The following is a 58,275-nucleotide window of genomic DNA, read 5'->3' on the forward strand; positions in this document are numbered from 1 at the left end:
CATTATATTTGATATGATTTTAGAATATTATTTGATATTATTTTAGAATATTATTTGATATGATTTTAGAATATTATTTGATATGATTTTAGAATATTATTTGATATGATTTTAGAATATTATTTGATATGATTTTAGGATATACGAAACCATTTACCAATCTCAGGTACCTATTTATGAAGACTTGTATTTTTTTTTATTTGAGATTTGTTCGTAAATTTAAAATTTGTAGTCTGGTTTTAACAGAAATTTCCTACGTGCGCTAAACTTGAAAATATTTGTAGAATATAAATTAAGCATGTCTCATTCTTAATTCTATTTCGTTTTGTATCCTTTATTATTTATAGTAACACCAAGATATTTAAATTCCTTTAGTGTGGATAGGGGTTGATTTGAGTAAACAACAACCCAAGGGAAAACATTATTATAACTTTTTTATCAAGACTAATAGTTAGTCCAACTTCGTTATACTATAAGTGTAAGTAAATTAGTGAAATTTGAAGGTTTGATCATTTTTAGTATCTTGTATTCATTGTATAACCTATTCGCTCTCATATCAGCTTTGATTTCCTTAGCCCTACTAGTTATAAATTTACGTCTGTTAATATGACCGATTAATACTAACCTTTAAATTGTTTTTTTTATGTTGTTATAAATTGATTTTTTTTATAAATTGATAGATTGATTTTTTTTATAAATTGATAGATTGATTTTTTTTATATAAATTTTTATATATTTTGTTATATAAAGCAGATTTTTTTAGTTTAAAAGAGAATGTAAAATTTAAATAGAGATATTGTGTAAAATTAAATAATTTATTTAAATAAACGATTTTTTATATAAACTAATCTTCTAAAATACTTTATGGATTACATCAAATATTCAAAGATACTTCATGGTGGCAGCTCCGCTACATATTCGAGGAAATCGTAAATAAATAAATAAATATGAAACAGATTCCCAATAATAATGTTAATATAAATATTGAATTTCCAATATACGCAGGCAATGGCGATCTTTTTTTGAGTAGATTTGAAGACATCTTCAAGGACACTCAGATATCGGACATCGAAAAAGCAGGTTCCTTTACAAGAAGATTACCAGATGAGGTATACATCAAGCTTAAATCGATATGTTCACCTACCGACTTCATCAATCCATCGATATTGATTGAAAAATTCAGGTTATTACACCCAAGGAAATCTACAAGTTCCAACTTATTATTATTTAATGCAGCTGTACAAGGTAAAAACGAAAGTTACATCGATTGGGTAAGTAGATTATGCATTTTAAAAAATGAATGTTTGCTAAGTGATAGTAGAGTTATTGAAAAAGTAAAAATTTCGTCAATCAGCAAAAATATTAAGCAGAAAATTACGTTAAAAGAAAACATTACATTAGAAGAAGTTCTTACTTTAAGAGATGATTTTGAAGAGTTAGAATTGAAAGAAAATATAATTGCTAAAGTTGAAAATATTTCTTTAAACGAAAAAACAGAAGATGATACAACCGTGAAACATGTAGAAAGGCAAAGAGGCAGGAAAACAGAAGAAAATAAACAATTGGTGAGATATGGAGACCATGATGAACGACAAAATTTACAATCTAATTACGATAACAGACAACGATGGACAGCAAGAGGCCATGACTTTCAAAGAAATATTTATCAAGGAAATAATTATAACCCCAGATACCAAGGAAATAATTACAACCCTAGATATCAGAATTTTAACTCGAATTATTACAACAACGTCAGAGCAAACTATCCAGGATCGTACAATAATTCTTCGAGATTTGATAATAGAGCTAGTTATAATAAAAATGACTATAATAATAATAGATTTAATAATGATTATAATTACAGATATAACAGACATTATAACGATTCAAGATGCGTTCAAAGATATAATGATAATCATAATATTGGAAATCGAAGAACAAATCAAGTATGCAATTGTAAATATCATAACAACGACAATAATCAATCACGATATACAAATAAAGTAAACACTGTAAATATAGAAGAGATAAAAGAAGATGATAATGACAAACTAGAAAGAAAAGAATATAATTTATACAATTTAGACATAAACAATATGGATACCGATAATAATTACACAGCTAACGATGCTTATAAGGTCACGGTATATTTGAACGACATGCCTATTTTGATGCAGATTGATACCGGATCAAGGTATAGTATTCTACCATTCATATCGCGAAAAGGATTGGAGTAAAAATCTTAAATAAATCAGATATTAAATTAACTGGATATGATGGAAACACAATAAATGTATTAGGAACTACCAAAGTCAAGGCAAAATTCGAGGACAAAAGTCAAATCTTAACTGCTTATGTAGTCCAGAGTGATAAGATTGCACTATTAGGAAGGACTTGGATAACAGTTTTTGGGAATATACTAGATAAATTTGTGAATATTGTCGAGGATGATTATGATAATACCATACAAGAATTAATCGAGCAATGTAATTTTGTAAATATAATCGAGGAAAATAGAAAAGTAGATAGTAAAAATTATGAAGGTACATATTACAATAAAAAGTATGAAAATTATAATTATAAATATCATAATAAAAAAAATTTGAATAAAATTGAATTATGTAACTTAATAACAAATGTTACAAAAGAAATTAATTTTTATAAATTAGAAGAAATAAATCATTTGATAACAATTGGAGAAATAATAGTTATTAAAAACAATAATGAAATAAAAATTGAAGAAAATAATAAAATCAAATTTTTTATAATTAATAAAAAATTTAAAAAAACTTTGGAAAAGAAAATTAAAACAAGGGTGATTAAATGTCGCGATGAAAGAGAGATTAGGAGTACGATATGGAGATCATATGTTGAAAATGGAAGGAGAAAGAGAAATTTTGTTATAAAGAACAAGTTAAAGAGAAATTATGATATTAAAAAAGTGTTTAAATTGAAAAATAAAGGAGTAAAATTTAAAAATAAAAATAATTAAATAATAAATAAAAAAATTATTATTATATAAAATGAAACAATTCCAAATATTCTATTATGATTCTTATTCTTATGAATGAACCGCAAGAAGTAAAGTGAACGAATTTAATAGCAATTTATCGTCAAATAGAAACATCATGAATGGTGACAAAATATGGTATAAAACCTTCAAAGGTAATATGTGGGACAAAGGCATGATAAAACGTAAAAATGGAAATTTAACATTTGAAGTTGAAACAGGAGACAAAATTATTAGAAGACATTTAGACCAAATTAAAAAAGGTCTACGAGTAGCGCACCTCTGGATGAACACTGTAAATTTTAGAAGAAATGATGATCAAAATGTAGAAATGCAAGAACAGTGTCTTGTTAGTCAAAGACCTAGCAGGAATATAATGTTGCCCAAAAAATTCGATAATTTTATAATGAAATAAAGACTAAAAATATATATATATAAAATTTTGAAAGAGAAATGGAATGATCAATACAAACAGCAAATCAAAAAGCAATATTCAACTAACGACGTTTCAACCAACGATGTTTCATGATGTCGATAATCGATTCAACAAACGATAACATGACTGAAGTGACGATAAGATTCACGTGCAAGAAAAACTTGAGTGGAGATCATTTTTTTAAAGGGTGGAATGTTAATATGACCGATTAATACTAACCTTTAAATTGTTTTTTTTTATGTTGTTATAAATTGATTTTTTTTATAAATTGATAGATTGATTTTTTTTATATAAATTTTTATATATTTTGTTATATAAAGCAGATTTTTTTAGTTTAAAAGAGAATGTAAAATTTAAATAGAGATATTGTGTAAAATTAAATAATTTATTTAAATAAACGATTTTTTATATAAACTAATCTTCGAAAATACTTTATGGATTACATCAAATATTCAAAGATACTTCAACGTCTATCCGTTTTTAGCATTCCTCGTATGGAGTTCCAGAACTCTCTGTCTATGACTTTCATCTCTTAGTTTAATAAGCTTCTGTGATAGAAGATATCCAGTCTTTATTTGGTAGTCCTCTGATCTCAGTTTGGTCATTACATACGTATAAAAATAAATTTTTAAAATCCTACCAACATTTTTCTAGAAAGGAATCTCGGTTAGAAAGGGTAAATTGGTTTATATTTATGAAATGCCTAGTTGAAATAATATCCTTAACCTAGAGGAATTTCAGATAATTGTAGTTCTGTCTAATAGTGGGCTGTTGGAGTAAATTTCCCAAAACTGCACATCTGGTATTCTTATTTCTCCATATGTCGCTCTTGATCATTATGTGCAATTTAACCATTCTATCGTCAGATATGTTCATGATGGTCATTGTTTTTGCGTTATAGAATCAGTTATGTTAGAAAGGATCAAGTCGATTTGTGATATGTAATTTCAATGTGAAAAATTGTTGTTTCTTGTGAAAAAATAACTATTTTAGTTTATGTTTAAGCATAATTGTAATGATAATCTACAGTCAGTCTTGTTCTAGTACTCAAAGATAAGATGAATTTTATGGCTTATGTTCTAATTATTTTTTTAAAAATGAACTACACTTTTTTGTTTTCAATACATTGTGAAAAGAACAGATATAAGAACAAGATAAAATGTAAAGAAAAACAATAATATAAAATACAAGATTATGCTTAAAAAAGGGAAGGAGGGGGCGTTCTATTAAGAAAACCATAACTGAGTCCCAAAAAGGAACAATAATTATATCTAAACATTTCTATTTGTATATTTTGTCTTATAAAAAAGAATTATTTGGACACCAATGTTTGGATTTGGATTGAGCCCAAGTTTTTTTAAAAATATAGATAGTGTTAGATTTAAATTGTCTATAATGTTTTGTATCATAATCCTTTTTGCTTGAATAAGTATGTTACGTCTTTAACATATGTAAGATAAGGTAACACAAGTATAATCCCAGGAGAGAGATTTACCCATAACCCATGTGATAATAGCCATCAGGTCTTAAGCCATTATCTGACTATTGGTTACGAGGTTCTAAGATATTTGGGATTCGAGGCTTCTTTAGAAATAAGTTGAGATTATCTATTGACGAATCGCTGTTGACGGCGAGACTTTTAATACAATTTTAAGTTACAATTCATGGGCAACCATGAGGTTGGACTCAAGTAGATTACCTAAAATAATTCTTAGTTTTATTTTGTTTAGGATTAAACCTATAAGTTTTGAATTGGTTTCAATAAAATATATATCTTCTATAAGAATAGATAACAGGCCACAAATCGTGCCATTTTAAGATATCTAAGGTTAAGGTACTAACTAAATTTGGTAATAGGAATCAAATTGAAATGAATACGATTAGTAAAATATTTATTTTGTTCGAATACGAATAAACAATCATTTGAGCCAAATAAAAAATTAATCTATTATATTAAACAATTAATTGATAATTCATTTCTAAATATTACTAAAACTGAATAATTTAAGAAGATGTTTGATTTTAAATATATTATTATTAATATAATTATTTTCGATTATAGTTTACTGATAAAAATGCCTACCCCATTTTAAAATGATAAGGCACGTTAAAAAAGTTTTTGAGAAAATTAGAAAACATGGTTTAATATCTAATTTCTCTAAAAGCTTATTTTTCAAAAATTAAATTCGTTTTTTGGGACATGACATCTACGTAAATGGTAAAAAATCTAATGGAGATAATATAAAAGCTTTTACAAACATGCCAGAACCTAAAACAAAAGAATTAATAACATTTTTAGGCATGGCTAGTTATTATCGCAATTTTTTATACAATTTTGCGGATATAACAGATCCTTTATACAAAATAGTCAACGAAGATAAATGGTTATGGGAAAGCACACATCAGAAAAGCTTTTAAAAAAGTTAATAAGTCCTCCATCAATGCCGAATTTTTATGATCCAGATTCACCTATAGGGATAACAACTTACACTTAGAAAATAGATGCTGTTCTATTTCATATTGAAGGAGATGGTAAAGAAAAACACATGCATTTGCTTTAAGAACTTTGTTAAAATCAGAAACAAATTATACTAACATCGAAAGATAAGCCTTATTTATAATTTACGCAATGAAAAGATTTCAAGGATATCTTATCGGAACAAAATAAACAATAATTACATATCACAAGACACTCGTGTATATTTTTACGAAGGGTTTTAAAGGCAATACTTTTCACGAGGTTACAAAAATGGAATATGGCGATGGGGGCACATGATTCCAAAATAGTTCATAGAGCTGGAAGATGCAACTTTGTACCAGATTGTTTATCGCATCTACCACAGATGAGAAGACATGATATAAAATGTGAATGATGAAAAAGTTGAAAATGAATTATAGGACATACCAGTGAATTTTAAAATGATAATGAAAGAAACTGCTGCTGACAAAGAATTAATGGAGATTATTGATAATATTAGGAAAGGTAACAACTAATAAAGAATAAAACTTACAAAAATATGGAAATGGAATTAAGTTTGATAAAAAATTGTCTTTTTAAAGAAAACAGAATTATAATACCACGCAAAATGAGCAATGAAATGTTACAAGAATTACATAAAGGACATTTAGAAGCTGGGAAAACTATATTATTGGCTAAGAAATTGACAAATAATAACGATCAAGCTAAACAAACGACAAACAATCACCGATCAAGGATGAAACCGGTAAGATAGACAAAGAATTAGATGATAGACAACGTGGGAAACTAAAAAAAAATGAGTAAATTGTTAAAAAGACAATTTTTTGATTTATATTTTTCTTTATCAAAAATATGTTTTAGTTATTTTTTAAACTATTGTTTATTCAAAAAAAAATATTTTAGTTATTATATTTTGCATTTTATCTTTTTGTATATAAATTATATTTCATTTTATAATATTCAAAACTGTTTTAATACCTATATAAAAAAAGCTTTTATTTTATATTTAAAATAATTTATTTTATGTTGAGAAAACATTCAAAAGTAATTCAGTTATATTCTAATCATATATTTATTTTGTGTATAAAATAACTTTTTTGTGTTAGACAGATTATATTTATTCTACCAATAAACTTATTGTGTTCAAAAATATTCTTCTTCATAAATTTAAAAGTGTTTATTTATACAAACATCTTTGTGCCTCAACTACGATACTTCAAATTTGAGCAAGAAAGGCAATGTCTCCTATTCTCAACTATTATGGTACATCTTGCGCAATGATGTGACAGTGAAATATAGAGTCCCAAGCAAATATCTACTACAATTCCTTATAAAAAAACATGGTTATTTTTTAGGGGAATATACTATAAACTTTATTAATTTATTCAGACTACACCTTTATATTAGATTATAGAAAATAAATTTAATGTTACTAAAACGGGTACTTGGGAACGTTCATTCAACCTTATGAAAGATAAATTAGATAGTTTCAATCGAAATTTAACATTGAAGGTTTAATGTAATTAATAAATAATATTATAGTATATGATAGAAATGGGAAGAAAGCCTTTCATTAGGAAACCTAAAGGATGAATTATATCATCACTGGAAAAAATATATACCCATAATATATAATCCTGATTTTAACTTTAATAACCCAACTCAATTGATAGATGATGATAAATCTGCTAATGATATATTATTTAAACCAATGGAGTATTTTATATGTGGAGGTGATCCAGATGAAGTTTTCAATCAGTTAAAAAATGAAGATGTCATGCCAAATGTTTGTGGCAAACTTTTCAAAAATGGTCAACCAACTTATTCTTGCATGTAAATCAAAATTAATTAATTATTTTTTATACAAGTGCATCATAGTGATTGTGCCGCAGATGGTACATGTGTTTTATGCTCAGAATGTTTTCAGCATAGTGAACATAAAAAGCATCGATATAAAGTGGGCAATATTGCTTAATATGATTATAAATATATTTATTAAAGATATTCACCAGCTCAGGTGGAGGAATTTGTGATTGTGGAGATATTGAAGCTTGGAAAATGGATCCCTACTGTACAATGCATATGCCAAAAAACAATATTGAACAAGAAAATTCTCAATTTGAGGCAACATTAAAATCAGAATTAGAAGATGTTGCTAATAATGTGGAAATTATTTATTAAAATATAATTTATATATTTTAAATATTTAGGCATTAAATAAACTTTCACAAAATTTAGTTAATAGAGCTGGATCAGTTTTAATGTCAACCATCCAATATAGTGTTTTAATGTTAACTTGGCAAGATCCATTGAACTTACCTCCTGCTTTAGATTCCATGTGATAAAATATATAATAAGTTTTAATTTTTTTTTAAAATAAAAATATAATAGAGCTCCAAATGAAAATCATGTTACAATGTTATACAATGATGAAATTCATACATACGAACAAGTCATAAATACACTTTGCAGAGCTATTGATTGCAGCCATAAAGAGGGTGTAGAATTTGCCACAACTGTTGATAGAGAAGTAATTTATATTCTTAAATTAACACATCATCTAGGCCAGAATTGGAGTGCTTCATGTATACAGGGATGGATATTAATTCTTTAATAAAAATGATCTTATATTATATTATTTAGGGTTGAGTATGTTACTTTTAAATAATAATATTTACCATTACACAAGGGAAAAATATAGTAAATTACTCTCACCACCTCAAAAATGGTTAACAGTTGCATTTAGTATTGTGTAATTGAATAATTTTAGTCAACTCCCAAATGGCTTACTTAGTCAAGTTTTTTCTTTGAAAAATAAGTTTTTAGGTGAAAAAATTGGCTTAAACTAAATTAGGCATAGACTAAAGAGCTTGGCCATTACATAATAAATATAAAGAAATAATAATTAAGGTTAGGATTATCTTGTGCAATGCTTATGGATGAATATCCAAGTTCCTTGGCTGATGCCTAATTTTTGACTAGTTGTTTTCACAGATTTTTAGGCTAAGCCTGCAAGATTTATAGCCTATTATGCATCATTAGTTACATTACTGTTATAACGTGTAACAGTTACAAAAACTCTTCATTACATTAAAAAAAATATAATCATTCATTTTACTGCAAGTCATTTAAATAATTAGACAGTATAAACTATAAATATACACACTAGTTTATTCTTATTTTTTGATTTTAAGCATTTAATAAAAATGAACTAATTTTTTAAATAGAACATCATTTAATCTTCTATTTGGTCTATTAATCAAATTAGGAATAGAAATAGGCGATTGACGAAAGTAAAGGATGGTAAATTTGTATTATAATAAATAAGAATATATTTGATTATCGGATATTTATGCAGTATTGATCGATCCCTACATCTTTCAAAATTTTGTAGAATCCAACTCCAACTTTGGGAATAAATTATTCATAAGGTGTTTACTTCTCAAGGACTGAATAAACGCAGGCCATCTTATAATATAGGTGTTTACTTCTCAAGGACTGAATAAACGCAGGCCATCTTATATATTGCAGTGGCCATCAAAAGATCTTGCCTTTTTATTTTATCAGTGAATGATATTCCCCAGAGTGATTTATAAGAATGGATGGGAATTTATGGCTAAATAGGAATGCTTAAGTTTAGCCGTTAATAGACGAATTTATAATTTCATCTTTAAACAAAGTCATGTATTATTCTAAATTTTATATCCATTTGGAATGTAAATGAATGAACTATGCTAAACGCCTCGATTTTACCCGATTTTTAAAAACGACTAATACAATATTTTATCTAGAAAAATATCGCTGAAACCTAAAGATTTTGCTCATTGATGACATAAAAGACATCTATTAGCAAAATCTCGAGCATTTTTAAAAATTGGCTTTTAACAACACCAGAATCAATGAGTAAATATTAAAAATAACGAAAAACAAACTACTCAAAATATGTAAAGGTTACAGAGTCCTTCGTTACATTTTCAAATTGATAGATTATAGGAGCGTTACATTATGTAACGTAACACTACCTGTAGTGTAACCCTATTTGTAACGTTTTGTCTAACTCTGATATTATTAGTATAACTTGTGAATTGAACTATAATTTTGTAAGCAATCTAGAGTCATTAATATAATTTTTGTTTTTAAAAAAAAATAATTTTTATAAAAACCTTTAAAAAAAACAATAAATATTGGAAATTAAATCTTAGATGTTTTAAACATTTAACAGAATTAAGTAGAAATATAATGTAATCCATTATTTCTACTTGTTATACTTAAATTTTAAAAACTAGAATGCAATAGAGAGAGTGATTTTGATTTTTGTTTCTAAAATTTATTGTTAATGCTTTGACGGTTTTACGGCTATATAAAATGTCTGAAATAAAATACCAATAGATATTATAGGTTTTGGTGATAGTCTTATGGAAAGGAAAAAGGTAAAATAAATTATGGCTAATAAAAGGAAAAATAACTATATTTATATTAATAAATACTTTAGAGGTCTACTAAATAAAACCTTCAAGGTTTTAGAAACTAAAAAGAAAAAATTCCTATGGAAAGTAGTTCCCTATGTAATTAAGAAAGCTATTATTTCACTCCTAAAAGGCATTTCAGTAGCATTGGTTTTTCTATGCAGAAACTCATACTTATGATCTAATATATTGAAAGATATTTATCATGAATTATGACATTTCTGGTCATCTATAATGCGACAAATTTTGCAAAGGCGTTTAGAGATCTTTAAACAATATGAAATGAAACTTGATTTACTGAATTTGAATGGGATCTAAATCTTAAAAGCAAAAAAAATTTGGAATCTTGCTTATATCTAGAAAATTTTTGAAACAATATTGGAAATAATATTAAGAGATGCTAAGTGAAGTAAACATTTGTATTTTAATTGAGCTTTTTAAAAAAATCGTGAAATAATCTTCAATATTTCCAAAATAGATTTCCAAATTAAGAATAATAACGTTATTTCCCCCATTTAATAAAAATTCAATTGAAATATAATTATAAGCTCCCCTAGCTTAGCATCTATTGATATTATTTCCAATATTGCATTATTTCATTATAGGAATAAATAGAAAGGGGTATAAGCATGATATTCATTTAGCGGTTTAGAACAGGGGCCCATTTATAAAGATATGGCAAGAGAATCTCTAAATCGCGAAAACAAAAAATGATCAATTTATAGAATTTATTAAATAAATGCAAAAATATAGAAATCAATGTAACTAAATGCAAATCATCGATATATGATATAGCCATATTTAATTTATTTCATAGAAATTATAATTTAATATTGTTAATTATTTTTAAATTTTAATGTATTCTTTATCATGATTAAATTATTTATTAAAATATATAATTTAATAAATGGCGCACAACAGGTGATTATAAAATAATGATATTGATAGGTAGTACCAAAAAAATTATAAATTAAGCAAAATTGGAACGTCAAAATATTTTTAAATTTCTGACTTAAAATCCACTCCTAACTCAAAATTTTTTAAAAAAATATCGAGGTGGAGCATTCCAATTCTGTATCGATCATGTGATTTTCAAAAAATAATATTTTCTCTAAAAAAGTTTACATACACGAAATTTGAGTAAAAAAAATTAAAGTATTAAACTAAATTAATCATATGATCACGTTTGCGCAGAGATAGGGATTGGTGTATTGCTTACAGTATACAGAATTATCATTCAAATATTGACACAAATTACTTATTTATATTTTTTTAAAAAATTTTTTTTCCCCATAATTTAAAACAGGGAAGAAGCCCAGTTATGGTAGCCAACGTTTTAGAGTGTGACAGGGTTAAATCCACAATCGAGCGAGCGACCTCGAGACATGGCGGGAAATCCCTCAAAGTTTTAGTATTCAAGAGCATAGTGGTTGCCCACCAAAATTTTGCCTACAAACTACTTATTTGGATCAATTACATTATAGCTTATTCTGGTAAGCATATGATTCCCAACTGTTCGTTGCGTTAACCGTACTTTTAATACATTTTCTAACACATAAATTACTAACATCAATCATACAATTTGAATACTAAAATTATTATATTTTCTAAAAAATATTCTCCCTTTTTAAAACGCAAGATGGGCTTAGATTACTTTTATGCAATTTAACGACTCAGCCATACTACGAAGATGAGCACTGCATTTTAGAACACATCATACTATACGATACTCATATTTGGAAAAGTTTTTAATTAAATATTTTTTTAAAAATAAATTATATAAAAAAATTATAATGATATAAAATAATTTGCGCGCAAACCAAATTCTTTAGACATTTTTTTAAAATATTTAATTAAATTTTTATAGTTGCAAGAATGAAATGTCACGAGCTATTTATGTCCAAGTAAAAAAAGATATAATGAATTATCGTTTATATTTTTTACCAATTCCGGGGAACTTATTAAACTGAATTGCTTACCATGAACGCATTGTCACCCAAACTTTAAAAAAAATCACCTTATTGTTAAAATCTATCTATAATTGAATGGCTTATTAATAATTTTCTAGAATGACGATTAATTTATCAAAATGCATTTTGAAGTGTTGTTGAATACAGATCAGGTGATGAGATATGCCATTTTGGTTTACTATAAAGAAATTTTTTTTAAAAAAAATGAAATTCATATTTTAAAAAAATTTTTTTATGTAAATTATTTACATAGGAAACCCAAATGATGCGCACCAGCTGATCTCTATTAATTACGCATTTTAAATGAATGAATAGTCAGTAATAAGTAATAATATTATATGTCACAATCAAGCCTTAATCTCTATAGTTTGCTATTTTATAATATTCTTGGTAGAATAACTGTTTCTCACAAAAAATACCTAAAAAGCAATAAACATGTTCACGATGTTATGCTTGTCTATATAAAAATCGGGGTAGTGTTAGGAGAGGGAGAGGATAGGGTTACTATATATATATATGTATATATACCGATCCTCAATATCAAATATTATTTATCCGACGAGGATTAAAAAAAATAGAAGGGCTATAATTTATTTACTACCAATGCCGAGTGGCAATTGATATCATTGATGATGATTCAACAATCATAAATAATTCACTTCCTCCACGTTATTTTCAATAAAAATAATTAACGTTTTTTAAGGTTTTATTATAAAGTAAATTATATAATTATATTAATCAAAATTCTATTTTGCTACGTTTATAATCGTATAGAAGGAAAGAAAAAATTTTTTAAAAATTATTTCAGCTCAAAAAAAATGATATGTGAAAAATCAATAAATAGAAACTGTACTATATATGACACGTTGATCATTAATGGGTTAATTGGATATAAATTGCTGACAAATAAGCTTGTACCTCATCATCCTATTCAAGGCTTTAGCCGATTATTTTATTTTTAATAAATTTTCTCCCTTAGGCCCAACAGAACGTTTTTTTAAAATCCGGTAACTTTATTTATTTATTTCCAAACACTGGATAATAATTTGTCGCGATTTTATGGAGTCTGAAATGGGGATTCTGATTGGAAATAAAAAAACCTAAATATCTTATAAACCATTTTGAAAAAAAAACGCTCTGTTTGGAAATGGCCTTACTATAATGGTCGAATGCATAATATATATATGACAAATAAATAAATCAAACTTTATTTTTTTTATTTAATAATTTTGAATTAATTCGATCAATATTTTCTTATAGATTCATTTTTAAATTCTATAATATCAAATTTAAATAACCATTCTCCTCTTCTTATATCCATTAAAACATTTTAAATATTTTGGAAAATTATAACCAGTAACTAATGAATAACTGATAAAAAAAGCTTAGGAAATATTTAATTAATCATTTTCTATTAGAAGTCTAAAAGTTTAAAAATTTAAGTTATAATTTGCCCATTAAATATATAATTTTAATATAAATCAGTCTTCCTCATCTTTTTGGCTTTGGGATGGACTGTCCTTTGAGCGCATTATGAAAGACACACCATTTTTATGGGGATATGAAATTTTTCCATTCACTAACTACGATAATTAAAGAAAGAAAATAAAGAAAGTTATTTAGTATCTTTATCTAAATGATAAAAGTATGATTAATTCCTTAACTTATTTACAGCAATAAGTAAATATATTGGCCAATATTACAATAGTGTGGGCATAATAAATCTGAGAAATCTTTGTGCAGAAAAAATTTCACAAATTATATTTTAAAAAGACTTGTCGATTTTAAAAATTAACAAAAGATATTTTAACAAAATATCTATAAATAAATTTATATTATTTTTAGGTTTTTACTGATTTTAAAATTTGATGCCAATCAAGGACATAATAAAATTAGAATTTGGAATTAGGATCCTTTCTGAACAGGGATAAATCTAGGGACCATGGGCAGACCGTTGAAAATGTAGCTTTCCAACAGCTGTTTTTTATTTTATTATTGTCCTCATAGCTAAACTATTTTAAGCAGACCCATGCTTAAATTTTGCCATGATATTCTCGCGTAAACAAATTTGCTATAACATTTTTGGGGTAAATACATCCATTAAAATTACATTTTGCGGGAAGTATCGTTTTGAGTAGAAATGGTCGAAGGGTGATAATGCCTTTCGCGGTTGGATGATTTTTCGGAATTGGCATGATTATAATACTAAATTTTTATGATTCATAATTTTATGATTGTGGTAAACTGATATATTTTTAATTTATTTTTGGATATAAATAATAGCATGCTTTTATACCCGGAAACTAAAAAGAAATTAGCATTACTATTCACACAAGTAAAGAAAACATTTATAAAAACAATTTTTTTTTTCAAATTTAAATTTATCTTATACTACTTCCAAACCTAACTACGGATCATTTATTTTTACAAGTAACTAAATTTTTTTCATTAAATTCCATTTTTCCCTATCCAGGTATATGAACTTTCGACTTGTAACTGGTTACCCATGACTAGCTAAATTTTAGGGAAATAACTCGAAATAATATTTAACGTGTTTTAAATATAGCTTAAAACATCTTCTAAAATGTAACTTGTAAACTTTTTACATACAAATTTTTCAAGTTACTAAAATTCTCTTATTTTTTAGGAAAATGTAACAAATTAACTGAAACCCGTTACTTTTTTTGTGATGTAACTGTAACTTTAGCAACACCTCTCATTTTTTACATCCACAAATTTTACTGGTAAATAAATATAGGATAGTTTACAAAAGACATAGTTTTTAATTTAAAAAAAAATTAATATATTCTTATAACTCAATTACAATTTCCTGAAATATTGTAAATAAAGATTACTTCATTTTTTGGTAGCTTAATTTATTGATAATTGTTTAAATTCTTATACATTATTATTTTTAAGCATTACTCTAGAATTTTGGATGATTACATAGATGAGGAACAGGATCATTTAGTTTCTATATGCTGTATTTCGGTTCAACTGTTTACAGTTCCTTCTCTTGTAACTATTTATTTTTTTGTTACCAAAGTAAAATCCTATCAAAAATATAAAAAGAGTATTTAAAACGAGGAAGGGATCAAAAATTGTCTTCCTTGAAAGGATACAAGCAAAATTTCTTGTTAGAAAATTTTGAAAATTCTGTTACTACTTATAACCTATTATTACTGTGATATATTATTTAGTTGCCGGCTTTTTTTTGGATGAATCGGATCTTTAGGATGCTCGGACAAACATTTTTATTTGCTTTATTTTTGATTTTTCCCGGAATTATTTTTATTCCACAAAATTAATAGCAAGCTCACTATTTTACAAAGAATATTTATATTTAGTTACTTAAACATAGCTTTGTTTAAAAGTCTTATTATGTCCTTTTTCAAAAACATAATGTTCATTCTTCAATCTAAATAAGCAGGGTAAAAGATGCAATGGATTTGTAAAAGGACATTATATGACTAAAAACGCTTATAAATTAATTTTTTAAAAAGACGCTTTTTTTCCTTTTTTTAAACAAAAAGCATTATTCTACCATAGCGCACGATTATATAGAAAGCGAGCATTGGTACGATGATTCTGTTTCAGATATATCTGTTCAGATTTTTACCACTCCCTCTATTGTAAGAATTATTTTATTTTTTTATGTTTATCTTAATTTAACAATTTTTTTTAAAAATAAATTTTTCTTGGGGAAAAAAAAGCAACTGATTTATGTTCTTTCTTTAAAAAATAATTATTTAATCCTAATTTTGATATTAAAATTTCCTTCCTCGTTTTAAGTTATCATAATCTAATTTATTTTTTTTTAGGATTTCTATATTATATATAAATAGTTATTCAGATGTAAGTATTATATTAGTTTTAATATTTTTTGAAAAAATAATTATATTATTTATTAAGAAAGCTTAAAATATTCTGACAGCAATTATTAGTTTTTAAAAGAAACATAAATTTTTATGTAATTTTTTAATTTAATTATAAGATTAAATTGATATAATAAATAAGAATTTATATAAAGTAGAAAAGTTATAAAATTAATAAGCCAAATGAATTTAAAAAGAAAAATATAATATTTTACAATGGCGGCTACAGCCCCACCGCAATATTATAGGATTGAAATAGTATTTATCTTAAAAATCCAATTTACATGGCATTAGGGTTGGTAGGTATGATTTAATCGAATTGATTAAAATCAATGATTTTCTTGAATAAAAATCTCGTTTTATCCGATAAGTTGTATTATTTGCTAAAATCCTATTAAAAAATAGTTTTAAATACCGAAGTAATCCTGAATAATTATTTTTATAATAAACTAATATACATTCTAAAAAATATTATTATTTAAAATTTAAGGAAAAAAAAATCTCTACAATTATTTCGGATGTTCTCCTTATAAAATTATTAATATTCAATATTTTGATTAAAATATATTCTTTAAAAAGCAGTGTTTGAAAAAAAAAATTTTTTCGCCCAAAATTTTTAATTAATTTTTTATTTTAGAAGATAGAAAAAAAATTATTTTTAAAATATTTGTGATTTTACGCAAAAGATATACTAAAAAAGATTATCAACAAAAACGATTTGTAATTTTAGGGTAAAATTTGATGCAAAATCTTGTTTAAGCATTCTCCAAAAAAAACTCGGATACAAAGTTTTATATATAATTATTAATTTCTAATTTATAAAAAAAAGATTTACCTTTTAATCTTAGATTTATTTAATATAAAAAATAAAATATTATAGTTAAATTAAAAATAAAACATTGCAAACCGAATTATTATTTTAATTATAATCAGAGATGCACTGTTGCTTTTTTTGGCAACTACCTGACAAAAATCCGGTATCGGTCATTACGGATATCTGTTACCGATACCAAGTTTTAAAAAAAAATTGAATATAATCATAATATATATATATCATAAAATATTTATTTTGAATATATAATTTAATGCCATACCTTTGAATTTTTAAACGAAGCTCGTAGCTCTTGATTTATTTTCTTACATGTTGTATTCTTCGCAACAAAGTATGAATTAAATTCAGCGACAAGAATTTTTTTAAAGTTAAAAAGCTAAATAGAAAAGGAAAAAAAATTAGCAAGACTTTCTTTTATTATTTAGTATAGGTTTTTAGGATGGTTACTATTTAAACATGTTAGGCAGAAGTCTAGTATTTTACCTTCGCTTTCTTTCTTATATTTTATCTGTTTAAAAAATTTGTAGATCGATTTAAAAAAAAATAAGAATTAATGCTATTTGGAGAAATCGTCTGCTTTTTAAAATGAAAGAAAACATAAATATTTTAAAATATGTTTTTTTAGCTTTGGGTCAGGGAATATATTTTTTAATGAATTTATAGTATAACTAGAGCAAAATAATTGCAAGAAAAAGAAGTAATACCCTTATTATTTCTAAATATTCCATTTGACAAGATAAGTTTATATATTTTGCTACTTTTTATAAAATGTAGTATTAAATTTAATATTTATATGGAATTAAGTAACTGGGAAGGGATTTTTAGTGCACTTTTTCTTATTATTCTTATCTATTTAACAAAGTTTTGTCGGTTTCCTTGCGAAAAAAAGGCCCGGCGCGATTATGTAAGGGTATGTTTTGCATATTAACGTGCGTTTTCATCAGGACAGGGCTTAAACCAACGTGCTACACATTACTTGTATCGGTTAGAATTGAAAATATCGGTTTATTTCAACCTGCCGGTTCACCTCTGATTATAATGTTTTTAATTAGAATAATTTGGGCAATATCAAATATTGTTAATTATATTTGGTAAAGTATTTTTTTAGTCAATCTAATAATAGCTTTAACAATATTCATAAAATTTCACTGGAAAAGAGATTTTTAATGTAATAAAATGAATGTGTTTAATTAATAGTTTTTTCTCAGTGTTTCCCGAGGAAAATATGTAAATTTTTTTTAATTATAATTATAACAGATGATTTAAATCAAAAAATTCTTTTTCTTACCAACCCTACCTGATCTGATATTCTCTCAAATTTATCATTTAAAACTTTTTTTTAATTATTAAATATGAATATATTTTTTTCACGTCATAATAAACAAGTCTCGATTTCTCATAGTCAATAAAAATGTATTAGCTGTTGTCATAGAAACATTCATTCGCGTGTGCCAACAATACAAAAATGGTATTTTTTAAATTTAATTTTTTGATTAATGTATGCCTACAATTTTATTATCATTTGACATTGCTTAGAAATGTTACAGAAATATTTATTTATAATTACTATGTGATTCTAATCAATCTTTATATTCTAAAAGCTGATGGCAAACTATCCTTCGACAGAAATCAACAAAATAATACATTCAGAAGGGCCCAATACATTTTGAATGATTTGCAGTAATAAATATCTTATTCTACATATAATATACAAATAATAATTAATATAAAATTTTATAATACGTCTTCATATTATGCGTGTCTGACTATATGTTAGGATCAACTAGAGCCTAGCGCGGGGGATATCCGAAGCCTGGTACGAACCTCGGACTCACACATTTATATTTTCGGACTCGGGTAGGACTGTAAGAGGCAGCCCCACCCGAAGCCCGATGTATACTCCCCCCCCCTTTTTTCCAACATAATTAACAATAATCATCGAGTAAAAAATACAATTTATTATTATTAATAACACTTTTAGTTACCTGATGATATCGCCTCCTAAAGAATCAGAATGGACTGAACAATTAAAAAAGAATTTTTTGAACGGATTCAATTCTATGATTAACCTTCTTTGCTCTTTACAAGTTTGTAAATATTACATTTTTTAAAAACTTTTATATTCATCAAATAATTCGAGAATCACTATTTTATTTATCTATTTAATATTTGAGCTCAAATTTTTGCATATATTTTTTTTAGTGGTTGTTATATAACTTAAAAATATAAACATATTTTTTTTATCAAACTAGAACATGGATACGGTAACACGCCAAATCGGTCAACACTTGGACTACGAACCCGAATGGGAGACAGCCTTTAACGTTATGTATAAATTGATCCCGTGTCTTATATCATTGGAAGAATGGATAGTTACGGACAAGCAAATTTTGATCAAAGCTTACATCAGAACTTGCAAGGCTATTTGGAGATTGAATAAAAAGTTTCGAAACACCCATTTTGAAAAATTAGTGTTTGGGGTGGGAGGGAAGAAGCTAAGCAATAAAATACTATTTATTGTGAATATATATAAACCATTATTTATTCAATTTTTTTTAAAATGCATAATATAATAGGTTCAAGATTGAGAATGTTACCCTAAAAACTTCATCAATTACTGCAATAGAAACAAACGGTAATAACGAGATTAAGGCAGATGCCATAAAGTACGATGTATCAGTACAGCCCGTGTCTGTTCATTTGCCAGTTACTAGGATGTTTGTAGGTTAGCCTTTATATATCTTATAGTTAAATACACTTCCATGTTAAATACACTTCCAAGTTATTTTGATGAATACTTGCAAAGAACACGTAAACATTTGAATATCAAGGCTAATTATAATTATTACAGGTGGTACATCTATTAAAATAGTGTCAAATTAATATATTATTTTTGAAATTTTTATTCATTTAAAATATTCCCAGATTCTATCAAATGGATATTTTTGTTAAAACTTTTGCTCACTTTGATTATAGGCAATACTGGGGTCATTCCATGTCAAATCAATCACTTTTCGGCCGACCCCTTTCGATTTCGATGAAAAATCGTAGGCTGGTTATATATGTTCCCATTAGATTATAAACAAAATTTTAGCGCATTAGCAACTATATTAGCGGAGATATTCGGGGTTAAAGGTCTAAAAAACGTCTTTTTTTGCTTTTTACTGATGTTAAATAACTAGTTTTTAATTTTAAACTAAATATGATCAAATATTGAATATAATATCAATAGCTAAGTTAATAATTGATGATTATGGCGAAAACATCAAAATTAATTTTTGATAAAATATGGGTCATCTTATGGTCAGTTGAAAACTTGAAATTAATATTTCGAAATGTATATGATCTCCGATTTTTAATTTTTTTAAGAAATATTATCCGTTTATTATTTTTTTAATAATTTCTTCAACAATTAGCAGGGCTTATTTATTTTAAAAAATATTGCGAATTTTATACTTTAAAAAAAATAGATGGCGCTATCAGAGTTGTTAAACGCTATTTTTAAAAGTAGCGCGCTACCGCTATAGCTATTTGCCAAAAAAAGTAGCGCGCTACCGCTTTCGCTATTTGTCAAAAAAAGTAGCGCGCTATTAGCTACCTTTTTTCAAAAGTAGCTTTAGCTACTTTTAAGCTACTTTTTATAAAAAAATTTTTAGAAACAAATGAAACAAATTTTTTTTATTTATTTTTTTGCTTATAATGTAAATGTATAATAAATAATATATAAAAATAAACATTTATAAATATAAAAATATAGTTAGTTTAGATTATAAAAAAATAAGTAATATAAATAAATATTTATTTTAATTTGTTGCATTTTAATAATAATATCATTTCAATATTATCATCCCCAAGTCTAGAGCGACGATCAGAAAGTATAAGCTTTGCTTTACTAAATAATCTCTCTACACTAGCACTTGAGGGCAAGGAAGCTCTAAAAATATTTAATCAGATCAATTTATAAATATAAATAAGTTTTTACCTTCTGTTATGTGTCCAACTATCTGCCGTGGTACATACATAAGATATATCTGATAACTCTACTATTAGAGCATCTTTCATCACTTTGAAGTTGTCGTCTATTTTATCCACAAGTGTCTGGCGACATAAAACTGTTGTGCCAGGGGATAAAGTTTTAATCATCATAGTAAATGATGGATTATCAACCAAGGACAATGGCTGAACTGTGTCAATTATAAAATCAACAATTACTTTATCAGCCTATTTTTGTGAAATATTGGCATGTTTATCAGTTAATTTGGTTTGGATAGTATTTGTCTTTTTGAATGAAGATTCTCCTATACCAAAATTTTTTATATGTTTCTCTATTTCCTTATAGCAATTGGCTTGAACAGTCTAATAAAATAAATAATATTATAATGTAAAAATAACAATTTACCTTTAGGTGTTTCTTCAGGTTATAGCTACTCGATTGATTTGATGATATATTTTTTTTACATTTTAAGCACAGGAATTTGAATCCAGATTTTGTTTTAATATTTATTTAAAAAATTTTTTCAAATCTAGGGAATGGGAAATCGTTATTAGAGTTATTAAGTACATTTTCTTCCATTGAATCTTCCATGTCTGAATCACTTTCAAGAATTTGGATATCCATGGGCGATGCCATTTTAGATTATTAACACAGATTGAAAATATAAATTAAAAATTGAAAATATATTTAAATTTCCAAATTAAATAATAAATTATAAAAATTATAATTAATTATGATATTATATTTAAATTTTCATGTTTATACTTACATTCATTATATTTTTTAAAAGTAGCGAAGTAGCGCGCTACTTAGCTACTTTTAAAAAAAGTAGCGCGCTAAAAAATTAAATAATTTTAAAAAAAGTAGCGGCTATTAGCTATAGCTACCAAAAAAGATAGCGCGCTAAGTAGCGCGCTACAAGTAGCGAGCTACTTTAACAACTCTGGGCGCTATATATAATAGTTTTAATATGTTAAAATTCATTTTTTTTATTGATTAAAAATATTTTAATGTATATATATCATACTAAATCGATTACAATGTCCATTATATATTTTTATTTGTAATTCAGATCATAAATTTTTAAAATCTTCACAAATTTAGCCTAATTAAGATAGTTTATAAATTAATTAAATCTTATTTCATCTAAAGGAATACAAAGCCTGGCTAGCTTGTGAGATTTCTTCGGGAGATAATATATATGTTTGACTGGTAGGAGTAGAAGGATTGACCAGCGAGAGTATATGAGATTTAGGCAACACTAAAATATCATCTTTCAGAAGAAATTTAAATGAGGCTGAAGGTCCACAAGGGTGTAAAAATTGGATTTTTACTTCTTTATTTATATCATTTTTATCGATTATATATCCTAACCACCACTTATCATCATATACACATGTTATATATCCATTAATATTTTAAAAATTAATTTTCTCATTTAAATACGAAACTTGTTTTATATTATATTTTTTGGAATTAGAATATATTTTGGTTTTTAGTCTATTTTGATCAATGGGAATAAATCAATGGGAATTATTTATAAATATATTGGCTAATCGAACATTCATTTAAAAATTTTATTTATAAATATCCCCTTTAACTACCTATTCCAATACATTCAGGCATATACATCCATCTTTTTCAATACGGCATGAATTTTTTCTCCCCCCAAGTCAATTACTGGATTAATTCGGATGAAGTATCATCGATAGCCAATACTAAGCAAACCATTTCGGATCAAATTGATCAATCAATAGTTTCAGCTGCTTTACCTTCTAGTACCGATAAGTGTAATTTGGTTGAAGACACTATAATTAATAAAGTATATTATATCAATTTTTTTGATATTTTTAAAATGCTTTAATATATTTTGAAATTTTACATGATTACTTTACTAATTTAATATCTAAACTTTTAATTTCAGATTAAATTAGAATTAAGATAGTGATTTGTAATTTAGAACCTTTTTTCTTTATCGAAGGTTAATATTAACTATATTATAAGTTTTATTCAATTAAAAACTTTGATCTAAAATGATGTTTGACTCTTTGTCATGGCTATCCCAAGCTCGTTGATAACATTCCACCCAATAATATAAAGGGACTACTTGACCATTGTACCAAAATGAATTTTATGTTATATAACCCTTATATCATCTTTAATCCCGAAATATAAAGGACTATTCCAAATTCCCCACCCCAATCGAGTTGATGGAATATCCTATGCGCACGCTCGTCCTCTGTGCCCAAGTTCAGGCCGGGATGTGGAGACGTAACGGTTACTCCCTATTAAATCAAGTGTACCTATACCACAACGCCAAATGGAGATCCCTTATGTACGATAGGGATATCGCTATGCTCCAAATAGGAACCTCTCTCAGTTTGGGCGGAAGCTGCAAGACTTTACAATCCAAACAAGGAGTTCAGGAGGGAATGCAAGAATATCGAGACCTTACAACGATGATTAGCAACAATCTAACGGAGAGAGATACGAAGTGTGACACTCTCTTGGTTTACTGGTCAAGCAAATATAATTTGATAAGTTTTTTGCAGGCGGTGTTAGATAAATCAGCTACCTTAAACATTAAAACCAAGCAAGATCCTGATTCAAATGCTGGAGAAGAGGAGTGTTCTGACAACACGAAAAGCAAGGGGTCTGATAATAATGCCGCGAAAGAACCAAATAAGGATAATTTGAATTCTTATTCTGCGTTCGAAGGGGACGAGGAGACTGTGAGACAGAATGCCGTTATGCTGGAAGAATTTCTGAGTCTCGTCATAGTCATTATAAGTTTATAAGACCATTTGTGTTTTTAAAATATATAATAGTATAAACCATGAATTATGTATATAGTGATTATTTTCTTTGATTATTATGTTATATGTGGTAATTTATCGTGCAATCATTGACAATTTATAAGAAATTTTAGATTACACCACACCTTGAAAGATAAAATAGCTTATTAATTTCTTTCAATTTTTTTCCCCCTCTACATTTTATATTTAAAAAACGATTAATATTTAATAATTAACTTCATAATATTTTAATATACACAAAATAAGGCGAAAGATATTTTGTAGGAATAGGCAAGGTCACCGATGAAGACATAATGGAAAGGGAAATCCTACATCAATTGTGCCTTGGCCCTATTAGCCATAGCGAATTGGTCAAAGCCCTCCCCGAAAATGTAAACCCTTACATTTATTTTTATAGATTATTTTAATATATTTGTTTACATATTGAGGTTTGAAAAAAAATGTTTGGTCAAAAATATTTTTTATTTAAAATTTTCTATTACATCTTAAGATTTTTATACATGAAAATTGCAAAAGATTTTTTAAAAAAAGAATTTACCATTTTTAGGAAAATTTGGGCAAAAATCACTCCTGAAAAATAAGATTTTTGCTTAGATTTTTTTTTCAAACTTTGCATATTGATGTCAAAATTATTACATATAAACAAACAAATTTTTAAAAAAGGCTGGTAAAAATACGTCATTTGAAAAAATTTTGGCCAAAATCGCTACTTTAAAGTAAAGTTATAATTCTTTTTTAAATATTTTTTTTAAATCATCCGTTAAATTAGTTTTGAATTTGTTTGTGTTGGTTGACGCTATTTTTGTCATTACCTTGACCAAATTTTAGTATAATTAAATTTTTTGTTAGTTCCTAGAGCCTAGAAATGGTGGATTGAAGTAAGAGAAATAAGAAATTTTTAGATCAACGGGCACTAATATTCTTCTTCTTCTTAATTTAAATTTAATCCGCAAAGTTATATCATATTACAATTTAAGGAATACTACGCAAATATATTACCTAATGTAAAAGAAAGAGGAAAATAATATATAATATAAGGCATTAACGCTATTTTTTTAAGACCCTTTAAATGATTCTAAATGCTTCGCATTTAATTGTTTTAAGAAAAACTACAGACATAACGGCCAAGACGAAATACGTCCTCAAAAGGTCATTCTATAAAAGGTATAATCCTTTCTTCTACCATTACACTAAATCTGAACAATCCAAAGCCGAGGAATACAAAAAGATCCGGAAGTGTGAAACCCTTCAAGAAAAGGGTAAATTATATAATACGTGTTTAAAAAAATTTTGACATATTTTAAATGTTTATTGAAATGTAAATTCTTCCAAGTACCATTTTAAATGTGAATAGTATCATTTTAAACTTATAAAATATCATTTATCTTGAATATTATCTTAACCTAGTTAGTATATAAGGAGTGCTGGTCAGGGAAATAAAGTGAATCCCAGTTTTTTTTTCTTCAAATTTTCTAAAACTATACAAACCAAATAAATAATTAATCCTATAAATTCTTATGAATTATCACCCCATCTGAGATTTTCTTATAAAAGATAAAATAAAACATTCCAAAGTACAAAATTGTCGCCCATAATAATATGAGTTACACTAACTCATCGCATCCTTAATATGACAATAATTTTTTTTTACCTTAATGGATGCTTTACAATAAATATTACAAATTATATATTTATTAAGCCTGCCCACCTCCAGTTCCGCCAGAATTTTTGCCGCAATTTGAAATAATTTCCGAATTTTTATGTAGCGATCTCTTGATTCGAATTGAATTATGTGTACTGATATGCGCTCACCACGAAGATTTGGCGGATACTATCGGTTCCAATAAATTGTCGCATTTCATCACCGATATACTCGTTCACGAAGTAATTTTATACCAAAATGAATAATAACAATTGTATATTGATGCCTTTTATAGCCAGGGTTTTACAACTCATCAAAATAAAAAATATTTATCCAGAATCTTCAATGGAAATTTTTTTATTTTTTAAGAATACTTACCGAAGCTTTGATTAAATTTAAAAGATTTTTGCGCAAAATGTTGGGCTCAGTCTTCAAATGTTCATTGAAGATTTTTTAATAATTAAACCCTATGTAAGAAGGGAAGGAAAGAAAGAAATAAAAGATAAATTATACTTAAGCTTTGTTTATTAATTAAATTCCAAGGTATTACATTTGATATGTCTTGCTTTGTATGAAGAAAAAAGACGGATAACCGAGTTTGATGACATCCACTTTGGTTTTTTGAAGAAGGCAAAATTATGTAATTAATGATACTTTTTACCTTATATTTATTATAGAGCAACTTATCTTAATACTAGTTTCAACTGTATTTTTTTTTTTTTTAAAAAAATCATAATTCCGATTTTAACTAGATTTTTTCCAAAAAATTTTTTAGTACCATGCTTTATAAATGAGATTTTTTATTTTCAGATGGGTTTTCTGATCATTTACGTTTCTTGGCGAAAGATGATCACAAATTTGTATCCAATCATTTCCTCGTTGCATATACATTATCCGTAAATTATTTATTACAATTTTAAAATGTAATATTAAGTATTTTAAATCATCAGCTACACCCAATGACATTAATACTAGTGATTTGCATTGGACCTAATTTTTCAAGCTCGGACCGAATTTTTCTTAAAAAAATTGTCCTACCTGGCTCGATTCTGAACGAAATTATTTTATATTTGTCCAAAAAACCCTAATTCAAAATAAAAATTATTTGTCCTCCCGGCCCGGCCTGAAAAATATTAGCGCCTTGTTTCCTGTAAGAATTTTAAATATATCAATTTATTTGACAAAATGTATCGATATCATATTAAAATAAGCCCGACCAGACCCGGCCCAATTATTTTCTTAAAATACACCAGGCCCAGTATCTGTTCGTGCCAAGCTCGGATCTAATTTTGCAAATCTCTAATTAATACTAATCTAGACCTTCAATTCATTTATTAAAAGTATATGCACCATTTATAGAAGTCAAATGTAGTCAATGACATGGTAGGCTCTATTGAAATACATTTCGTCAAAATGACTTTCACATGTACACTTATAAATGCATTTTTTTTAATTAATGAAACCGTCGGTCTATGTTAGTATAAATGTATTACACCATATACAGACACACTAGAGTCGAGTGTTATTTTTTTTTGGCCTCATCTAATAAGTGGTCATTACAGATATAAATTTTGAAATGTTATAGTAAGATCTCATTTTATGAATTTATCCTTAAAGTTTGTTATAAACCAATTTTGTCGAGTTTTTTTTTGTGCAAAAATTTTTATAATTATAATTATATTTTTATTGTTTATTTTTTCTTTAGAAATAAAATTAAGGCTCTGATCAACAATATAATTTTTTGAAAAATTTTAAAACAAAAAGAAAGATTAACCAATTAACTACTTTGTATTAAGGTGTAAAAAACATTTTTTTGAAAATGGATTTTTAATTTATCGCCACATATATTTTTTATTAATTCAAATATCAAACAAAAAAAAAATCTTTAAATTTCCTATTTTAATTTTTAAAAAATAATGTATACATATTTATATATATTTTTTTTTAGCTTTACGACGAAGTTACTAAAATTTACGACAGTAAAGTAACAAACGAGGATTCACTCAAAGAAGACAATACACACAATTTGATAGGTATTTTTAAAGAAAATGGCCAAAATTGTTTTTTTTTGTTAAAATTATTCTTCAACGCTTATGGTTTGGATAATTTATAAATACTTATCATTCGATATTAGAGAATGTTAGTAGATGAAAAATATTAGTTTCAAATTTATAAAATTATATATTATATCTTCTATCAAAATTATAAGTCAAAGATTTTGAAAAGAACATATTTTTACTATGCTGATCTAGGAATTTTTAACAATGCATTGTTATTAATGCTTTTATGCAGAAAATTCCAAACATTCAGGCCCATCTAATCAAACAACACCCATAACCTTAGCTGGTAGTAGTAGCAGCGAAACCCAGAGAAAAAAACGGGGTGAATTAGCCAAAATACGACGACTCAAAATCCTCTCCCAAATGAATAGGGCTCAAAAAAACTTCATTAAAGGCAATAAAGATCTATGGGATAGCATACCATCCAATTTAATAACAGAAGAATCGAAAGGTATATATTTAGTAATCTAATATTATAGCAAACTTGTTTCAATGTTTTTTTTTGAAACTATTTTTAAAAAATATTTATATGTATCAATTAGTAACCCCATAATAAAATTAATTTTAAAACCCTAGGGGACACCCCGTCAAAAACAACCGAGGATGTCATACCTCTCTCTAACTATGGAGAAAATATAGATGTTATGTTCGCCTCTGAGCCAGAACCCATTATAACTATCCCCGAGGATATCGTGATGAAAGAACAAAACGAAGCACCTAATAAAGTCATAAGGTTTTAATTTATCTATAGTTTAAAATGCACTTTCTTAAACCACCGCTTAGCAAAAAATTAGGAAAAAACGACAGATACACCTTCGCTTAGTTCAATAATTCATATAATCGTCAAATAAAAACTTATATATAAGTGATAGAGAGGGAAAGAGGGGATGACAATTTCATTTTGAAATTTAAAAAAATAATAATCTCTTTTTTATCCCACATTTAGCTTCAAAATCTTTTCGAAAGAAAGGCAGAAAATGTTAGCGATTCATAAAAAGAATTCTTCCATTCAACCCCTTCTTGAAGAGAAAAGTGAAAACAAATGTTACACATGCATTCTATGTCAAGAGGATCAAATTTTGAGTCTAACAAGTGAAGCGCTCGTCATGGCTGCATTCGTTCAAAAGTATTCTTTAATTTTTATTTTATGATTTCGATATTATATTTTGTAACACAAAATGAAGATATTTCTCTAAAAGTTTTTTTGATTAAACCTATAAATGATTATAAAAAGCATCATTATTTTTTTTTAAAAAGTATAAATTCTTTTAAAACTAAAATTTATAAAAACTAAGGGAAAAAAAATATAAAATATGATTTAGCCTATTCCCGTGAACGATGATATAATTAAAGTCCCTAAGGCATATATTTTGCTTGTTGACCCTTTATATGACTCACCCGTGTCATAAAATATGTTTCTTCTTAAAGTTTTGATTATAGAAAGAACTTCGTTGCCAAGGCTCACTAGAAAAGAAATGTCGATTAGGATATTCTGTAATTTTGAATATTTTTTTTTCCAATTTCTATGGTTAAATTTTGTTAAAAATTATATACGAGGAATCCCATATCAGGTTTCCAAAGATATGAGGGCTATACCAAGGTCTTTTTTATTATCATCGGCAATGAGCCCAATAGGATAAATGTTGACCTTTTTTAACGTTTTTAATAGGATAGGATTGATCCTACTCGGGAATGGCGCTCCCTTACATAAAATGTAAAGAGTAAGTATGCTTTTTGCTGTGATAAGGTCACTCCTATAAACACAAACAGGTGTTACAACATCGCAACGGAGGCGGAGAGCTATTATAAATCCCAAATCCGAGATTTGAACTAAGGATTAATTTTAGCCTTTCATAGGTTTGGGTTGCCCTCTTGAAGTCTATTATCAACTTAATTGATACTTACTAGGATAGGACAAAAGTCAGTGTTTAGTTTTAGCATTAAGCGAAAGTTTGTTAGCATAAGACGAAAGACAATTTTTATTTTCTTTAATTTTATTTTTAATATATATTCCACAACATACAATAATCTTTTAAAATAAAAAAATTTCGAATAAAAAAATATATATTAAAAACAATCATTTCCAAAAAAATATATTCTATTTATATATCAAAAAAATTAAATACATATATTTATCATGATATACTAAATAACTATTTATTTATCTATAAATATATTTTATAAAAAATAAGTTCTCCAAAATTTTTTTTACGTTGGTTCGTTGATCAGTATCCATTCCATCTCATTCTGAATTGTCTCTGTTGTTTGAAGATCCTCATTGAGTAGTCCCAATGTGAGCCGAGCGCACAGACTCCTACCCCTCGAAACCATTCGCAAATTCGTCCATTGTTGAGGAATCACCTCCATCTCTCCTCTTTCCGTCATTCTCATCATTGGTACTCTTGTCACAGGGCGCAAGACTGCCATGATTCTCCGGGGCGAGCCATTTTACTGCCACCTATCGTGTCCGTTGATCATCTACGTTGGGGACTGCACTATTTCACTTGGACACTCCACGGATTTGTGACCCAGTCCTCCCCATGTAAAACACGAAAGATTTAGTCTCGGATTGATTGACTGCGCGATGACTCGAATCATTCGGAGGCAGTAGTTGTTGATGCGGGCTCACAATGGCAATGTGGGTGAGGATCCTCAAACAGCAGAGACATTTCAAAATGAGATGAAGGAGAAGCTGATCAACGAACCAACTTAAAAAAATTTGGTAGTATATTATGATTCAATATATATATGTAGAAGGAGAAGCTGATCAACGAACCAACTTAAAAAATTTGGTAGTATATTATGATTCAATATATATATGTATTTAGTTTTTTGATATATATTTATGAGTAAAATTATGTTAAAAGGGTGAATTTGGTCTCTGGGTAGAATGGAAATGTTATAGTTGGTTTTTTTATATGTATCGGATTTTAATCATATATTTGTTTATAAATAAAAATATTTACATGTATTTTTTTTGTATTCGAAATTTTTTTACCTGAAAAAATTATTGTATTTTGTGGAATATATATTGAAAGTAAAAACTATCTTTCGCCTATCCTAGTAAATATCAATTGGGTTGATACAAAAATCGACATTTTTTATTAATAAACAAATATTAAAATCTAAAACATAAAAAAAACTCAACTATAACTATTCATCAGATAATCGAGCAATGAGATGGGCAATTAAAGGAGCATCCCAGGCTTTTTATAAGTATATTATGGGTCTGATCTTTCTTTCTTAGTATCCGCTTTTAATTGTTTAGGAACATTTCCTATTAATAGCGTATTGTGTATGATTATTCTATGCTTTTTTTATGATCTGGGTTTAAAAAGATGCAATTATGCTTTCGTCTCCCATCCTCTTATCTCACTACATTACAGACTCCTAAGCCTCGAATAACTTTATCAAAAACTGGGATATCGTTATATTTTTAATTTTGTCTATACTAGCTCTACCGTACTGAGACGCTTCAAATCTTCAAACGTTTTGGCGTCTAACTCTTTTCTTGACGATACCGTATCCATGTCCAAGGGTCCGGTGGCTCGGGCATGTGGTCACGTGATGCACGCGCGTTGCTGGCACCGATTTTATGACGCAGTGTCTTCCAGAGAACGTCGTCACGCGCTCCGATTTCGTTTTCACCACGCCACTTACGATGTCGAACGCGGGGAATATTTGTGCCCGCTTTGCAATACTCTCGGCAATGGAGTCATGCCAATACTTCCTCCTACAATTGCCCCCAAGAACATTACCATGACTTATCAGAGGTGATACAAAAAAATTTATATATGGGCAATTTAATTCTTTTAAAAATGATTGTTGGCAATATTTAGAATTTTAAACGTTATACACCGTTACGATTCATAAAGAAAAATTTTAAAGAGTAGAGAAACGAACCGGTTTGTGAAATTTTATTTATTTTAAAATATTTAAAAGTACAAAATTTATATATGGTTATGGTACGTTACTTAATTTGTTATTTCTTATAAGTTTTCCTTTACAATTCCAATTTTTATTTTCTCTTCACATTTTGGATTAGCGATGATCTTCCCGAAATCAGTATGGAATACTGGCTGAAAGTCATGAACGCCATAGTTCGAATGTCGGTTTTAACATCCGACCGAACCGAAGACGAAAGCTGGGTAGTGCAAACCGGTAAATTAATTTCTCATTTTATGCATACGGTCGAGTTATAATTGATTACACTGAGGAAAAAAAAATGTTATACGAGTTATTTTTTAATATGTTAGACAAAAAAAATTAAGGGCGCGCGTCCAACGTCAAAAATCTATTTTATTTTTGTAAATTTTTTTGACTTTGGACGCGCACCCTAAGTGTTTGTAAAGCCTTACCTGTTCACTTTGTTACTTTACGAAATAAAACAGAAAATAGCATTATTTTTGAATAAATTACATTTACATAGAAATATATGTATTAATAAAAGATGAAAGAAAAAATTCTCCATTTTTTTTTTAGAAATAGATTGCGCCTCCTGATTAAGATGCTAAACCTTTATTAACTATATCTTAATAAAATAAATTTTTTTTACTATTATTTGCAATGAAGGCTAAACATTCCACGCTTATGTATATATTAATGAACTTTACGAAATTATTGAATTCTAATGATATTATGCATATAATTTGTCTAGATTGGAGATACCTCTTGCGCACCAGGGATATAGATCAAATTCTTAAACTTTTCACCGACTCCGAACTGCCCTGCAAAACTCGGTTTAAATCGCTTTTGGAGCCAGGGAAACCGATTAACAAAGAATCCTCCGAAGAAAGTGACGATGATCTGAACGATTTTTCTGTCTCCATCCTAACCATGATTAAAACATTTAGCTTGACCATTTACACAGTAAATTTTTTTTTTTAAAAAATTTAATTTTGATTTATTAGCGAGTTAGGGTCGTATTAAGAGTATCCGATTTTAAAAATAGCTTTTTATTAATACATAATTTTAAAAAAAATTAATCAGCTTATTTTATTTGAAAACTTAAGTTATTATATATATATAATCTTATTAATTTTTGGAGGAATCTGACGAAAGTTTGTAAATTATAAATGGGGGTATGAAAATTGTTGTTTTTATATACACGTATATAGAATATTAATAGATTTTGAGTGAAGTGGGAATAGCCCAGTGGTTCTCTGGTAAGGTGATATCCATTTAACCTTATTTAAAAATACGCTTATATATCTTTCACATTATATAAAGTAGTTCAGAATAAAATGGGAGGATACTGAAAATACCAAAATTATATACCCCTCTAATAATGTTTACCAATCAATGGTTAGAAAAAACATGAGGAAATATGTAGACAAAAATAATGTTATTACTTTTGAATGTCTAAATCATCATATCGGAATTATTGTAATTTTTTAAAAAAAGGTTAGCCTAGACTTAGACCCCTATGAAGATAACGATCGTATTCCTCTCATGGCTTGGTATTGTTGCTCCTTCACGATAGCCGGCTTCGACTCTCTCTTGCTCTCCTATGGCAATATATCATTGTCCTCCCTCTGCAATCCTTCCGATTCTTCTACCGGTGCCCAACTTAAGCAAAACGATTCGAAGGTTTTAGCTGAACAGAGAATACCTGACAGATATGGCGAATGTTTGAGGTTCGCCTTTTATTTTCTTCTAGTCCCTTCAAGGGAGATAAAGTTTCTAGTTTATCTGTCTTAAAACAAAATACAATTAAATGGTATCACAAGAGTACCATTTCCCCTCACTCGTATTATTGGGCGTGAACATTTAAAAAAATATATATAAATAGGACTTTTCATTAATTAATCGGTTTTAATTATCTAAATTAGTTCATTTTTATTTACCTTTATCTTCTCCCTTTTTTTATATTTAAAATTGGCAAATTTAAAAAAATCATAAAATGTTATTATGATTTAGTTATGGTATCAAATACAAAATGAAATGTATCCTAAATTTTAAATCTTAGAATATTTTGGAGTACTAGTTTATGGATTTTAGAATTTCTATCTATACGTCACCTTTCTCTCGATCTTATTTATTTCTTGACTAATCTTAATGAAAATAATAATTAAATTGTATATAAACATGATTTATTTACTAAAAAGGATATCTTCATGCTTAGTAAAATATAATGATTAAGAATTTATTTAATTTTAAAATTTAAGTGGTTCTCAAAAAATGTATTTAAAATTATTTTGATGAAAATCGAAAGCTTTCTCTTACGGGTGCTATAGTTAAAACATCCTAAAAAATTTTAAAATGTTTATTAAATATATTTTTTTCTATAATATATTACGTTTTTTTTAAATTGTGACTAACAGCCCTATGCTAAGTGGAATAAAATTGTAACTTCCTTTCTTATAACTTAAGTAATTTTTGATTAAAAATAAAAATTATAAATTAATCTCTTTAAATTAATGAATTTTTTATTTATTTAGTTATACAAGAGTATATAAGGACAAAAAAATTATGTGATATTTGAGTAATTATTATAACTGATGAATAAGTTACAAAATTTTTACTTTTCTTATATTAATTAGTTAAGTATTTTCTAATAAAAGCTAAATAGTTCTGAAATGATAATTAGAATATGAGAAATGAATGAATGTGATATATCATTCTTACAATTTTTAAAATATGGGCTGGTCTAGGTTTATATTAAAGTTATTTTTTTCGGATGAAAAAAAATCGATCCGGCTCGGTTTTACTTTATAAAATATATACGGGTTATGGCCAGGTCTCTGGAATTGGGCATTCCATGAAGGAGAACTTGTATCTAACCACCTGATGCGATTTTTGTAATGGTTAAATTCATCCATTCAAAAAAGAACATCTTATTGATGCTTACAAATGGGGGATAGAATATTTAACACCCAATTAATCTCAATTAAATTTACTAGATAATTTTTTAATGAATTTATTCCTTGTGATTTTACAATTATGTATAATCAAAATAGGTTATTATTTTATTAACTAATAATAACCTTGGGGAGTTTATACTGCTCGGGAGTTAATCATATGTTTTTATTCAGACTTATTAAAAATTTGCCATATCTTAATCAATTTATACTCAGATTATTAGTCCGCTACACCAAGACTTTTACTTCAAAATGCGTTAAAAGACAGCTCGTGAAACACCACGCCCTGACCTTTTGCAAAACCATTTTTACTTTGCCCCATGTTTCGCCGTCGTGCGACAAAGATACCCTAGAAGGTTACTTTATTAATATTCATTTAAAAAAAAATTGTCTTGAAATTATTTAAATTATTTTTTAATTTTATGAAATTTACCCTGTGTCTAAAGGCTATTTTTATTAATTTTCGTTGACTTTTTCATAACAGTAACCCTAAAACTATTACATAAAAGTAAAAAAGCTAACGAAAGTTTAAGAAAAAAGAAACTTTGGGCATAGGGTTAATTATAAATTAAGTTTAATTTTTTTTTCCCTGCCCATAAATCACAGATAATACTAATTTGCCTCCTTGCAATGATCAAGATCCTGTCGACAAAGCCCATCAAAATTACTCGTTTCTGTTAGATTCGGATATGTTTTCATTCCTGGTAAAAAAATATATATAAATGAATTGTTTTTTTTTAAATATAAAATATAATAATAATATTATACGAAATAGTTTAAACCTTCTTGATTATAGAAAATTTATCCTTTTCAAATTTTGGAATTTAAGAAACTTTTATAATTAATTTTATATTGTGCTTTGAATTTAAGAAACAACTCTGGTTTCGTCCTATACTATCACTTATTAAATGATAACATGTGATATATATAATGCGGTAGGTTAAGATATGCCTATCCTGTCACAGCATATTTGCGGAAAAGGATGATTGCAGCGAGGATATTACGTGCCAAGCCGATTTATCAGATCATTTCTTCCTCAAACTACTCTACATAGCTCAAGTGGTTCAGATTCTATTGGTTTATCGACTCAAATCAATCGGCACATCAGAGGGAATCACGTCAGATTCGAACGTTACTGTAACCGATCAATTTAAGCCAAATAACGATGGAATAATAATAAATAAGGACAATGTTTTTACTGCGGAAAGCGATTATTCAGACGTTCCTTCCACATCCAAAACTGTATTTTGGGGTAGTTCCATTTTTTTATGGCATCTTTGATTACCTGAGTCGTTTATGTGGAGTTTTTCAAAAGGTTAGTTGGAAATTTAATTGTTAATTTACTATTTTTTATTTATCTATCTTTTTTTGGAAAGAAGTTGAAATATTCCAATACATTTCTATTTTTTTAAAATTAACTGACTTTAGGCTCCGACCAATAAAATTCTGGCCTAAAGTTCTAACCGTGGGTGGGGAAAAATTTCGGACCGAGTCGGACAAATTGTCCTCAATATATTTCCGGGCTGGGCCAATAAAAATAATTATTTTCTAAACTGAAAAAATGCTATAATCAATATATTTTTTTGAAAAAAAAAGAATTGCGTACTTATAAATTTAGAGTATTATTTTTTTTTGCGAATAATTTTTTTGATACAGAAAAAAAATGTATTGTTAATGTTTATATATAAATATATATATATATATTATAATAAACATAATAATATCATTAAAATCTTAAGAAAAAGAATCTCATTCAGTTGTGGAAGAAGAAATGGAAATCGAAGTAGACACCGTCAAAGATGAATCTATCAATGTAAACGACGATGACCATATGAGTGACGAAAATTCTACAAAAGAAGCCCATTTTATCCACCAACTTTGGGTTCAAATCAAGAAAATTGCCTCTGGACAAGAATACGAGTTTATTAAAAGAACCCCCCCCCCCCCCCCCCATATTTTTTTACATTTAAGATTTTTTTTGATACCTTCTCTTTGCTTCAAAATTAATTTTTAACTTTAAAATATAATAGACAGAAGCAAAAACTTTCGTAGAGTACTTGACTACTCCACATATAGCTTTTATTTAGTCTTATAATATAGAAATGAGGATGCCCAATACTGATGGGCAAAAACCGCGATCGGCCCATAATAAAAGGACTGGATCAAAAACTGTGTTTATTTTAAATATCATTCTTCTCTCTAATTGCTATTCACAATTTCGTACTTGGTCATTTGCATATTCAGGTCCATGTAAAGAGTTAAAATAAGAAACCATTTAACTTTCATTATATAAGCTCCAATCTCTTCATAAATATGTGTTGGCAAAAGACCCAGCGTTAGATGTTATACAGAATGGCTATGATTATCAGGGTTTAACATTTGCACAAAGTTCAAAAATCTTCAAAGATGTTTATTGCCCCAAATTTTTTTTACACAAAAACCTTCAATTTATTTGATCTTCAAAGATTTGGTTTTGGCACTTCGTGCTTTAAATGTTATTTTAAGTAATGACAATTTAGTTTACATAATTCATTTTTTTTAAAAACAGATGTGCCGATAATGAAGAGCTTAAAGAAATACGTTTACTGCGGCATCTTAAAATATCGCTGATTCCCTTTTTGAGGTGCAGCGCAATATTTTTTCACTTTCTCACGGACATACCTTTTCCCGGTGGTGTATTGCAAAATGGTTTTATATAAAAAAAATAATTTTTTTTGAACATGTTTCAACTCTTTGACGATGATTCTTTTTCAAACTCAACTAAATATCTTCCCATTTTTTCACTAGTAAAAATCGTTTGTTCCTCGTCCAATTTAATTACCAATTTAAAATGCAATTGCATTTTTTTTTGATAGGAATAAAATTATTCTATTCAAATATAATTTTTTAATGTTTTTTATTTGTATTATACTCTTTTTACGAATGATTATTTTTTTGATTTTATTTGCTATCCAGAACCAGTTAGCAACACTTCACCGAGTTATTTCGAAGCCCTGTGCGACTACTTAGATATCCCGACTTCTTTCCAGATACTATTTCAATCCGGTAGTTACCGAATAACCGATCTCATAAAATCCGTCTGGCTTAAACACCCTAAAATAACGGCCTTGTTCTCTTCTGAAAGTCGCAAAAATGCAGAACTTAGTGATAAAATTGACTTATTAGCCAAGAGGAGAGATGGAGAAAAATCTTCCAATTTCGTTATAAAGTTTAATAAGCTTTTTTTTTTAAATTTAAACGTTTACTTAATTTTTTTCCCCTTATATTTAATCTAATAAGACAAAAGACTAAGCTGAATTTGAAAAAATGTAAGATTTTGGGCAGAAAATCTTTGAATATCACAAAATTTAAGTATCATGATTTTACAGTAGAAAATTTGGATATCCTGCTCATTCTCATAAAAACCTTTGAATATTTTTTTATTTTGTAAGGCATTTCAAACTGCAATTAAACATATTCAAATGGGAGGGTCATAAACAATTTTTTTTTACAAAAGAACTGGGGGCTTTTTTGTATAGTCTATATCTATATTAAGTTTAAAAAAACTCTTAAGAATCACAAATTTTATTAGAAATAGAATCTTATAACAGTATTTATTTATTATAATAAACGGTAAAGGATATATATATATATATATTATGATAAATTTAGACCAATAAAGATTAGTTCGTACGTTCATTTTTTTGAAACTGAATTTTGATTATTTTTAAAAACCAAGGATTTTGCTGAGATACCCAGGCCCCCGCCCCTAGTTATGGCCCTATCTAGAATATTATCTACTTTAATAATAAATATAATGAAAGTCACGAGCCCTTTATTTTGTCCACTTCTTAATTAAACATTTTAAAATAAAATAATAAATAGTTATCCTCTAAAAACCCCGTCCTTGATCCGCCTTCCCCACGATTATGCCGACCTTATATTTTCCGCGGCGAATTTTGTATGCCCTAATGCCTCCGCATCGGCCGACAAATCACCTAAAATGGCATCTCCCAATTCTTCTCGAGCTCCCACGCTTTGCCTCGTGTGCGGAACCGTGCTTTGTTCCCAGAGCTATTGCTGCCAAACGGATATAGGCGTTCTCGAAAGAGGGGAGCAAACAAATTATGACAATTTAGGAGGTATCATTTTAGGTGATAATTTGAATCCCGATGATAATGAAATTCCGGAGGAGGAGAGAGGAGAAAGAACAAGAGATGTTCCTAGAAGGGGAAATACTAGAGGTGTGGTTGTAATTAGGGAAAGGGAGTCTAGAGTGGAAAGAGACGGAGGTGGAGCTGTGGGAGCCTGCGCTGCCCATGCTTATCGATGCGGAGCTGGAACCGGGATATTTTTGAGGTATCATTTTTTTTCTTCCTTTTTTAAAAATATGTTATGCTTATTATTTGAAAGTTTGAAGAAAGAAAAAAAAATGATGACCAAGATTTTTCTTCTTATAATATTCTTTATAGTGCTACTGCTACCTAAAGAAAACCAGTTTTCGTTTTTATTAATGTATATAAATTTTGATTAATTTGCATTATACCATTTGAAATGCATTATTTACGTTTTGCACAACGAAATTCAAACGCTCAATTATTCGCACAATTAACGCATTTTTATTAAATATTTTTTAACGTTTTTCCTCTTTCGTAATCATAATTTTAATTTTACTTTTTGAACATTTCTGGGATTGATAGAGAATTAGTAGTATAAAAAAAATTCGTTTGAACTCACCTTGAAATTTTGTATACAATTCTTTGGAATGTAATTGCGAAATTGTTTTTTTTTAAATGTTGTATCCTTCTCGTAGAATCAGGGAATGTCAAATACTATTTCTGAGCGGACGAACAAAGGGCACCTTCTATCCATCTCCATACATCGACGCATATGGTGAAACTGATCAGGGATTGAGGTTTTATTTATACTAAAATTCGATAAAAAAAATCAAATATTGAGAGAAGGCCGTGGATAAAAAGGGATAAGAAGATTCAAACTAACCAGCCTGACCGAGTTCCGGTAGAGTTAAGGCAGAGAAAAAAAATACTATTTTACTAATGATAAAATTTATTTTATGAATATTGGAAAACACTTTTTGAAGGGGGTGGGGATAGTATATTTTTTTTGTAACAATGTAAACATTATTTTTTATTTAAAAGACGCGGGAATCCTTTGTTTTTATGTCCGGAGCGTTACGAAAATTTACAAAAGATTTGGCTCAGCAATTCAATACCCGATAAAATAGCCCGTTCCTTAGAAGCCAATCCAAATCTTTTGTCTATCGATTGGCAGCATTTATAAAAAAAAAGAAATTTCGGTCATACCCATTCTTTTGCGTATATTTTCATAAAAACTTTGGAGGGTGAAAGCGAATTATTTTTCTCTAGTTAAAAAAAACAACCTATTTATGTCTTAATTAAATTTTTTGGAATGTCTTAAGATAAAATTTAAATAAAAAATATTTATATTTGTTATTTATTCATATTCAATTGCACGGTATGTCTCCTTGAATTGATAATTAATTTTATCTGTCCAAAAATTAGGGCAAATTGTATTTTTTTATGTATAAATTTCAAATAAAAATATTTATGCTGGATTAAATGAGAAGGTATAAAACGCGCCTTTAAATTATGGATTATAAAGAATGATTTTTGCAACAAAGATTTAGTTAATTTTTTTTACAATAATTATGATTCTATGTTAATTAACTAAAAACCTGGGCATATTTTATAATATATATACCTAAATTATTTGATGGTACCATTAAGTTTTAACAATTTTATTTTTAAAAAGCATTTTTTTTCTCAAACTTATTGAATTTTATGTAATATATATTATTTTCGTTATATTTTTAGATATATCTAAATTAAATTTTTTATCGCTCTCAGATAAAAAAATTTAAATTAAATATGCATTATGTAAAATAAATTGAAGATTTTATAAGAGTGGAAAAAAATATATATATAATAAAAAATGTGTCCGATGTTTGATTTAATATTTTTTTGTAATTGGTATTGGTAAGAACTAAACTGGAGACAAAACATACTTAAAAATTTATAACTTAATTTTTACGCACTAAGAAAATAATAAAAAAAATTATTTTTTTAAATAAACACATTCTTACAAAATAAGTGAGTTATAAAAATGATGGTGATATCGAAAATTTTGCCTTCAGATATTGGTAAAATACATTTTCCATGAGGATTGTAATAGTAATAAATTAAAAAACTGTCTATTTTTCATCACTAGTAAGAAAAGAACTCATTTGTCAGATTCTTAAATTGTCTGGCCAGAAATTATTTAGCTCAGTTGCGCAACAACCAATAGCGCTGCAATAGATTTCAAATTTTTTACAGGCCCATAAATCAAAAAAATTAGCCTTCTTCATTATTAAAGCTTACAGGCCCGCAACATCATCACATCACCTGAGTTATAAAGGGCCAAAAAATTGTTTTTAAAACATTTTAAATTTATTAGTTAAATCATAATTCATTTAACCCTTAAAAAATGATTATCTAAAAACATTTGAAAATAAAATATTATTAAAATTTTTTTTTTATTAAAGTGATTATAAAGGTCGTTTTAATATAATATCTAAAAAGTTAGAAATTAGCTTGTTACAAACACAAAGTATTTTCGGGTTTGTTTCTTAGATTTTACAAATACAAAAGGGAGAATATTTTAAAGAATATATATTTTGACTTGAATTGGGATTGGAATTTGAGTTACAAAATATATATTTGTTTCATATGGTATGATATCTAAAATCGGATTTCGCGTTTGCGTTTGATGTAGTTTTCCTCTATTCCTTGGTTAGTTTTGTTATCGTTCATCTCTCCTTTGATTTCAGAGCTTAGGGTAGGATTGCAATACTCTAAGCATTCTTTTTGGCTAAAAAATATGTTTCCGTTACCATGACATCCAGTAAAATAAAATTTTTTGCAATCTTTGACATTTCTCTCATAGTACCACATCTCCATAGATAAATGACATTTTCCTGGGTCAGATGACATTTGGCAAACATCTGAATATAATTAAGAATATTTATAAAAATCCATAATATTTTAAACTTATTTTCGAGCTCAATCTCTAACTACGATATACAATTTTATATTTAAAAATATTTTGGGATTTGCCACGTTATTGTTTATTTAGTTGAATTTGCCTGACACTTATCTAATATTTTTAGATTTTAATACCTTGATCTTTGAAGGTTCCACACTTACGTTCACATTCTACTCTGGATAAGAAATGATTTTCGTTTTTATCACACCCGGTGTACTTGAAAGCCTGGCATTTTTGACGATAACTGTTGTAATAATACCTTAAGTGAACTTCGTTGCAAGTCCCAGATTTTAAAGCAAGGTTACAGACCACTTTATTAAAGGTAAGATATATCAAGAGAGAACCATAATATTTATTAAAATTATTTGATTATATAAATGTCTAACAATATTATCCAAATTTATTTCAAGGCAAAAGTGTAGTTCAAGTTAGGGATTCCCCCTTATTGAGTTTATATAAGTCTTCCTTTAAATATCAACCACAAGAGTTAACAAAAAGTAACATACCAACTAAATACTTAATTAATTTGTTGGTAAAATATTATAAAGCGAAGTTCCGATAGTGAATATTAGAAGTTCGGCAATAAAATTTTCCATGATATTTATGCATGTTTTCGAAATCACTATCTTTATATAATTTAAAAAAAATTATGCTATATCCTCTCTAAAAAAAACGTAGCCCGCTCCAATAACATTTGTCTTAGGTAAACCCCCCCCCCCTAAGGAAAATCTGTCCATGCCTATTAATTGTTGACATAATTTTTTTTGTTTGTTTTTAACTGCCTCATATTTTAAAGATGGAAATTTTAAGAAAGGAATTTCGATATATGATATACCATTTTCCTGTTCTTGTCTTCTTTGCACATATTTAATTGGCAAGGAGCAAGCATTTTTGCAGTGTTCTTCTGTATCAAATCTTAAGAATTTTTTTTATAGAACAGAAGGACAATCAAAACTAAATATAAATTTTTAGGGTTTTTAATTAAAAGAAAATCATTTTGCTTTCTTCCTAATTTTTCTCCACCTTTATTTCTAATTATGATAACTTAGAGTTATTTATTCATTCTAAAGATTCATTTAATTAATTTTAAAAAACTTATGCCTCGTTTGTAGTCAACGCGTAATGTTCAAGCGGTGTGGTATTTAACCCTGCGTTTTACAAAATCAAGCCAATATAACTTATACATATGGAACGAAATGAAAAAGTTATGATTTAATTTGAAAAACTTATGTAGCAACATATATTTCAAATATTATTGTCGCGGTGAGGAATCAGCTGTAATTTCGATTGCGTTAAATACCGCCGCGCATTAACAAAACACGTTTACTATAAATGAAGCATTAGTTGAAAATAAATTTTTTTTTGAGAAGATAAAATATGAAATAGCTAAATATCCAGAGTTTGAAAAAAAATCTTTGAAGTCTTTTTTTAAGAAGAGTTTTTGATCAAAATTTACCTAAAAATGACAAAATCTTTTGTAAAGTCTCTTGCAATTTTCATGCATAAAAAAAAGATTTGCTCAAAGATTTTTTTTTTCAAACCCTTGTCTATATCATTTCGCCTTTTTATGATGCATACATTAATTTGAACATTATACTACATCTTTATCGACATTAGACAATTTCTTAGATCGAAAGAAGTATATGAAGCTTAAATTAGACAGATTTTCCTGAATTAAAATGGGGTTACCGATTGTCATTGCCTTTACAACCACCATAATAAAATCTGCGGCAGGATTCTGTTCCTGAATCGAAGGTCCATTTGATGGAAAAGTCTCTGCATGGGCCTGCTTCCGTTTTGAGATCACATACTTTTGTTCATAATTAAATAAATATATAATAGTTTATTTTATTGCGTTTCAGAAGTGCGAATATTCTAATGGATCTAGGATTGGAATTTAAAAAATAACTAGAATGAAAAAAAAGTTCTTCTTAACTCTAAAACAACAGATATCTATAAAAATATCTGATGTTTATAAATTATAAGATAGTTTGTCTATATGGTAGGATAATATTAAAATGATATCTAACTCTAAACATGAACTATTTACTACAGTTCTTACATAAACAATTGGGGTAGGCGTTAGGGGACTTTTGCTTCCATATATCTTTCAAAAGTTAGACCTAATAACAGAGTAGGTAGTGAAAAATATGGGAAGGGGGTGGTAATCTAGGCATGTTGTTTCAAATAATCCCTGCTTACTTATAAAATGTATGAACTAACTAACCAAAACTATCCATTTCTACAGTTGGAGCTTGCGTGACTTTTGGTGGGGGTGGTCCTATGACAGGTGTATGATGTCCAACGTCTTGTTTAATTTGAATACAGGCCCTTTGACATTCGTATTCATTATCAAAGCTTTTCCGAAAAAAACAAGATTTTATAAATTAAGTGTCAAACCTTGTATTGTTTTAATTTATCGAGTTTTTTTTTGGCGCTAGAATTAGGTTAGGAATTTATTACGCAGGCCGGGCCAGACTTGAAAATATGAAACTCATTCCTGGCGGAAAAAATTTTTTCAAAAAAAAAACCGAAGGGCCGTACAAATGATATCTCTGTAGGTCTCTGATATATATAATTATATTCATTTTTAATATATATTGGTAAATATGAGAATGGAATGCATAAGAATGGTCCGAATAAGTGAGATAATAATTATCTGTTTGTCGAGTATTATTATAAGTCAGCTTAGTATAGAATACTAGGCTATTGTACTACCATTTTACATTACATTAGTAGCTATCAATTATTAGAAATCTTTCAGGGGACAAAGCCTTACATAATGTCTAGTGTTTTTTTACAACTCAATAGAGGATGGCAGAGCCGAACCGACCAGTGAAATATTTTGAGGTGGGTAAATTTTTTGACCAGCCTACAAAACAATTTTCTACTACTTGCACCAACGGAACATAAATCTGCCCAATTTTAAGTTTAATTTGTCAAACTTCCACGACCCGTAAAATAAATATTGAATAAGTTGTTCCGAGCTGAAAATTGTTTTGGGCTGGGCTGTGCCGACCTCCGCTACTCAAACATCCGAATATAACCAGAGAATAAAATTGTAGAATTGAATTAAATCAAATTTTCGCATATCTTTTTCAAAAAAAATTATTTTTAAAACTTATTCTTGTTCCCAACACATCCCCCATAATAAAATTGACGACATCTTTGATTCACTTGATTGTAGTGCCATTTAAGCGTATAATTGGAGCAAGGTCCGGCATCCTGATTTTGCAAACAGGGATCTTAATAATAAAAAACCATAACTCAGAAATAAAATATTTGTAAAGTTTTAATCAAGGAACAAGAACAGGCATTTTTGCGTTCCGTTGCTAATCCGGCAAAAAAATATGTTTCAGTTCCATATTTCGGATTCGGAAGGCGTTCCTGAAAAAAATATTTTGTCTATCAGAAACCCTAATTATGAAAGCACAAAATACGTAAACAACATTTTTATATTTTGTTCTCGTTCAATTTAAAAATCATATAAAAAAAATATTAATACTCCTAATAGTTCTTTCTAACAGATTATCATTTTAAACGAGCATTTATTTTTAAAAAAAATTCTTTTACATTAAATTATCATTTGATTAAAAGTCAGCGGAATATCTATAAAATTAAAAATGTATATATTTTTTATGAGGAATTTAAATTATATGCTCATATGAAATAAAATGAATTTTGCTTTCAAATATTTTATTTTTAATATAAAAAAGCGTTAAATAAATATAAAAATATATCTTAAGACAATAAAAGATACTGATACTTTTATAAAGGAATATCTAAATATAGATACCTCATTTTTGTATTTAGATAATTTCACGCTGATATTTTTTAAAGTATTTAAAAAAACATATATTATCATAACTTTATTCGCATTTCAATATAACTAAAAATCACAGTAAATAAACATATAAAATTTCAATATTAGGTTAGAATTGAAATGCATAGAATACCTCTTATTAGTGAAGTTAATCTTTTATCGACCTTACATCAACCATATGATGATTTGATTAAGTAGGTACACCAACAGAAAAAATAATATGAATATATTATAAATAAAACAAAAATAGATGCAACTGTCTTCAAAATTACATTTTTATATAAACATTTGGTTCATGCATAGCCTATCATTGTGTTTAACTTGGAGCCTTCTAGTTCAATGTTTAAATTTCAAAACCGCCCTCTTTTTCTTGGGGGGAGGGGGGGGTTTATAAATAAACGTATGAAAAAAAATGTAAATTTATTGAGCGATGATCATTACAAAAAGAGCGATTTTAAAATTTTGTAGGGATCATACGCACAATTTAAAAAATGTCTATTTACCAACCGACATTTTGTTACTTTTTAAAAAATTTATAAAATATTTTGAGCAATATTATTTATCGCTTGTAAAACTAGCAATTTTGAAATTTAACATTGAACGCTCTAGTTAGTAGGCAGAATCTCATACTATAAAATAGTAATATCTATCCAATTATTAACAGCTATATCATTTTTTTTAATAACTCCTGCCATCAAACGACAACCTGAGACCGGTATTACATTTTAACCCTTCTTAAACAAGTCTATAAAATAATATGTTTAAAAAAAAATATATAAAATGAATTATATTTAAAAACAAATACAAACTTATATCAATTATGGAGCCTTCTGCGGCCACCTGGCTCATTATACAAGTCGTTTGGCATTCTTCCTGATTTTCAAATATGTTTTGATTGCCTTCGCACCCCCCGTACCAAAATCGGTTGCAAATAGCGGCCTCTTTGTCATAATACCATTTGACCGTAAAATTTCGGCACCTACCCATATCTTTGGGTAAATAACATAGCCTATTTTCTTGATAGTATATAAAATAATGATGGTTGAGGAAATGTGTTTTGGGCGATAAATTTAAAGGATGTGATTATTTCTCGAAATTTATCTCCATGAAATTCGTTATAAAAAAGATAATTTGATCTTTTACAAATGAAATTTATAATAAAAAAATAATAATAATAATTGGCGATAGAGGAAGGGGACGCCACAGTCTTTGAGAATAAATGAGCTAGTTTTGTTAAACGGCTCAATTTAGGCTGATTTTTAAAAATGGCTACCTTAATATTTTTACCAGAAAAATATTACGCAAGCCTGAAGATTTTTGGCTAAAAAGTTAGCCATATTGAAAATCGGCTCAAATTGAGCCATTTAACAACACTGAGTCAGACACTCCTAAGACAAGAGGAGGTAGGGGTATTATGACTATTCTTATCTCTTCATTTTAACAAAAGTAAAACCGATATGATTTTATATTTTTAGTACTTTTTGTCATTTTTTTTAAAAGTCTGCCCACCTTATTTTTTTTTAGACTGGCCTCGGGCCGACTTATAAGAACAACGGGTTCCTTCGTTTTCATTTTATAAAATTTATTTTATAATTGGAACATTTTTTTTTAACTTAGTCACCGATGTGAAAGGGGGGGGGCAGCGACCCATGACTTGAAATTGAGGTCAGAGATCTAGCCGTATTTTAATTTATATATGCAGGCGCCCGGCCAATCCGGGCCGTGCAAATGGTACATCTGGAACTGATTGAGGTGGCCTTGTTAAAAAAAAATTATTGATTGAAAGTTTGATTTATATACTCACGAGGTCTAAGTTCCGCTGAGGATATGAGGGTATATGCCCATAGCCATAGAAGAGATACGAATAATTTTACAATTCTTCCCATTTTAGAATTGGAATTTATTTTATTTTTCAAAATAATACAAATGTAATTTTGAGAAGAAATCGGATATCGGTGATGTTACAAAGTTATATGATTCGGATGTATTTTTTTGTTTATAAAAGTAATAAGCATTTTGGAATGAAAGAAAAAAAAAATTTAATCTTGAGACTATTTTCAGATTATTTTGTGTGAATTACAACAAAAAATGAATTGTACACTGGAAAAAGATTTTTTATTGTAGGAATAAAACGCCTCTTCTTCCCTTAGAAAATTGATTGATTGATTTTTTTTTAAAATATAATGGTAAAATTTATAAATATTATATATTTTTTTGATAATAAAGAAAAGATCTTCGGTTTATAATATGTATTATTTTTGTTATATCAATATGATGGGAAAAATTCTAATAAAAATAAAACCAATTTATTATTAACGAAATGGAAAAGGGATTGTATAAAAAAAATTTATTTAAAAAACACATTTTTATATGTATAATTTTTATATTTTGATTTTGATTATTTTAGATTATGTTTAATATTGTAAAAGTAAAACAGAATTCTGATAAATAATAAATCTTATAATTTTTTTTTGGTATAATTTCTTGTATCGGTGAAGAAATTAAATATTGCATTATTCGTGTTCCTTCCCCTCAACTAGGATTTTTTTTTGCCATACAGCTGCTTCTATTAATGGCTAAAAATATATTATTAATTTTTAGATAACATAAAAATAAATTTAAAAAAAACTATTTTTTTATGTATTGATTTTGATAAGGATCATTCATTGATCAAATTTATTTTTCTATACATAATCATATTCATAATTATAATTTTCAAAAAATTGAATTTTAAAATCATTAATTTTTTAAACTCAAAAAAAATAATAATGCAACTGTGAAACGCTATAAGAAATTGTTGCCTAATATTATTTTTTCAAGCTGACCTGGTTTAAATTTTTTTAATGGGCCGGGTTTGGACGGGTTTATCGATCCCCTAGCCCCTTTAAATGTTAACAAACTCTTTGAATCAAAGAGCTGCCTAAAAATAAATAAATATTCGAAAATATCTAATTAACATATTTTGATGCCTATAATCTCATCTACATTAGTCACATTTTGGTTGCCGTGCTTTAATCTTCTTTAAAGAACTAGGTTCACATTAGCGATCTGTAAAAACGGGCCGAGTCTATTTTTAAAAATTATTTTGATTAGGGCTCGGGTTGTGCCTAATATTTTTTTAAAAATTTAATGGCCGGGTTCTTAATTTTTAAATATGATATCATTACGTTTTATGGTCATTATAAAAGAAAAAATTAAACTTTTCTATATTTAAATTGGGGCTGGGCTGACTAATAATTTTTATCTCGGGTCAGGCTTTTCCGGACAAATAAAAAGAAATTTTGTTCGGGGTCAGGCCGGGCAGGACAAATTTTTTAAGAGAAATTTTGGGCCTGACAAAACTTGAAAAATTGGGCCCGATGCAGATCACTAGTTGACATATCCGTAAAATTACTGATGATTCAAGGGAAGATTTTTTCTTCAGACAAAGACTTTCCATCACCATTAATAAATCCAATTACATACGTATCATGGAAAACCCCCTTCCCAAGGAGCTAAGATAATTTTTTTAAATCCCTTTATATATTATATATATATATATTATTATACTAGCTTTGCTTTCATAACTGGTTTAGATTCGAATTCATTTATTAAATATATTTAAAATATAAATATCTAAATTCTCTAAAAAATTCTAATACAAATACTTTGAAGAAAACTTTTTACACAAATGAATACTATCAATTTTATTAAACTTAATATTTTCACCAAATATTTTAAATTGTCATTATTTGCTATGAAAATTAAAAATAAATTTAATATATTTTTAAAAAAATCCGAGCCGAGCATTGTAAGTAGCAACTCTGGCTAATTGATAATTGTGTTGTGATAACCAATTATAACATCTATGTGTTATATTTATGTGGCCCATAATTTGCATAAAAAGCAGAGTTGTTGAAGTATTAACTGCTGTATCAAGATACATTGGGCAAGTATCGGTATATTTATCTATTCATTTTTATTTTTTAGTTATATAGATATCTGTCATATATACATTTTCGATACAAGTTCTGATAATAAATCCTATGTTTTGTATTAAATGATATTATATTAAATATATGTCCGAGTTTAGATATTTAAAATTACAACTAGAAGAAAAAAGACATAGCTTTTAGATGATAGGTGGCATGGTAATTATTTTTTTAAAATTTGACTTAGATAATTGATATTATTAAGCCATTTTAGTAAGGCGTTACTCGTTTCTATTTTTTATTCCAAAGTGGCGTTCCTTTTGAAAGCAAGTCGAGTTTGCCTAATGATCCAAAATGTTTTAATCTATTTTTATAACTAAAGTCTTTAATTCCTTCCATATTTGATAATATGATGGATTTATCCGGGGCTTTGTTTTTGAAATATGAATCCCCCATTTCAAAGTCGATTTATAGCTCGTTGAACTGCACGAATATTTTTTCAGGAGTCTTGGTGTATTTTAATTTTTCATGGCTTGATTTTATCATATAAGATCCTTTTTTTCAACTCATAAAATTATCAATTATTCTCTGTATTGTTACAAAATTATGTCGGTTTTTATGCAAGGATTACAAAATCTTGTTACTTAGAAAATAAAAAAATAACGAAAATTTAGTTGGTAGAGATGGTAGCAAAACCGCCCTATTTTTTTTTTCCAGGCTAATGACTTTTTTGGCAGCAAATTATTTCTATCTGAGAATAAACTTTCAACAAATAGTAGATAAACTTTTTAATCACATCATCTGTCAGCTAGATAGGCTGGATATCAATAAAAAGAAATGAAAAATGAATAAATTTTATTAAAAAAACTTTATTAATTTTGAATTCGAATAAAAACAAAAAATTATTCGAAAATAATATTTTAACTATTCGAGTTAATATTCTATTTTAATTATTTGAAACTAATTTGCGATTCAGTCTAACCTCTAGTGCTTTATATGGGGATGGATAAATCGGTGACTACTTTAAAGGTAAATACTCTCTTAAACACTATTTCGAAACCAATAAAGCGCAGCTACAATATTTAGAAATTATTATAAATTCAAGTAGTATACATAAAAACATCGATGCATTAGTGAGTGTTGGAATCAGTAATTTTCATAAGGATTTATTTTAAATATTACGAAAGAAAATATACAAATTCTGCCATTTTGGGTTTTAATTTTTTCGCGCATGGAATAAATTAATAAAAATAAATTAAAATTCAAACTTTTAAATTTAAAAAATTTTATTTTTTGAAAGATATTATATAATAAAATATAACCTTCTGTTTGTGAGCTATGTTTGCGAGGAATGATGATTAATTATATAATATTAGTCAATAATATCCTTGAATTCAAAGCAATCTGTTTTGCTTTCAAGTTATAAAAAAAACAGAAACTTGCAATTTTTCTTTTAAATGTGTTAAATCACTTTTGATAAGAAATAATGTTGTTAAATGGATGATTTCGCGGATCTTAAATTGAGAGTCAAAATAATATTAGGTAAGTTTTGAGGTTTCGCTAATAGATGTCCAAACCTTTCTGTCATCTATGAGTAAAATTTCCAGGCTTGCAAAATATATTTTTGGATAAAATCTTGGGTAAGCCGTTTAAAATCGAGTTATTTAACAAAACACTAATATGAAATATCAAATTCATAAAATTATGAAAAAAAAATTTAAAATACAAAATTGATTATTGTCATTCACATTATGAGATAGAATTTGGGGGAGGGGGGGGGGTGGATAAAATACTTTGTGATATTTAGAGATATTGAATTGTCAGCTCTTCATGGCCCCTTTAAAATTTCCTGCATGAATGAGCATCGATGGCTTCCTGTTAGAAAAACAAATTTCTCTAAAAAAGGATGAATAATATTGCTTTTTAAAAAAGATGCTTGCGTGTATATAAGGAAGAATTTATGAAGAACAGTGATAAAAGAAATTTTTATATAATTATTATTATCGCGAGAATCTAAGAAAGATTCTATCCTGGATGACCCAAAAAAATTTACCATTCAATTTAGATATGTTAATATGCTCTTCATGGCGACAAAAATTATCAAACATTCCTTATATTTCAAATGAAAATGTAGATATTGATTCTCCCCTTCATATAATTAATCAAGAGGCTATTGATAACATTAATATATCCCTACAATCAAAGGGGGAATCTCTCAATAAAGGAAAACGCTTATGTGAAAAGAAATATTCTAAGAAAAAAATATCTAGAGTAAAAAGAAGTTTTAACGACTGAAATTATACCATTATCTTTCTTCATCAAATGATGAAAAATTCGATGAAATTGTAGATACTATGAAAGATATTTATTTTGGAAATTTGTTACATTATTAAGTGTCTAATGGGCATATACCCACTCTGCTCCTCTAATTAGTATATTTAATAGAAAATCAAAATTTTTTAATATAAAAAGTGAAAATATCTGGTTATTGATAAGGTAGCAGCAAAATTTTAACCATAATCCGTAATTTCATAAAGCGCCATCTATTTCTTTTGTTAATTTTTGGAGTCGATAGCGTCACCAAGGTTTTGATATTGTATATATATTTAGCAAAGGTGTCTAAATAAAAAACAATAAAAAAAACTCGAAAACAAACTCACTATTTTGCTTAAAAATACAAGTAAAGCAATTTAGGCAAATAGGATGTTAAAAGCCTATAATGGCGCCAATATTTATTATTCTTTGTTAGCCCATTTGAGAATATTTTTACCTACAAAATGATATATTATAATATTTTTTACTATAAATAGTTTTTGAGATATAAGCATTTTAAAAATTTTACAGATTCCAAAGTGGCTCTTTTTCGTACCTTTGAGCCTATATATCTCAAGAACCAGGTGTGCTAGCGAGCTAAAATAAACGGCTTTCTCGCTTTCTCACTCTTTTACCTATCTAAGCAATTCCAGAAATTTTTAAAAATTTTAAAAGGGGTCGACCGAATCGTGATCGATTTGACGTGGAATGGCCCATAGGCATTTTTATTGCTATCAATACTCATTATACTTCTATTTGTTCGAGTAATCCGATATATTTAAATCGAATATATTCATATTTTTTTACTATTCTATTCGAATCAATATTTTGAATCGTTTATAGGTTTATAACTCACTAGAAGTTTATCCCGGCACCCTTCTAACAGAATATGAAGGGACACATTAAACCTAAAATAATGCAATGTTATAAAAATTCGTGCCTTAAGTAGACCTGCCAGACACCCCGCTTTAATTTCCGTCGTCCCGCTAAATTATGTTCCACTAAAAAAGCCGCGGAATAGTTAAACTTAAAATCATAAATCCCCATAAATATTTCATAAATTATTCAAGTCATTTGCTCTGAAAAAATATATATATTCATATTTTATCAAATTATTTACTATTTTTGACGTCGAATTTTATATATTATAATTTTAAAAAAGTAGAGCTAAAATTTCACTCATCTTTTATAAACTTTATTCTATTTTACGGTCAAATTTTGAAATATAAAACTTTATAAAAGATGTGCAAATTATTAACTTTTACTTTACTCTCAACAGAAGGGTGGGCCTCTTTTGATAGTATTTTCGTCCATTTCGGTCAAAATGGGGACGACATTATTAGTAATACTAATTTTTATGCAGGTAATTATTCTATTTATGCATTTATTTTACCAAATAAGATAATTTCAAGTATAATAATTTAACCATATTATAGATATAATTTTAATTTACAACTATTAAGTATTAAATGGACCAATCAAAAAAGTGGACGAATTTACGATCAAATAACTTTACGAACATAGTTAGGCAAATCTCCAGTATACATAAAAATTATCCAATTTCCGCGATAAAAAAATAAGGGATTTTTTGAGTTCTCGCCGAGATAAAGATCGATAAATTTATGATTTGATTAAAGTTCTCTACGCAAACATATTATTCAAATTTTGATAATGTTTGTCAAGTGTAGTCCAACTTTTTAACAATTTTAATCTTTAAAAATCCGGCAAACTGACTTTTTGAATATGGTGGGTCTAGAGCCTCAAGTTGTTTCGCCAACTACTCCTTCCTAATTAGGCTCTAACTCACATATATAAAGTTCCAAGAATATTAAGTCTCAAATTAAGATTAATCATTGACGTAAGTCTCAGAATTTCTTTTTAAGAATTTAATATCCTTAGAACTATGTCAAAACTTTCCTATTATACTCATAACCATTATTAACAATTATACTTTTACCGGTATCCAGTATGAACCACAATTAGATGTAGATCAACGACACAGCTAATTCTAAAAATCAACAGGGAAGGGGACGAGGGGAGGAAGAGACCAAACTTTATAAAAATCTTGCAAAACTGACAATTATTTTTTAGGCAAGTTAAAACGTATCCCAATCCCAAGACTTTTAAACTCGCATGCCATTATTTTTTTAAATAAATTTTGTTTATTTAAAATAATTCGCAATTATTTTAAACGATTATAAACGCTTCAAACTGTTAAGGTTGGCAGGGAGAAGAACAAAATTAAGAAAGTATTTTAAAATTTTATTTTATTTTTATTTATTTAAAAAATTATTATAACTGAAAATGCAATATATTTTCATGCTTATATAGCTTGTAAAAATCAATTATGTAAACGAAAATCAAATCCCCCCCCTCCCCCCAGCCAAAAAATGGAGATGCCGGATATATTTTTTAAAAATATTAATGTTTATATTAATTTATATTTGTTAATATTTATTCCTATCTCATATTAAATATATATTTAATTACATTTATTATCACATTCATTCATCTATGTTATTTTATCAATTAATTTCGATTTCAAGTTTTCATTGGCGTAATATTTACCTATTATTTTCAAATTTTTAGAGGCGTAATATTTATCTACCATTTTCATATTTCTAGTCAAATAATAATTTTTCTGAAACTCCTTGTCCAACATGGAGTAAGAAAGTGTAAGCTTGTCTAACGAGATGGAGTCTTCGCCATCAAGCGGTAACAACTTTTAAGAAGTTAGAAGAACCGATTATTAATGCTATTACTGAAATATCACAATGGCCTAAAAGAAATATGTCCTCAGAAGCAAAATTATTGGATTCAATACTTATTTCAATTTTTTTTTCATTAGAATGTATTATTTAATTATACAACTATTTTATGTAATACTTTTCAAAAACATGGCATTGACTTGTTAAGTAGATGAGAATAGTGGAGAGCATTTTATTAGAACTTAAGGAAATTCGGGCTAATGTTGATAAAGAATTTTAATATGTTATTGTTGAATCAAAAGGAGAGTGTTTAATATTTGTCTCCCTCGGCATGCAGCAAGGCAAGCTCATCATCAAAACATTAGTATAAGATTAGTAAAGTATTATAAAACTATAATCCAAATAAATGAATGTTTGTAATTCATTATGCAGCACTTACCAATCTGCAGATATTACTTCCACAAAATCCCAATCTTTTTCAGATGGTGATAGAAAAAAATAATATTTGTTTGATGCCTTATTAGTTGAATAACTATTTTTAAAAGATAAACTAAAATATAGTCCTAAAAAATGCTATGGATGATTTGTATAATTTCAAACACATTTTAGATTATATTCCCAATGTATTAAAATGTATATAATATATATTAGCAACTCTTCCCATTAGTAAACTAATGAGAGAACATTCTCTTTTTTAAGAAGAATAACCTAGCCCTGCAGAAGTACCATTTGCAGGGCACGGCCTGGATTTTTTTTCAAAATCTTATTCGGCCTGGCCCGGGGTTTTTTTAAAAAGAAATTTTCAGGATTGGCCCGGCTTTTTTTTAAATAAAATTTTAGGGCCAGCCCGGATATTTTAAAATAAATTATATTTATTTTTGATTTTTATAGCTAATTTCAAATATTTGATTTTAAAATATACAGCCGGAAATTATATTTATTTTTGATTTTTATAGCTAATAATAACGATTTCAAATATAGGCTTTAAAATATACAGCCCGCCCCGGATATTGTTTTTAAAAAAAATTTCAGGCCCAGCCTGGGTGTTTTTTAAAAAAAATTAAGGCCGGTGTTTTTTTAAAAAAATTTTCAGGCCCAGCCCGGGTGTTTTTTTAAAAAAAATTTCAGGCCCAGCCCGGGTTATTTTTAAAAAAAATTCAGGCCCAGTATATTTAAAAAATTAAAATACGGTCCGGCCCGGGAACCGGGCCTGCAGTTCTCTGAAAAACATACCTAAGAAGTACAACTTCTGAAAGTGGATTGAATAGTTTGGATCTTTTAAATATTTATAGGCATTTGACGCCAAGCAAGGATGAGTAATTGAAAAATTAGCTCAATCCCAACGAAGATTGGATTTTACATTGTAAATATAATACAAAATACAATTATTCCTAAGAAACTTTTTGTGTATTAATATTTATATTTCCAACATTTTTTTTTACTTTATAAGGCTCAAAAAATTCAAATTTTTATTTTGGGTCATTTAAGTGATTCATAAGGTGGTTATATTCACTTTATATTTTTTAATTCACATTTATTTAGTTTTTTATGTGCCGGTTTATATATATAATTTTTTTATAATTCATATAATTTAAAATTGTGTCTTAGAAATAGTTATTAGTCCTAATAAATTTATGCTTGATACTTTAAATAATAATAATATTTCTTTAAAAAATTTATTATCCCCCCTTCCCCCCCCCAGACCAAATTCCTGCGTACGCGCCTGGCTAATATCATAAAATGAGTCCGCAAAGTTAATATTAAGTTAATATATAACAAAAAAGAAATATATATATAAAAAAATTAATCAGGTCATCTCAACACAAACATCAAAAATGCTCGGTTGTGTTTTGATAAAAATTTTATCATCTTTTGCTATACATTTTTTTAAAAATTTAACTATTTTTAACAGAGAACAAAGTCTAAGGAAAGAATATTTAGAAGATAGATTTCTAAAGATTTCAATGTTGGCTGGTTTTCTGTAAGAGAATAAATGGTAATATAAAGGAAATTATAAATACTAGACGTTTAATATAAAATCACGATCTCAATAAAAAAGTTTCACTTATTTTCAATAATACACATTCTGAACAGAAATCTATGCTAATCGAACGTTTTAGTGATTGCACTTGTCTTCGTAGAAAAGTTATTCTATGAGAAGGCCATATTTGACAAATAAAGATTAAACTAAATGAATAAACATATTAATTTAACAATATAGAAGTCGTAAAATACCAATAATGAATAGAAGTCTAATCGTAATTTATATAGCGTTAAGAATGAAATCATTCAAAAAGCAATCAAAAGCATTTTATCCTAATTGACTTTTTTTCGTAACGTATTTTAATTATGTCATTTTGATTTTTATCTAAATCATGATTGGGAATAAGTTTTTGAGCGAAAACCAATTATTATATGGTGTATTGGGATATGGATTCTATATAATTTAAACCTTTTACTGTGGGCGATTTTAAAAATCTGATTTGACCGGAAATATATTTCAGCGTTGTTAAACGGTTCGATTTAAGCCGATTTTTAAAAACGGCTAACTCTATATTTTAGCCATCAAAAGTATTGACTTAAGCCTCAAGATTTGGCTATAATGTCCAAACCTTTGTACCATGTATTAGCAAAATCTTCAAGCTTGCCTACTTTTTGGAGAAAATATTGAGTTAACCATTTTAAAAAATAGCGGCTTAAATTAAACCGTTTAACAACACTAATATATAGAGTACCTACACTGTAAATTTCAGACAATCTTGACAAAAATGGTTGAAGTACGTTTAATTTATATCCGTTTTTTATAGACTTTTACATACAAATGGAAAAATACACATAAATTTTATAGGGTAGGTAGTCTAGTTAGGTTGATATGCATTTTCGATGAAATAAGATTGTTTTCCAAATTTAAAAATCGCCGCCAGTAAATGATATAGATTTGAAGTTCTGAACCCCTATGGATTCTATATCTCAATGACTTATATAAAAATATTTAAAATAATTATTGAATTTTTTTTTGGGTTGGATCATTACCCTGTATTTATAGTTAGCGCCAATTCTCGGAGAAATATATAAAAATATGATACAAATTAATAAATTGTGAATTCAAAAGGAAGCCTTTAGATGCTTCCAACCTTTCATCTTTTTAATATATATTTTTCTTACATTTCACTTATTCTTTTATGAGACTATTTTTAAAATTTTATTTTAAATTACACAAACTATTTTTATCAATGTTGCATTTTACTCAAAAATATCTTTTCATATGGTGTAGATGTTAATATTTAAAATTTTTAAAAACTTTACAAGGTGATATATATAATATACAAATCGTTCTTGTGTGACTTCTAGAACTATCAACTTCCGCTAAATTTTATTTTATAACTATGGCTTTAAAGAACATGTATACAAAATTTTAAATTATGAGCCTTTATATCTTTTAAAGCAAATAAGCTAGAGGATTTTTATCATTTTTGGATAAAAAAAAATTTTGGCAAAATTATTTTTAAAAAATGAAAATAGATAAGAAATTAGATAAAAAAATACATCTTCACAAACAAATTTAGGGTCTTTTTGCTCAAGGGTTAAAAATTTATTCGGGTTAACATTGTTACCTCGTCAATAACTTTGCACCGATTACTGGGGAAATAAATAACATCCTTAAAATAAAAGTGAAATATTCCAAAATTTTGCTAGAATATTCTATAGATATTACAATAATTTAAGTTTTTATTTATAATTCAATATAGGTTTCGTATAAAAAAAGGAAGAAAAATTCTATATAATATAATTTAATTATCTTGATTTTTGTTTTTTGTGTAAAATATTTATCAAATGGAGGAACATAAAAAAGGGTGCATGTAAATATAGTTTAAATTTTTTTTGTATAAAGTAAAAGAAATATAAAATAATATTTTTTTAAAAAAAAAAATTCTTTGTCTATAACATTTATGAATCAATTTCTGAGGTTAAGATATGAGGAGTTGTCTTAAATGCAAAAATAAATAAGAATTTTTTTAAAAAAAAACATTCAAAA

At 27.3% G+C, this 58,275-nt stretch overlaps 2 protein-coding genes across 3 annotated transcripts; one reads left to right on the forward strand and one right to left on the reverse strand.

Annotated features, from left to right (window-relative positions):
* Positions 1 to 7,315: 7,315 nt before the first annotated feature.
* Positions 7,316 to 40,148, forward strand: LOC135930422 (E3 ubiquitin-protein ligase UBR2-like). Of its 2 annotated transcripts, none has more exons than XM_065467215.1 (41): positions 7,316 to 7,437; positions 7,478 to 7,758; positions 7,804 to 7,882; positions 7,927 to 8,088; positions 8,136 to 8,263; positions 8,317 to 8,455; positions 11,698 to 11,884; positions 12,031 to 12,135; positions 12,259 to 12,295; positions 14,645 to 14,696; positions 15,281 to 15,379; positions 18,455 to 18,536; positions 18,670 to 18,748; positions 19,050 to 19,155; positions 19,321 to 19,511; positions 19,645 to 19,793; positions 22,685 to 22,884; positions 23,240 to 23,852; positions 24,125 to 24,249; positions 24,542 to 24,594; positions 24,983 to 25,137; positions 25,578 to 25,762; positions 26,064 to 26,160; positions 26,331 to 26,416; positions 27,469 to 27,553; positions 27,813 to 28,031; positions 28,157 to 28,313; positions 28,527 to 28,706; positions 31,036 to 31,353; positions 31,626 to 31,741; positions 32,238 to 32,449; positions 32,984 to 33,216; positions 34,657 to 34,796; positions 35,047 to 35,144; positions 35,380 to 35,692; positions 36,180 to 36,360; positions 36,989 to 37,128; positions 37,396 to 37,648; positions 38,305 to 38,778; positions 39,233 to 39,334; positions 39,579 to 40,148. In XM_065467215.1, the coding sequence occupies exons 1-41, from the start codon at positions 7,393 to 7,395 to the stop codon at positions 39,718 to 39,720; spliced, it is 6,798 nt and encodes a 2,265-aa protein (XP_065323287.1). In that variant the 5' UTR covers positions 7,316 to 7,392; the 3' UTR covers positions 39,721 to 40,148. The 2 variants fall into 2 exon arrangements, with proteins under 2 accessions (XP_065323287.1, XP_065323286.1); XM_065467214.1 differs by lacking the exon at positions 15,281 to 15,379 and adding an exon at positions 15,895 to 15,993.
* An 853-nt stretch (positions 40,149 to 41,001) lies between these two features.
* On the reverse strand, positions 41,002 to 47,454 carry LOC135929790 (papilin-like). The gene is made up of 8 exons (XM_065466505.1): positions 47,112 to 47,454; positions 46,117 to 46,323; positions 44,606 to 44,729; positions 43,712 to 43,842; positions 43,174 to 43,294; positions 42,320 to 42,399; positions 41,619 to 41,795; positions 41,002 to 41,443 (listed from the first exon to the last, which is right to left on the reverse strand). Exons 1-8 carry the CDS (start codon positions 47,191 to 47,193, stop codon positions 41,181 to 41,183), a joined length of 1,185 nt encoding a protein of 394 aa, XP_065322577.1. The 5' UTR covers positions 47,194 to 47,454; the 3' UTR covers positions 41,002 to 41,180.
* Positions 47,455 to 58,275: the final 10,821 nt, after the last annotated feature.

This window comes from Gordionus sp. m RMFG-2023, chromosome 5 (assembly GCF_954871325.1).
Source record: "Gordionus sp. m RMFG-2023 chromosome 5, tfGorSpeb1-WG-v2, whole genome shotgun sequence".
NCBI lineage: Eukaryota > Metazoa > Nematomorpha > Gordioida > Chordodea > Parachordodidae > Gordionus > Gordionus sp. m RMFG-2023.

Coding starts and splice junctions, on each gene's coding strand:
- LOC135930422 (XM_065467215.1), top strand. CDS start 7,393: ATGAAAGATAAATTAGATAGTTTCAATCGAAATTTAACATTGAAG. Junction 27,554..27,812: donor CAATACACACAATTTGATAG/GTATTTTTAAAG, acceptor GCTTTTATGCAG/AAAATTCCAAACATTCAGGC. Junction 37,649..38,304: donor TCTTCCAATTTCGTTATAAA/GTTTAATAAGCT, acceptor AATAATAAATAG/TTATCCTCTAAAAACCCCGT.
- LOC135929790 (XM_065466505.1), bottom strand. CDS start 47,193: ATGGGAAGAATTGTAAAATTATTCGTATCTCTTCTATGGCTATGGGCA. Junction 44,730..46,116: donor AGGCTCCATAATTGATATAA/GTTTGTATTTGT, acceptor TTTATTATTAAG/ATCCCTGTTTGCAAAATCAG. Junction 42,400..43,173: donor TGTAAAGGCAATGACAATCG/GTAACCCCATTT, acceptor AAAATTCTTAAG/ATTTGATACAGAAGAACACT.